General features: G+C 31.1%; 1 protein-coding gene across 1 annotated transcript; it reads right to left on the reverse strand.

Annotated features, from left to right (window-relative positions):
* Positions 1-18,325: 18,325 nt before the first annotated feature.
* Positions 18,326-37,728, reverse strand: LOC129963264 (replication protein A 32 kDa subunit-like). Its single transcript, XM_056077508.1, has 8 exons — positions 37,574-37,728; positions 31,920-32,020; positions 31,607-31,708; positions 31,366-31,482; positions 25,319-25,528; positions 22,271-22,372; positions 20,685-20,779; positions 18,326-18,481 (listed from the first exon to the last, which is right to left on the reverse strand). Exons 1-8 carry the CDS (start codon positions 37,587-37,589, stop codon positions 18,397-18,399), a joined length of 828 nt encoding a protein of 275 aa, XP_055933483.1. The 5' UTR covers positions 37,590-37,728; the 3' UTR covers positions 18,326-18,396.
* Between the last annotated feature and the right edge of the window lie 34,361 nt (positions 37,729-72,089).

Genomic DNA, 72,089 nt, shown 5'->3' on the forward strand with positions numbered 1-72,089 from the left:
TAAGACGCTGAGCTATTGTTTACATAATTATTGTTCTGTATTTACTGCTGAGTTGCTGGCAATTCTTTGTATGCTTCAGGAAATTTCATTTGCCGATCAACGCAATGTTATTATATACACTGATAGCATGAGTGCTTTGGAAGTACTATTCCACTATGAAAATCGACTGCATTCATTTGTCTTGCAAATACTGACTGCTCTGCAGTTTTTCAAGAGTAAGGGATTTAACATAATTTTTAGCCTTATTTCGAGTCATGTGGGAATATATGGTAATGAAGCAGCTAATTATGCAGCAAAAACTGCTTCTTCTCTTTTATCACAAGAATTACCATATGGCGATGCAAAGAAAGCATTAATTAGACATATTTTTTCTACTTGGCAGGGAAACTGGAATCTGCAGATCCATAATAAATTATATTCAATCAAATCTTCCATTAGATTGTGGCCTGTCCTTCCTATACAAGAGATCGACGTCAAATTGACTCGCTTTCTTATAGGACAAACATGTTTCACACATAAGTACTTCATTTTCGGAGAAAGCGCGCCGTATGACCCACTTGTCATGGTGATTTTACTGTCAAACACATTTTAATCGAATGTGCTTCTTTTAATTCCCATCGTCAGAGCTTTTTATTTCCGCATCTCTTGCCTTGCGTGACTTGATGGAGGAAATACACCATCCAAATCTTTTTAATTTCTTCAAAGCTATTTTTTTTCTCCGTATATTTGATAACTCCTTTTCTTTGCTTGCGTTGCAGCTTATTTTTTAAAAACAATTTTGCCAATATTACCATGTTTTTAGCACACGTTTTAGAAACTGCTGTTAACTTTTCGGCATTTGATGCCCTTGATTTTAACTTTTTTACCATATTCATGGTGCAATTTAGCCAAATATAGCTCTTGCGCAAAAAAAAAAAAAAAAAAAAAAATCCGAAATTCTAAAATACCAATGGGTTAGTAGTTTGGAAGGTAATGTTCAGGTTCGAATCATGTACAATAGGGTAGAACGAAAATGGCCTTAATATATTTTTTTAGATTTTAGTTTAGTAATAGTGCGGAAAAGTTTTCTTTTAAGTTCAAACAGAATATTTAAAAATTTGGTTGTAATATTGCATTATCTTAAGGTGCCGCAAAAAGCTTGAAATTTGTAAAATAATTGAAAACACAGAAATTTTTAAAAACGGCTTTTAAAAATTTTCATTAAATTTTATTTTGGCAATAGTGGTGAAAAATTAGTTTTAGGTTCAAAAAGAATTTTAAAAAATTCTGGTTGCAATACAACAATATTTCAAAGTGCTGCAAATAGCTTCAATTTTGCAAAAAAATTGAAAAATTATAAACTTCAATAAAAAATTTTAATGAATTTTTCGTTTATATGATGTTAAAAAAGATTTTAAACACATATATAAGCATTACAACTGGAAAACATTATTTATCACAAAGTATAATAATAAAAAATATTTTTATGCCAAATTTTGCGCTTCTTACTTCTGTATCCTTAAAGATTACAAATGTTACAGATACAAAATGTTTGTTTCTACTTCATTGCCACATTAAATTATCTTTTTAAATTAAATTTTGGTATATTCACACGTGAGTTAATTTTTGCTCTTATGTATCCTTCTCTTGTGATTGAAAGACAGATATTTTGAGCCGATTCGGTCACCAGTCTCACAGCTCTTTCCACTGCTTGCATATGACAAGGGAAAGTCGATAACCGAGTACCCCTATATTATTTGGTTCAGCTTCAGATGCCTTCTGTATTAAGTTTTAACTTAATATTAAACTGCACGGGCACTTGGTAGTTTTATTGATTTTTGTCTATTTCATGGATCTGGTTAGCTTGCCTCTTTTTGTAAAGAACAGTGTTGTTCTCCAGCGTTGATACCGTCGCCAGTAATTGTTTCTGATGGACTAATGTTGTTTGCCCGTCCTTGATTAAACTTAACTATTCTCTGTAGTTCTTTGCTTCTTTCTTCCTCAAAGCTCTTGTGGTAGCAATATCAATACTACCTATAACCATTTTCCTGTTAGAGTATTGATCGTTTAGAACCCTTTATTCCATGACTGGCACTTTTTTAATACAAGTCAACAATATCAAATAAAGGTCAAGCTTCTTCTCTAAATTCTGTGAGGTTGGAATTAAACTTATCTGAACATTTTCTGCTTTTAGACTTTAATAAATTCCAGTATTCAGCGTGATAGGCTTTTATCATTTGTGAAATTCTCTTGCCAGAAGCAACGGGAATAGAAACTCTTGACCATTCTTGTTCTATTATAGGAACTAAAATGTCACATATTTCGCTTACAGACGGATCCTTCTCTGAAGAAATTTTGAGATTATGTCATAACAGTAGCACCAGATTTGTCAGTGGTGTTTTCAATTTCAAACAAATCATTAAAATTTCCAAAAATAGAACACTCTAATATTTGCCATGTCTTCACTTATTTAGACTGAGCCATTTTTGCTCTCACCAAAGCACATAAGCAAATTAAGCACATAACATTAACTAACAAATTAGTTACATTAATCACTTACACAATAGACGGAGGGAAGACGCCAATTCTACTGAACTCGGCAAAGCTACTGATTTGAAACCAGCTCTGTCCTTGTCACCGGACGCAGACAATTCTCCGCCTTTCTTCAACCGCTCCGTCGTCGACTCAGTGCCATGCCAGTGCAATAGTAAAACTGTTTTTATACTTTTATTCATATGACAATGTCTAATGAAAGCTTTGTATTTCTTAATCGAGCCACGAAAAAAATGCTTAAAAATTTGCAAAAAGTCTGTTTTTATGAAAGTTTAACGTCCTTGTGGCACCTCAAGATATACTCTAATATTTTTTATAATTTTTAAATATCTTATCTATAGCAAAAAGCAACTTTTCTTCGCTATTACAAATAAAAAATCAAAAGTTGATTATTTCGTAAAAATTTTTTTAAATGTAGCGAAAATCTCAATTTTATGAAACTTTAACGTCCTTGCGGCACCTCAAAATCTATTACAATAATTATTATATTTATAATTTATTTTATCTATACCAAATGGCAACTTTTCCGCTCTATTACAAATTAAAAATGAAAAATTGATTTTTCCGTTCCACCCTAATGTACAATGTCTTTGATCCTCTCAATGAATGTCAGAATGTTGTAAAATCGGCATGGCGTGTCAGATTCAGAGAGGCGAGCTTCATAAAGTCCGCGGATTGAAGCAGGAAACTGAATATGAAAAATCGAATGTTATGGGACACAAAGTGTTCCAAAATAGTATTGAGTTGAAATTTTCTTTCTGCATAAATCAAGCGGTAAATAAGGCATAAAGGCTCTCCACAGATGAAGTGCGGAAAGCTCCAGAGCAAATTCTTAAAGCCGCATAATGTATCGTATCCAATCCGCGTAAAACAGAAGGTCGCGCAGATCCGTATACCATACATGATAATCAATGCGAGATACAATAACAGCATTGTAGATACGAAGAAGGGATGCGCGATCAGCACCTCAAGATGTAAAAGAAAACATCTAGAGGATATTTAAGGACTTTACACACGTCTTCTGCAGTTGCAAGGAATGCGGGAGGAAAGTGAGTTTCCTGTCGAAAATCACTCCTAAAAACCGAATTCATCAGTATCGGGAATAGTAATATTTCATATTGACAGGATATGGTCAAGATGAATGCCCCTCTTTCTACAGAAGTGGACACATTTTACTCTTTTCAGTAGAAAGATTATGTCCATCCTCATCTCACCAACTAACCAATTTCTTGATAGCATTTTCTAATTGCCGCTCAATTAAGCGCATGCCACACCCTTGACAAAAGACTTGCAAGTCATCGACAAATAACGTTCCGTTGACAGACGGTGACGAAGTGTTTAAAATTTCACTAAAATGAAGGATAAAAAGTGTAACGCTGAGTACACTCCTTTGCGGAACACCCTCATCCTTGAATAAAAGCATCAGAATAAAAATTTCTCAGGCGTACTCGAAATATCGAGTCGACAGAAAACGTTCGATAATACTTGGAAGGTTTCCTTTGAAACCCAGGTAAAAAAAAATTTTTTTAATCCCATAACGCGATGTACGGTCATATGCCTTTTCTATGTCAAAAAAAGTGGAGACAAGGTATTTCTACGAACAAACGCGTTGCAAATTTGGGTTTCTAATTGGAAAATATTATCAGCAGTTGAATGTCCTTTACGAAAGCCACTTAGTTGGGGCGGAATGCAACTTTTTTCTCCAATTCAGAGACAAGTCGGGCATTGACAATACGCTCAAGCGTCTTGCAAAGGACACTAGTTAGGGCAATTACCCCCAGTGGGTTAATCTGAAACGCTTTGCAGTACTGCAGAGGGTTAGCAGGATCTTGTCCGGTTTCAGAATGGGAATCACAAAAGCTTCTTACCACGGCTATGGGAAATTTTGCTCACTCCAGACTCTGTTAAACAGATGTAGGAGATTGGAGAGCAATACCTCGTCCAAATGGAGAAGCATATTATACGTGATTCCATCTGGACCAGGACTGGTATCATAAGCTTTAGATAAAGCTGAAATTAATTCGATCATCTTGAACTTGCAGTTGTACGGAAGAGGTATTCGAGCATGAAAGTTCAAAGAATGTCTTTTCGCGTGCTGCTTAGTTGCTATGAAAAGAGAACGAACTATAGCAATCAACAGCGGAATTTTGTGCAAATGTCTGCCCAAGAATAATTACGACATACAACGGGGCAGAGTGAATCGTACTTCCAGTTTTAAGAACAGGAAAAAAAAAATTACTGATAAACTCTATTTGCTGCTTTCACCTTCTTCAACAACTGTTTACTACAAGGTACTGAGTACACTAGTAAGTCAGTTTACTAAAGGTAAACAACTGTTTAGTACAAGGTGTAATCGAAGATACATATATTATCCAATATTTACATATATATATACATATATTCTTCGTCGTAGTCAGAAGAATATATATACATACATTCTTCTGACTATATGTATATATATTCTTCTGCGACGAATGTGACGAGCAGTGCCTTTGGCACGTTTGAATGCCAAAGATTTTCTGTGGTGGAGTACCTTCGGATGATGTTCCATTGCTTTTCTGCAGTTTGTGGCTGTCGTGACAGGCTTCATTCCACCAGGGTTTTCGAAATTTTCGAAGACGTGGTGAACTTTTAGTATTGTTTTGTCAACGATAAAAAACATTGGTATTAAACATTCAATGACGTTTCGTACTGTGACGTGTGCAATATTGACCAGAAACTTAGTAATTTTTGCTAGTTGTTTAAAAGCAGCCCATTCCATTCGCTGGAACTGCGGCAGACAGGTTCCACAGCATCTATCAGCATGAGAGACAATTGAAGGGAAATGGTCATTATTATAGAAATCATCACCGACTTTCAAATTGCAAAATGGTAGTAGCTCGGGAGAACATGCGGCCAAACCCAAATTATCAAAAGTACGTCTGGGTTCATGGAAGTACATTTTCTCATCTTTATTTGAGCAGACAGAGACAATTATCAGTTAAGAACTGTTCAATCTTTCGCCGACGAGTGTTTGTATTTCCCGAATCTCACAAGCAACTATGTGCATTGAAATCACCAATGATAAACAATGATGTTGGAAGCTGGTTCACCAAGTTGTTAAATGCTTGTAGGTTAATGACATCATGATGTGGCAAGTAGATACTACAGACTGTAACCAGTGTTCTGGTATGAACTTGTACAGCCACAACTTGTTGAGGGGTATGTAAAGTTAAAGGTGCGCAAGAGTATTTAATGCTTGTATTTGATGTCAAAATACAGACACCACCAGAATTAGGCACTCCAGTTCTTGAACACCAAAACAAACAGGATGAAAGTTGTTGATAAAGGTCTTGATGTGATGAAGTTTGGGCCGTATGATGTGATAGTTCTACGAAAGGGAGGTACCCATAGGAGAGATGTGTAGCGGGAGTATTAGGAGCAACAGTAGGAGGTGCCGAAATGTCGCAACGCATTTCAAATTCATCCTCATCTTTTGATGGATGCAGTTTAAGGTTGGGATTATTATGTTTACCACCGAATATGGACGTAAAGTCCTTATATGTTAAACCCTGTGCCGCTAGTCTCAAATCGGTCGGATTTTCAGTAATCGTTTTCTTCAGTTTCGCAGACAGATCTTTCTGCGTTTGGCCTCGCTTTGCAAGTTTTAATTTCATTGACTTATGAGATCTACATTTGGTTTGAAGTTTTACTGGTTTGTCAGCGTCAGAAGCGCTCACCTGAATCTGATTGTTCTGTATTAGATTCAGAGGTTTTCTTTCTTACTTTTGCAGATTTCGTACAACAGTAATACTAACAATTTGCACAAAAAGATTTTTGGAGAGCGGACGCATAACTTAAACCAGGCGTAGACGTTTGTGTTAAAATTTTCGGCTTATCTTCGGGATATGAGATGTTTTTCTTGATTTTAAATGTTATTATTCTCTTTTCTAAAATCCAAAGATCAAGATTGAGGAAGGATGTATGATTTCTACTGCAGTTCACGCAATTTTCTTGTGCGGTATATGCTGTCTATCATGGCCTTTCTCTGCACAGCAGGCAGAAGTGAAGGTCCCGCGGTAGTTTGCTTTCGAGTGGCCAAAACGCTGAAAATTAAAACATCTCAAGGTATTAGGTATTTATGGCCTCACAGGTAGCTTTATATATCCCTCATCAATAAATTCTGACAGTTTTGGCGATTTAAAAGTGAGGATAAGGTGTTTAGTATCAATTATATTGCCGTCTCGCCGGATAGTAATGCTGCGGACATTTGTGACACCTTGAGACTTCAATTCCATTGCAATTAGGTTTACAGGAAGATTCAGTATTTCACCACATATTATGACACATATATATACTAGCTATTACCCGCGACTTCATTCGCGTGGAAATTTTGGTGTGTGTGCATGAGAACTGACGGTCTGATCAAAATGTAAAATGTTATCAAATCGTAACGTTATAGTGCTGTCGAAAGCAGAGTCTGATATGATATAATCATGAAACTTGTAACGGATTGAGAAAGACCTACGAGAAAATTTCATCTATTTTTATTCTAATACCATAATGTATACAACATTAAGCCCTGGTTAGGCGCTGGGATTTGTTGATCGTCATTGTTAAAGCCAATTTTAAGGAAAATTGCAACCTCTTGAAACAAAATGGCAAGATGTTAGGAATATAAGATATGCGGGGAATTGAAACACTGTCTTCTTTAGTGGCTCCTGTAATAATGGTAGTTTTTATAATATTATAGCCAAGCTCTCTAATACGAAGCATGGTGCTGTTGTACAGTGCATCAAGATTTCGCATCAGCAGAGCTGGACGCAAAATGTAAGCTCCAGCTTATGCGAAGATGCACCTGTTAACTCTGGGGAGTTGAGAAATTCAACGGGGTAGGCAGTACTATAGTCATTAGCCATCACAGTTTCTATGGATGTGTATAGTTTTGAATTTCCGACGATCATGTCTACATTTTTGTTTGTTTCTTTTATGGATTCTTTGGCGACAGCACTGCTCTCTCACACAACCATTCTTCATTACTTATATTAACCTCCATATTGGAAAAAACTTACATGAAAAGTTCTTCTTCTGCAGCCACTGGATAGGAAAATTCTTCTGAAAATAGAATTATCCTATCTGCATCCGTTTCTAGACGACCCTCTCCAATATGCAGAATCTTATTTGCAAAGACACTTGATTCATGGTCGTTGTATAGTTGCACGCGAATGTTTCTCGTAAGATGGAGCTTTTCAGTCCTAGACCACAGAGGTGACGCCTTGAGACATGCGTTGATTTCATCCGCCGGTATGGCCCTCTTAATAACTGTCAGTGTCTGTCTAAAATCGCTTGAGCGCAAAATGACAACGACGCCCATCACCGCCTGGTTGCCGTGGATGTCCTGCAGGTTTTGATTTAACGCCTCTAATGCATGCTTGTGTGACATTGTGCACTGGTACCATAATATTAACTTGCACTGCTGCAAAAAAACTCTCCGGCCGCGGTTTTTGGTCGGGGTATTTTTGCTTGCAAGATTAAGCAGCAATTTGAAAACGGAATGTTCAATATGGCCGCTGTTAAGCAAAGTTGCAGCAATGCCCGTGGAAGCTACAGTCAGAGCTATATTGCGACCCTTGCGGAGTTGGGCTAGCAGAGATTCAGCACAAATATCTTACCCGTACCCTCCGGTGCTTCAAAAAGAATAATCCCTCCTCCCCACTATTACTCGGTGCAGAATTGTTTCGTAGACTTGACGCTACTTGGGAAGTAATTGTTGTGTCATTTCATTAAACTGCACTTCTAAGACCGTGGTGCTGTAGTTTAGCTCTTTCACAACTTCGCTTGATAATTCCCCTCTTCGCTGTGGTGTGGGTAGGTCGAAATCAGAGAGACATTTTCCAGATATGGAAATCATTTTATCCGCAATCAGTACCAAGCTCCGTTAATGATAAGGTCATTTGAGTGCCATCCAGCCTATGCACGATATCTTCTTATAAAGCGTCTTTGTATGTATCCCACAGCTGGAGGGGGTTTGATAGACCGCAAGTGCTCACTAAAATTACAAACAGGTCTTCTAGCTACTTTCATAGCTCGAGCTTTATTACTCCTCTTCGAAAGATTAGATTTGCGTTTTCTGGGCATTTCGAAAAAGTATCAAATAATAATTAAATTAAAACTAACCTAAGAAAACAATGTACTTAAAGCTATAAATAAATTTATTAAAAGTATATAATAAAACAAAATAGAAAATCAAGTCCGCATGTCTTTAAAATCAGTCAAATCTATTTTATTTATCGATCGAGTTTGAGATAGCTACAACAGCATAATACACATAATTTTTAAACTTTTAATTAAAATGAAAATATAGTTATCAACAATCAGAACACACTACGCATGCGTGAATTTTCAAGACCAGTTGGCGTAACGCAAATGTGTGAATTTTCCACGCAAGTTAGGGTAACGCAATGCAGATAAGAAATTTTTTATTTCCTTTATTCTATTTTATTTTAATTTAAAAGTACTTCAGAATGAATCCGAAAGATCGATTAATTAACAATTTTTAATTTTAAATGCATCAAGCACTAAGAAAATGAACAGAATCATTTGAAATAATCGATCAAGAGCATGTTAAGCCTAGCCTCTTTAGCGTGGGAAAGAAAAACAACTGAAGACCTACTCATTTAGCGATGGGAAAATGAAGATTTTTGGCGGGAAAGCTAGTTTTTAATTAATAAAAAATTAACTACCCAATTAACCGGAACAAATAGTATGAACCTATAATGAATAGTAGAACCTATGTCCTATTCCAGACTATAATTTATCCCTGTGCTAAATTTCATCCAATTCCGTTCAGCCGTTCTGGCGTGATTGACAAACAAACATCCATCCATCCACCTATCCATCCAAACTTTCATATTTATAATAGTAGTATAGATATATATTTAGATATATTTAGCGAGTAGTGAGGGCTGATACTGACAGGTATTGTAGACAACGCTTTTAATTTTTGAATTTGCTGTGCTTGCTTTTCAGAATTTACCTCAACGAGCAAGTCACCAGAACGCATCTTGTGAATAGAGGTGATGACACCAATGATTGCAGCGATAGCCTTCAGCACTAAAAAAAGTAAAACGGTTTCAAATGTTTCATTATTTTCTGAAATACGTTTAATGACGAAAAACTTGTAGAAAGGACCTTTATGTCGAGGAGCCATACGGTATGAAAGATAATTCGTGTCCGACAGCACCTCGCACCACGGAGCCCAACAAAGGAAGGCAGCCACCGGCTCTGGCCATTCCAAGCCTCGGCGCTTACCTTAGTGCTAGCCGGTACCTTTACGCTCAGAGTTACCCCCGGGGACAGTGACCACCCTTAACGCCAAACCCAAGAAGTAATCCCTTCGCTTGATTTCTAGCAGGCTAACCACTCAGATCACTATCTACTAGCCGGTTGATACACCGGGGACCAAAGCGCATCGCTCGTCTAATGAGTCGCCAAGCACGGCTAACGCGTGGAGTTTTTGGCTGTCCGTTGGAAGCAAGAAGTAAACAGAGCGGCGACAGTTTCTCATGGAGAACAAGAAAACAGCAGACAGCAGCAGGCCAGATCACTAGGGGTCGTGAAGCCCGTCACACCTAAAGAAGACGTGCCCCTGATGGGTAATACTCCGAATACCTCTTTAACTACTAGCATGGGAGTATTGCTTACTCGATGATATTCCTTTCGGAAACTTTTAAAAAGGACTGATAAGCCTGGGGCATGGAAAATTTTCCGGTTCTTTTGATTAACTCGCTTTTTGTCTGTTTCGGTACAAATTTTGCAATCGATTTTAAGCAAATCAAGTAATAGCCAAGGGACATCTAGTCAAGAAATTTATTTGTTTTTGCTGAATACGGAAAAACAAAAAATAATGTCTATCCGAAAGCACTTGAATTGTAGTCAAAAACTTAAAAACGAAAATTGAATAAATGTTATTTATACTTCTCCCTTATATATCATTCAATTTCCATTAAAGTATTCATTGCCGATACAAAAATAAATATTATGCTTCTTATCATTCCTACTTAAACAAGATAGCTATTTTAAATACTAGTTAGTTAATAAATAAAATGAAATAAAGAAAAGGCGCAATCACTCAAAGGGAAGGTTTAATATATATTCGTCTACGATATGAGAGGAATGAAAGGAACGTCGGAAGAAAGTGCAAATTATTCTTCAACTCATGTAACCAAAATATTTCTTTTAAATATATTTTCAAAAATTTTAAAATATACATCAGAAAGAAGACATCAAAACGGATATTGGCTTCTTTTTTTTTTTATGCATGCTTGAATTTTTTCTAAAATGATTTAAATGTTTAAATTACAATTTTGTGATTTTTAACAAAAATTTATAAATATTTTTAAGAAGTCCGAAAAAAAAATCCCTAAATCAAAACCTGTATTTTTAATCCTTCAACCATTCTTCATAGCATAAAAAAATGCTATAGTACACAAAACAAAATGGAAAAAGCTTGTTTCTCTCTGTGGGATAACATTACGTTCTGAAATTATGTGTGGGTCTACTAGTAACTAGTCAACTGTGACGACCAGCTGATCCGCTGGGTTTGATAGCTGCCGAAATTTTCAACGTAATATTTTGTGCAGCGTGCCCTTCATGACTTTCTGTGTGGTGTAATTTCAAACTTCCATGCGACACGTACAATTTTAGACTATGCAAAGAAGACAAACAACTCAAGAGGCTTATCAGAAGCTGAAAATTCTTTCATACATAAATGAAACTATAAAACTATAATTCCAAACTGAAAAAATTCCTTTGCATTGGGGGTATATTAGTCTTGATGCAAAATAAAATTTCATGAATTTTTCTGGAAGGCAAATTTTAGTTATTGTTTCATTCAGTTCTTTTCAGTTCATTCATTTCATATTTCCAAATAAGAAAGTTAAATATTATTATATACCATCATTTTGAAAAAAAAAAAATAATGTAATTTCATAGTTTTTTTTATGTCGCAACTATTTTATTAACAAATTATATAATATACTTCAAATAAAATATTTTTTAAAAAAAGGTTAAATTTGTTTTTTATTTTTTAATATGGAGCCTTTTCCTTATAAAATAAAATTCATTTGGAACTTCTTGTTATTTTTTTTTTTGAGACTACATGTTAAAACTGCTTGAATAAATTACAAAATATACACGAATTATTTTGGAGACTGACTTAATCTAAATTTCTTAAAACAGTACTAACAATAATCAGCGTAATTTAGTCTTTATCTCCAATTTCGAAGAAATAGGACGAGCCTTGTGATTTCGTAAGACGATATTTGAATCTGCACTTTTCTCTTCATCTCACCTCACAGCAGCGAGAGGGCCTCGACGGCGGTACTTCTGAGGAAGCAGGGCTCCCAGAAAGGATGCGTTTTCATCGCGGCGGTCCAGCTGTTGTCCGGGTTAATTTGTCCTAGACATTGCAACAATTACTTTAAGCTCCATCTCACATGGGAACTGGTCAGTTACATAACGGTAAAATAAATATGAAAGTTACTTGAAGAAGGTGGGGGAGAAATACGCTTAGACTTTCGTGGCCAAAAGAAACTTCTCTTTAATTTACGGAATTCGAAAGAAAATATAAAAAAACAAAAATTAATGTTGCCAACACTTTTTAAAATATTAATTAAACAAAAGTTGATGTTGCCACAACTTTTTAAAATATTAATTAAACAGATACATTATTTAAAATATCAAGCGATTCTTTAACAAATTAAATATATATGAAATAATCAAATTATTAGCATTTAACTAAAACTTTAAAGGAACATGAAAATAATGAGTAAAACAGATATTTCTCGACACAGCTGCAGTGCTGGTGAAAGCGAGAGTGATCAAGACTCCATTTCTGCTCGCTTATAGATGTTCACACAAAATCCGTTCCGCAGTGGAGAGCCATCACACCGCTTCTGGTTAAGAATCTGAGACGGTCTGAATCAAAACACTTCGACCAAATATCATTTGTAAAAAAATATCTGCATATTGAAATTTACCATAGTAAATATTTTCTCCAAAATACTCTTTATTAAGAAAAATTTGTTTACTAATAATCTAGCTTTTTCTCAAAAATAGCTGCTCTATTTTACATACTCATTTACTTTAATAAAAAGTAACGGTAATTACTACAATTGAATTTCTATGCTTTGATAAGCAATCCAAATTTTAAAAAGTTTTTAAAATCTGATTTCATTTCATACAGCTTCCATTTAATTTGTATGCGTCTCATTCAATTTACATAAAATTCATTAAGTAGTCAAGTTTCAATAATAAATTAATAAATGTTTTTACTTGTTTCGACTATTATTTTTATTTTGTTATGAGATTTAAACAATGAGAAAATTTGTTTCCAGTGACAGTGATCCACATTTCGGGTGAGAATATGTTTTCAATAATCTATTTTCTGTTATTGCTCTTGGTTCCGCCCCACACATTACACAGTTAAATACCGCAAATAATTCTTTATCATAATTTGATTAACTTTTAAATGTTTAATCATTTTTCATCTTAATATAAATAATGGCAATTGGGCCTTTGCATGTTTTTACATCTTCTCCTAAACAACTGAGCCGAATTAAAAAAAAAAAAAAAATGCCCACAAGTGAAAGAATACAATCAACTTTACTGAAGCTGAAAAGACAAAAATTCTGAAATTTGACAGAAAATTTTAATCTTTGAATTTTTGTTCCCTCCAATCGCTTGTGAAACTTCCTGCAATCTTTCGCGCGAATTAAAAATTTTAAAACTGATAACGCTCATTGAAACTCGATGCACAGATATATTGAAATAATAAACACAATTCAGAAACGGCAAGTTTTAGTTTTCTTCCGATATTGAATTAAACAAAAATATATTCAAATTACAAACAAAATTTTAACGTTACTTTAATAAGGAATTCATAGATCCAAAGGGGAAAAAATTGAATTATCGACGAATTTGATTTAAAAACTAAGTTAGCTATCATTGAAATAAAAAACTTTCAATAATGTTGAGCAGAAGAAAAGTAGCTGGGTAGCATTTAAGTATCTGAAAATGATAGCCCATCGATTCCTGTTATTTTCAAACCAAATATTCGTCCATTTTTTCTTAATTCAGTGCATATAAAATCTCAAAAATTGTTGTAGTTAAAAGTTCGAAAAATCCACTACAATTAGTTTATTAAAAGTTACGTATGACATATTTTAGAAATTTTAGCATTTTTTTTCAGTTAACGTTTATTTATTCGTCAAGATTACGAATTTTCAAGCAATTGTATTCCATTTCATTGTTCCGCTTTGTAAATAGCAAATAAAGTATCTTCATTCTTTGCCGACTGACCGCATGGGCTATGATTATTTTGTAGCCCTTTCAGAGAAACGACATATTTTTAAACATACGCTATTTGCCCATCTGTTCTTTTTAATCCCGATATTGACTAATATGAGCATTATATTCTTGTAAAGAAATGGTATTTTGTTCGCACAGCAAAGTGTCGGCACTTTCGTAGAGGCAACAAGTGCTTCCTTCATTCGATAACTATTATTTCAACACGTTTCGTAAAAACAGCGGCTTGAGAAGTAAAACTTCATAGTATTTCTGTAACATGGTAATCGTATTTATTCACATGTCATCAGTGCGTGAAATAAAACGTCAAATTCGATTCCAAAATGTTCTGACTTTTAGGGATATCCTTACTCCTCCACGTCTTTTAATTCAGGAATGTATCGCCTACATTATTCTTTTAACACATAACAAATAACATCTTTTAACACATTCTACATTATTCTTTTAACATAGCCAATTGTACAAAATGATATGCTCGAAATCAATTTTAATTAATTTGATTATATTTATAAAATTTTTCCAAATGAATAAATTTTTTTGAATGAATAAATAATTTTAATTAAAAGGCATCGAAACTCTAATGAATTCATTTGGCATTATGAACTGGAAAGAGAGGGGTATCAAATACCGCAATAACCAAAACTGATTGTTGTTTTTTTACATAAAATATAAACCTTTTCTAGCAAACTAGTTCTAAAAGGAAAGAAAAATAGAGAAAGGCTATTGCAATGAAAGTATTCATTCTAATGTCTATCTAATGCCATAAACGGATCTAAAATATTGCAATATAACCAAAACTGAAAAGCACATTTTTCTGAATGTGTCTGACGTGTGAACGTGTTCTGAAATGAAAATTCGACAAAAAATATTCATAAATAGTGACTCAAGAAGAATAATTGTAATTAATTTGCTACATGCACTTAATGAAATAACATTAATTATTTTTATATTACAGGACTTATGACATCCCAATTAGAGATTGCAATACCGGTACACCGGGATACCGAATACCGGAATTTTGAGCCATTTCTACAATTTTGTAATACCGCAAGTTTAAATACTGTTTTTTCGGTATTTACTTGTAATTTTTTAAATTGTCTCCACTATATGTTCAGGGATCGCCAACATAGAAAAATAGTATACGTTTTTGTTCTTATGTCTCCCTAACGGGGCGAAATTGATTAGACTGTGAATACAAAGTTGCATTGTACAATCAAGAGAAGTCATAAAATTTGTGAATCATCCAAGAAGACGGATCAAAACTATCCTGTTAAGCTCCGAGCGATACTGCACACGCACAGGATTCGTATCTGTGAACACAAGCTTGTAGTTATGAAGAAAGTGCGTAATATTTCGATATTTTTTAAACTGGTGAGTTCGTTATTCACATTGTATTTGCATATCATACTTTAGGGTTCAAAATATTTTTCAAATTTATTATATATATATACTCATAAATAATAACCCATAATAATGAATAAGAATAAAGATTATAAAAAATCAGTTGACAATACTTCAGTATGGTTTCATTATTTATATGATGAAAAGAATATGTTGGCAAAATGTAAAAAATGTTCAAGAGATATTAAAGTGAACGGAGGAAGTAGAAGCGGACTCCATACACATTTAAAAACGAAACATGATGGTAATTTGTTAAAGAGGAAAGAATCTAATTGCGATGAAGATACAAATTTAAGCACAGTTTCTAAGCCCAAGCCATCAGGAATTTTAGATTTCATTAAAAAGATAATTTTAATGAAATTTTTTTTTCACATGGTTTGTCATTTTGAGTATTTTGAACTTCTACTGAATTAAGAAAATCACTATCCGCCAGAGATTTTAAAAATCTACCAACATCGATTAACGCTATAAGAACTGTTATAAACTACAGTAACGGTGTTCACAATTCTTTGAAACACGAGCTAATACAATTAAAAGTAAGTTAAGTACAATTAAAAATTTAGTTTTACATTTGATGAATGGACAAGTGTAAGAAAAAGACGCTATTTAAACATTATTCAATCAGAAAAAAAAAATTGGAATATAGGACTTTCGATTGTCTCGGGAAGTATGCCAACCGAAAAATGTGTGCATGTGCTAAATCTAAATTAAAGAAACATGTTTTATCCCTGAAAGAAGATATTGTATCCATAACGACTGATGCAGCAACAGTTATGAAAAAAGTTGGAAAGTTGATTGGTGCAAATCAGCAGTTGTGATATGTACATGGAATTCAATTAGGAGTAATAGATGTATTATACCTAAAATATAAAGAACAGAAGAATCCAAATACTGTGGATATAAAAACTTCGGATTCCAACTTTGAAAAGAGTGAAAGTGATATTGACAATGAAGATAATGACAATGTAATTGTTGAAGAAGATGTTGCTAATGAGGATGAAATATTAACCCATCAAGAATTGCCTCCTATAATTTATAAAGTTCGAAAAATTGTTAAGATATTTAAACGTTCCCCTATAAAAAAAAGTATATTACTAAAATATATACTAACTGAAAATAAAACAGAATATATGTTAATATTAGATTCTAAAACACGTTGGAACAGTTTACTCCTAATGATGGAACGATTTTTAAAACTGAGAAATCCAATCCAAAAAGCAATAATCGACTTAAACCTGTAAATTAATTTTTCAGATTGTGAATTCGACTTAATATACAGAACTTTATCAACTCTACTTCCAATAAAAATGACTATTGAGGCATTATGTCGGAGAGATTCTAATTTATTAACAGCTAATGCAACAATAAATTTCATGTTGCAGTCACTGAAAGAACAGCACTCATTAGTATCTGAAGAATCATATATTACATTGAAAAATCGCACAGAAGAAAGGCATACCGAAATCGAAAATGTCTTATGGTATTTTCATAATTCTAATGATTTTAAAAATGAAAATGAAAAGAAAATAACCAATTTAAATCTGATTAAGTTAAAGTTTCTTAAAAAAGTTTTCCCACAAACCTATCCACATTCAGAATTCAGTTCAGTTATCGAAGATTATGATGTCACTACTGTCGATAGTGAAAAGGAATTGTTTCTTGAACAAAAATTAGAATTAGCGATAAATAAAAAAAATTTCAACGAACCAAAATACAATACAGAAATCAGCTATATCCAAAACCATCCGACGAGAAATCGATTTGTTTGAAGATGAGGGATTTAGAGGTAAATACTTGGAAAAAAGTATATCGCGCATTGCTAACAGTGCTACCAACTAGCGTAGATGCCGAAAGAGCGTTTTCGACAGCTGGTAATTTTTGCACAAAATTAAGTTCCAGGCTTAATGACAGTACAATTGATGCATTATGTTTTTTAATATCACATTTCAAAAATTTTAATAGTACCATAGATTGAATAGCAATATTTTTACTTTTTTTATTTAATTAAATATGAAGTTCCTTTACTTTTTTGTGGTTCTTTATATATTGTTATAATTTATAAATTATTTTTTGTGGTATTTAAACTCTCTAATAAAGCTGGTAAATAAAACAAAGAAACACCTGTGTTTTCTTTCTTTTTCTACAATTTCTACTGCCGGTATTAAACTTTTGGTCCGATATTGTAATCCCTCATCCCAATGTAATCAGTGTCAGAGTAAATCTTCTAGTGGCCATTCGGCTAGGCAAATATGTCTAATTTGGCTATTCCAACACCCAATATATGTATATAATTTTAATTTTTATATAAGAAGTATTAAGTAGCAGTTTTGACATACCGAGCCAACAAAACACTTAATTGCAGAACATTTTTAAAAAGTTTGTTTCAGTAAATCACACGTAAAAAAATGCGCACATGAAATCTAACAATAATTTTAAGCAAATATTAACAAAAGAAATAAATTTTTCTTAATACAATCTAAACAACATTTAATTACAAAATCGGACAGCTTTTTAAAAAATTATAGAGCTCCACATTATTTTCAGAAGTACAAAATGACAGAATGCAAAACTCACAGATCGTAATTAATTAGGAATGTCACCAAAGCAATGTTCCAAAAATAAAGGATACTTTTAATTTAAATAAGTTCAATTCATGGACCATTACATTTAAATGAAAGAACAAAATTAATGAACTCTCAAAATACAGCATTACATAGCAAAATGAAATTATACAATGCTTGATATTAATTTGAATAAGTTCGATGGTGCAGTCTTTATACTTAAACGAATCATTTTTTAAAATTTAGTTTATTGTATTTTTGATCAAGATTTTACGGTATTAAAAAAATCAAGATTATACTGTTTTTGAAATTATAATTTAATTGCAAATACCTGTCCATCAACTCTCTCACTATATATATATTTACTTATTAGTGATGGTCATATCGAAAACAGAATACACTACTATCTATAAAAAGTTACATTCATTAAATTTCTTATTAAAAATTTTAAATGTATTAAAATTGATCAATAAATAATGGTCAAATCAAGTACAAATTGTTTTATTCATGAACGTAAAGTGGCCAATAATACAATGATGATCCCGGAGGCGATTCTTCAAACGCAATCAGTGGATTTATAATGGTCTTCGTCAATGGTGGAATAGACGTGCCCTTCGTTGCTCAGGAAGTCCAAGGCTTCTCTGAAATAATGAAAAGAAATAAAACATCCCATTTATTCGGGAGACTGAATAACGAAAGACAGATTTCCAGGGGTGTTTGTGGGACCCCAAAAAATCCCCGGAAACTTTTACGGACTTACTACCGACATTTTGGAGTTTCGAGAAGGGGGGGGGGGGAGAAATGAAAAATTACGATTATGAAGTATTGAATGACCTAATTATAAAAGTTCAATGAATTACTTTTTTTGCAAAATTAATAACCATTAATTTTGCAAAATTAAGACCTTTGAACCCAGGTCACGTGATCGCACATCTGGTCGAACGAAGTCTCTCCCTTTTTTTTCTGCCGCGCCTACTTGCCGAAAAGAATCCAGAAGAGAATGTCCGAGAACCGGGGGAATGAGTCATAACTCGCAATAAGGAAAGAACAAAAAAGAAGTTTTTTCCCCCTTTTCACGCATTATCACTGCCTTTGGAGAAAGAAAGGAAAAGTTTTCACCACACACACTGACCTTGCGTTTTCTGCTTTCAAAGCAAACAAAATTACCCAGATCAAAATAAATAATTCATTATTATTCCTACTTCCTTTTGAACGACGATCCCCGGAATTTCCGGGTATCGAAGTTCAAAATCCCCGGAATTCCGGGGTTTCCCCGGAGCACAAACACCCCTGGATTTCTGCAACTTGCTCTCAATCCTATTTTCTGATAAGTAAATGTAAATATTTTTCACGAATTGTACCAGGGTGGCCAGCATTTCCATTTTCTGAATGTCCCAGCCCTACCCATTTTATTAAAAATATATTTCATTGATGCTTTTTGGTAGTATCTAAAATTTTCAAAATGACCTTGTTCCAGTTTCTTTCGCTTATGTATCGTACAGTGTATTCTCAAAGGTATGTGAAAAGTAATGATATAGTAATAAAATAATTATAATAATAAATAGTATTAACTGATATAGAATAAGAATTTACTGCCCACAAAACAAAACGTCATTTCCAACCATTATGCCATTCAGATAAGCATCTATGTAAGTATTCCCCTAATCTTTGCAAACACATGCCTGAAGGCGCGTTGCTCATTCGGATCGAGTTTCCTCAGAGCTGATCATTGCAGATTTATTCACAACCGATGCAATGAAAAAAGAATCACACGAACTTTGGCGAACATGAAATAATCTTTTTCCTTCCAGACTTTTCCGGGGTTTGTCAGAATTCTCTGACAATTCCCGTTTGGTTGGTTACTCTGCCTACTGCACATGAAATGAACTTATTATTATATTAAAAGAAAATTCAAGAATAAAATTATTGTAAACCTTTTAAGATAAGGTTTTAAGTCTAAATAACAACTGCAGAAAGTGTTAAATCAGAAGTCATAAGAAGGCATGAACGCATGCCTTCTTAAAACAAACAAAGCATAAATGTAAAATGGCGATTTCATTTCAACAAAAATTAAATCTTCAAATTAAATACAAAAAAAAAGAGTGTAGTTTCAATATCGCGAAATTTAGAAGATTTTATTTTTATCTTTAATGGCTATTTATATTTTTAACAGCGCTAAGATGTTATGGGCCTGTCTCCATTAGAAAAGTTTATTTGTACGATGCAAGGCAATTTAAAGAAAAACAATCCAAATAAAATGGCTTTCATGTCAAACAATTTGGCAGAATCACAGTCATGAAGTTATTTTTAAATTATTTATCTAGAAGCAAATATAACAAATATTCTTGGCGAAGCAGCTGATCACATGAAGAGAGTGGTCATAAGTATTCATAAATTAAAAAACGTATACAATATGATTATATGTGTAAATTTCGGATACGCGAAATATTCAAATGCAGCTGATTCGGTGGAAATGTTTTAGGGTTTTTTTCCCATTGAAATAAAACCTCCAGTAAAAATAATTAAATTGAAATTTTTTCTTAGTTTCAATTTCTTAGTCCTTCCTTATGTGAAATGAAAATCAGACTCTAACATTTGTTATAGTATGGTGCATCTTGTTTATGTCAACACATAACATAGATCACCAGATGAATTGGGTTGAAACAAGTCATTGAAAAATTAAAAGAATAGTAATTTTAATATTTGAGTTTATTTTAAATGGTTTTAATTACATATTCCGCAAGAGATCTAATAAATTAAAAATTCATAACGACCAAAGAATGTGGAAAAGTAAATGGAATCTACATTTCATTGTAACGATGCTTAAGTAAAAAATGAACTTACTGAATGGATTGACGACTGAGGGATTTTAAATTGCTAACCAACTCCCTTACATGAATTCCCCTCTCATCCTTGCAGTTGATAATAGCCTGCTTCACCTGGAAATGAGCCATAATCAATCAACACAGTTTGAAGATATGACTACTCTCAATATACATATTTAAATAACCAAATAGAATCGGTGAAAAAAATGAATGACACAATAGTAGGGGAAACAAACAGTAGGCCTATTAAAAAATCCAATTATTTGGTAATATTAAAAAAAAAAAAAGAAAAAAAAAGGATCCGCAACAGAACAGGCACAGAACAAAGAATAAAAAAATATATGAACAAACGAGGAATCGTCTTATCTGTTGCTCATTTTCCATACATGGTAGAGAATGACAATGTCGTATGGTTCAATTTTATTTTTTACCAGTTCACTACGGAACTTATTTTTTAATTTTCCTTCCTTTTTTAAATCAACCGATGACGCATATACACATCGAACTCAACAAGAAATTTTGCAAAAAAAAAAAAAAAAAAAAAAAAATCCTTAATAAAATGAAAAAGATTTGTTTTTATTAAATAAAAAATGACACCTGAACCGTTCCAAATTGAAGATGGACATGCATATACATTAAATGCATTTAAATGGTTAAAGAAAAAAGCATTTTAATCCTTTTTGACATAAAATTCGAACTAATATTAGCATAGCAGTTTTAATTATATAACTATGTGTTTCAAAGAAATTCATTAAGTTGGACAAAAAAGTATCCCATTTCATACTATTATAAAAGGCAGAATAACATCAACCATTGATGAACATTTTTCACGTGCCATAATATTAAACGCAAATTTGAGAAACTTTTTTGTATTCATTTCTTAAGAACATTTTAATTTGTTTTATTTTGGTAATATGTTTTGTTTTAAGTATGTAGTGAAAATATTTTTAATAAGAAAACCTTTTCGCAGTATACCTAGAATGACTTTATTACACTGAAGATAAGATATACTAAGAAAAATAAAAAAGCATTACACCTCACTTCATTAAAATTTCAATCCCTTGAAAGAGAGAAATGTCAAGAAGGGAAATAAACAATATTTAAAATAATAATAATAATAAATCAGCAAATTTTTATAAGCCATATAAACGAAAATTTCTATTTATTTTTAGAAATTCTTTAGAAAAAAAGTTCTTCATAACAGCTTTTTACAATACGTAAGACTTCCTTCGATAAATTTATGGATTAAAAATTTCAGTAAACTTACATGCTTTGACAAGTTACAGGTGATATTTCAATGGTCTCAGTCAAAATTTAAAAAAATATATTTAAAATCTTTTAAAAGGAAAGAAAATAAAAATAAAATATTTGTCTTGGGAGAAAAAAAATATTTAGTGAATTTTCAAAGCAAGTAGCAGAGAAATATAAAAGTTGTCAAAAATCTAAAAAGTAAATATCAGTTCTCTAAATAAAAAAAACATCCACACATTCAATAACTGCAAGTTTATCCTAGAAAAATTATAATCAAAACTTTTAATGCTTTTTTTGAAAGTGGATATATTCTTAATAATATGCATCATAGGTAAAACCTGAAATAAAACTAACCAGCTGCTGAGATTTCGTGAGATTTTTGGAACTGTCAGTATCCAGTGCACTCACGGTTGACACTGCGAGGCCAGATGCCGTTGAAGATCTGGAGTCAGTGCTCTAAAAAAATAAAACAAGACAATGCTTAAAATTAATATTTATTGTGAGTATATATAAACAACCTTTTAAAATGTTAATCAGAACATTTCTCTCTCTATATATAAATGAAATTCAGAATCAAGGATTAAATTTTGAACAAATATGTGCCTTGAAATAATGGCATGCATGATTATAGATGTATATGATTCATTATCAGCATTAGATAGGATATAAAATTTTTATTGTTCATGTTCAGAGAGCTAATTACGGATGGTTTCGCAATTCCTATAAACTTCTTAACTATATACACTATCACATTGGCAGCTCCTATGACAGACACGAAATACTATTACTTCTAAAGAAGAGCATTCACAGTGCATCATTTTTTTTAACTTAAAAAACAACAAAAAATTGTTCATAAGTTTCCATAATAGCATCCAATGTTATAATATATATAACATTGGATGCTAATTCCACTGGGTGAGTGATGAGAATTTGCTGCAAAAATTAAGTACTTTTTAAGTACCTTAGCCAAAAAATAAAATAAATAAATAAATAATAAGTGCTTTTTTACATTCATGTTTAAATAAACGGTTATTTTTCCATAGAATATTTTCTGTTGGATAATAATGCATTGCCTTTATTGAAAAAAGATTTAATTAATTAATTTTAAATGTGTAAATTTTTAAAGTTTAAATTTTAATATTTATTTTCTCAAAAACAGAACATTTCTAATATTTATTTTTGCAACATTCCGGAAGCGCAAAGAGTTCTACTATAAAACAAATTTTTGGTTCCTAAAAAGCATAAAAATTGGGGGGGGGGGACTATCATTATAGAAAAATTAAATCAACTTTTAAAAGATAAACAATTAAAAACTGGGTTTTTTTTCAACACTTATTAAAATTAATAAATAGCAAATTAATTTGGATGGATAAACCATTTCTGAAAATGTCGACCTTCATGCAGATGTGTAGCAAGACCAAAAATTTTGCATTTCATTTTTTATGTACGTATGATTAACAAATAAAATTCGACAGCACTGGGTGGAAAGTATAAATTTCTTTCTGCGCTAATCAACCAATTTTCACTCTCAAACATTTGAACCTTTACAAAGGTAAGAGCTAAGGCATTCAAGGATAGCTACCATCAAAAGACTGGCAAAACTTATGATTATAAATCGTCTGCCATAACGATAGAATATTACGATGTTTCGCCTTTTTGCCAGAAATTGACAACAGAATTGTGATACGTTCTAAATGATTATTTCAAATCAAATTTTTCTAACAGAAAAAAAATAGTGGCATTCAGAAATAGCCAGCATATAAAAAATTGTTTTATCACTTCTGAGATTCTAAATCTGATTCATTACTTCTAAAGATTAGCAAATCTGAAAATGATTTAACAATTTCTAGTTTTTATAAATAACAGAACGAACTCATGAAGTTAAAAAGCTGCCTGTTTAGAAGAAAAATTAAAATAAAAAACGACAATGACATGACAATTAATGAATAATGCTCATCAAATAAAGAATCTTATTCAATGAATTGCTTCAAAGTTTTGAATTTTAAATAAAAGTAAAGAAAGCATTTTTTTATCAGAAATTTAGCACGTTTAAAGTCGCTCAACGATGCGATGGGGGCTATATGACATTGTTTTGAATTTAATATACAATAAAAATCACTGTAACAAATAGTGCCAAAACTAATTTTTAAAAAATTACTAAGACTTTAAAAAAATATTTCTTCCTACAAAATTGGTATAGTTGAAAAGCCCTTTTTGTAAACCTGTAAAACGGCGTAAAAATAATTTTTGTGCGATAATGTGTTTTGATGTTATCGTAAAAACACGTTTAAATTCTATTTTTATTTTTTATTAAATTTCTAATTAAATTTTTGAATGGGCCTCTAATACCGAAGAAGGGCACATTTCATATTCTTAACTTCGATGTTTTGTGCTTCTCTATCAGTCAGTACAAATCTCTATAATTAAGAGATTTCGATGACAAACAAACAAAAAATCTGTAAGAGTTACAAAAAGAGAAAAAGCAAAAATAGTAACAAATGATAAAATCTGAATTCTAAAGAATAGAATTTTTTTAATTTCTTTAAAAAATTTTAAGGACCAGATTTAGTAGGATCTTTTTTTTATATATAAATCAAAAAATGTATCGAGTGTGGCTACAATCATTGAAAACCTATACCTTCAAGTTAGAATTTAATAGTAATGGATTTTACGCAGTCAACTAACACACTGCAGTGAATTGCAATTCCGTATAGTACACTAAAATCCTTTTAATAGGTTATTCAAGAAATTGCTCCAAATCAAAATATTAATCAGAACAACGATCGAATGCTTAAACGCACTGAAGAGTGTCGCTGTAAGTTTCTCCCATCTCTTGGGTGCACCAAATTCATCCTGCTGCAAAATGTATTCTTATTTTCCATTCGTCGAATCAATATGCCTGTATTTATTTAACAACGCATTGAAAGATTAAAAACATATTTAACGAAAAATAAACATATATACCTAATAAAAAAAATTCATCCCCATCTTTGAATTTCGCTTAAGTTCGAACGTTTTCCGAATCGCAACAAATACGGATCTTGATATAGTGCGTATTTTGTACTGTCCTTGCAGGATAATCTTCTCAGTGTTTTAATAAACATTGGTGAAAAAAAGAGGGAGTGGGGAGAAAAAAGTCGCCAATCGTTATTTCAATATGTGTTGTACTCCCGAATCTCTTTCACCTTGGATTCCGAGTTTTTTCCCCTTTTGTTGGTGTTCTTTCTTTATACTGTCGATGCACAAACTTTTAGGACCATGCTTTCGATTCATTGCATACAATGCAACGAGTTTTCTTTGCACCTCTCGAGAAAATTAAGCACTTTTCATGACGACGTTAAGCACCCAAAGATGAATACTGGAATTTATAAAATAAATAAATAAAAATATAAAAGATGATACCTGTTTATCTCTGGCAGCTACGGACATCGAAGTGTGAATCACTTCCGCTATGTGCATCGTGAGCTCATTGAGATCCTGGAGAGGTTGTATCTTGAAGGCGATGACATGTCGCTTGCCTTTCATCGATCGCACTGAACCAGTCACACGCACGTAAGTATTCACCTCAATTTTCTCCTCCTTCCCTGCCTTCTCTTCCTTCTTCTTTTGCTCCTATAGATTGAAAAGAACATAATTAATAATTTTTCAGATTAAAAAATTGTTTGATGGCATTTTTTTATTCCCCATTGCTAAATATAATAACAATAATCTTTCATCTTATCTTAAAAATAAGTTCATAATTTTTTTTGTAATCAGTATCAAAAATTCTGATTAATCTATAACAAAATATTTGAATGTAAATTGTATCAAATGCAGCAGACAATTACGAGTTACATATTTCTTTCGACTAGACGCGAGTGCATTTCGCAAATAAGTAGAATTGAAAGAAACAGAAAAGTCTACTTAATGAAACTATTTCGTAACATTATTTCATTTCTTTGAGAGACTCATAAGTAAAGGAGGAAGCATTTTTGAGACATAAAAAATATTTCTCACTGTGTTCTGTTTTTTACGAAGGAAAAAATACTATAGACCAATTATAGGCCTGCTTTCGTAACAAGGGGTGTCATTAAAATGAAGAATGAAAAAATGAAATATGATATTAAGTCAGGTGCTATTCATACAATGCAATTTATAACAGTAGTGATTTTTTGTTCAAAATGTTAAATCAGTTTCATAACTGATTCGAGCTCTTTGCATAAGTAACAGAATAACACGTCGCAGCACAAATATAAAAGTAGTATAATTATACATGCTTAATAATATATATTTTAGCGAATATTGAAACAAAAACTGCTAACGTATTATTTCAAAGCATTTTTTAACAAATCATATGAAATTAATTATTCTAATCAAATACTTATGCTTTAATAAATGAATATATAAATTCCATTTATTATTACGAATTTTGGTAGACATAAAATACTGATTTACAGTTAATAACTCCAATAACAATTAACAGCTGCTTATCTATTACACAAAATGCAGCGAATTGCAAATTCAATATCAGTTAACCATTAGAATTTTCAATTACTCATTTCAAAACTGAAAAATTAAATACAAAAATACTATGAAACAATTGGTTTACAACTACCAATCGTGTTTTAAATAAATTAAAAAGTTTTGAGAGTTTCTTTCGCCAAATTTTGAGGCTTGCAGTTTCTTTGTCAACTCTTAAGACCTCTTATTGAGCTGGCCAATATTTTCTTTTTCTTTCATTTTTTAAACCGACCCTCTGCCTCCCTTTTTCTTTTCAAATTTTTGCTTAATTCCTTTCTTTCCTTCTCTTCCCATTTGACTGACGAATTTCTCGCACTTAAAATTTCAAAATGACTCATTCCGCTACTTCTTGCATGCTAGCACAAACATTTCTTTTTGCAATGAATTTTTGTGCCACAGAGCGTCTTCACAAATCGAAAATTCTGTCTCAGTATTTATGTTAGTATCAATTTTCAACAATGATATGGCGTCATCGAAAGGTTGCGAAAGCAAATCGAACAAAACCCTCTCTGTTCTTTAAAAAAAATGAAAAGCGATCTTTTCGAAAGCTTCATTAAGGTTGTTGTCGGCCACATTCATCAGCGCTCTTTCTCGTCGTAATGAAATTTTTAAAAGTCGCCAAACCCTTGAAAGAAAACTGTCACGGTTTTCTATAATTGTTTTGGCGACATTAGGCTTTGAATTCGGTATTATATATTTATATTAGTATTATATACTTGATATTTTAGTTGTTATTAAAGTCCTGTTCGGGAGCAGCGAGAAAGCTAAATGGGCAAGGGGCCAGACAAATGAAAAGGAAAAAAAGAGCTAGCACTTCCCCTTTGCAAGTTTCCTCACCACACCAACGGAAAGAAATTTAGTGGACAATGTCAGATCTAGCTTGCACCAGACTCTCATATCTATCAGACGGTTTTTTAATTGAATCGGCTCTCTAGTTTGTAACCTTCTCGGCCAAGAAGCCGAGGCCTTACAACTTGGCTATCGCTGCCTCACAGAATCTTTGCTAACTGAGACATCATTTCAGTAACGCATTCTTTCCAGCAGAGTAGTGTAGACCTCAGAAATATAGTAATAAAATCACTCCAGGCTGTTTTTTTTTTTTTTTATTTCTCTCACCTGGAGACTCCTGCTTTAAATTTTACTAATTATCTTACAGTTACAAGACACAGTTATGCATAAAAAATGATATTTGCTTCCTTTCCTATTTGTTGCAATCTGTTTCCCAGTGTGACACATGGGAATGAAAGGCATAAGATTAAATGAAATAAAATCCTAAACCAAAAAATATTCCATATTTCTGGGGTTATCAATTACTTTACAATTTAATTATTATATGCATTAAATGCTTTATATTAATTGGTTTTACAATATTGTAAAATTAGGTTATATTGATTTTTTAAATTAATTTAAAATTAAATTAATATGATCATTTAATGAAGTTAAATATGAAAAAAGAAATGTTTCTTAGAAAATACATGATAAAATAACACACGCGAAAACAGAATTGCAGTACCTTTCAGTCAACAAGCTGCCCAAATATAAATCCCATACAAGAAACATTTTAGAAAATAAATTTAGTGGAACAAGTTTTAAAATACACTTATTTTTATTTGTGTATTAGAATTTTTTTTTCATATTAATAATTAACCACTTTTGGCGCATAACTGCTAAAACTTTCTAATTTTTTTTTTTTTATGTAACTTATCCTTTAGGGTGTATTAAGAAAATACATCTTAAGCTGCAAATTTTCATAAACAAATAACTTACACCAATTTAGAAGCCTCATATTATCCAAATCAGTGGTTATTATCAGATGTTAATTTCATGCAAATGCTAAAGCATGCGCATTTTGCATTTGTGTTGATGGGACAAGCATCTGTCATTGTTCCATGGGGTCACGTGATTTTCCTGAGATAGGTATGGTCTTCTCTCGGCAGCAATAGCTAGGCGCCTGATGTGAAAGTTAATTAAAGGAGAAAATGCAAGAAAGAAGAGTAAACAAAGCTCCGCTTATCAAATTTCGCACATATGTAATTCGGAAAAGAAAAATGCGCAGTTCGAAGTTTTTTTGTTTTTTTTATTGAAAATAAAGCATAACTTTTGTTTTTCTTCTATAGATTTCAAAATACTATCAGACAGAAACTACTTTTTCTCATCATTTTAAAATATAAAAAAGTTTTTAGTTAATATCGTTTTAATTGTCAGCTTTTTTCTGAATTTTTACATTTTTATTTTATTTATTTATTAGCTGCCTTTGGCGAACTGCTGTTTCGCTGGGATTAATGGTTGCTCAAAATTAAATATTTTGGGAAACTAAGTCTCAATGTTTTCTTCAACAAAATACTCTTCAGTTGGTAAACATCTACGACATGAAATTTTCACGTGCCATTCTGAGGTCCATTTATAAGAAGTAAATGTGATATTACTGCTATTTTCATTCTTAATTAAAATATTTAATTAAATAATCAAAATATATGTCAAATTTTATTACTTTTGTTCGACTTTATTACATCTCGCAACTTCTGAAGTAATTACTGCAAACAAGTAAAGACTTTTGTTTAAATAATATAGGATGCATCATTTAATTTTCATTGACTTTTTTAATGATCCTTCTTAGAGTAACTGATGATGTTACTGAGTCCTTTTTCGAACCGATGAGGGAGTTACCTGTCGGAACCCGTTAGTCGCCAAAGCCGACTAACAGGTTCTCCGGTGATATTTGTTAAATTTGGTTTCAGTTATATCGATAGATATAATTTTAAGTTTACGATTCCCTCAAATTATAAGATATTAAAAAAAAAAGTGTTATTTTAATTTCTTTCATATGCTCTGTTCATTGTGTGGAAAAACCTTTCTAATAGATATCAATCAACGTGCAAATTCTGAAATAGTTATTATACAAAAATGTTTTATATGCCAGCTTAAAGTATAAAACTTATGTATTCATAACGTGGTTAAAATATTCTAGAATAAATCTTTTGATTTTCATAGATTTTTTAATATCATCTTTTGTATGTGTGTGTGTCTGTTCTATAAGATCTGGTGACGTTACAGTTCTTTTCCTACTGATGAAAGATATCGGTCTTTAAAGGCTATCAGTATTTTGGCTAAGAATATTGGTCACACTTATTTTATTTAAATCGTATAGACATAATTAAATGTTCATGATTCTGTCAAATTATAAAACATTAAAATCTGTGCTATTTCAATTCTATTGCGTGTGCTCCGATCACAGTGTGCTTGAACCTATCTAATGAGGGCCAACCCCGTAACGTCATGCCACTATTAAAAACGTAATAGTCAGGTTCGTCTATTTTCTAAATTTCACTGTATTATACTACATTCAGTTTTTTAAACGTCCGGTAAATTACACAGGTATCAAACAAAATCAGACAGTTGATGAAACAATGAAAATGGTTTCAATTTCAGGGCAATAATATAATCTATTGTTGAAAATTATACAAAAAAAGCCAACATTCAGTAAAATTTTGCGCGAATGATGTAAAGTTCATTATTTTTCAATAATATTTTCAAAAGTATACGCGGGAAAACATCAAAATTCAACTTAATGTTTAATTGGTTAAAATTCTAATTAAAGTTTTTTTAATCGATCCGAGACGCACATTCAAGTCCTCCAAAGTATATATATATATATATATATATATATATATATATATATATATATATATATAATGATATTTTAATTCTAATTTCAATTTAATTAATTTCCAAGATTTTATCTTAATTTAGCCCATAATAACTTCATTCTAAAAAAAATTCTCTTATTTCGTGATCCAATTCCACTTTCGGTTAAATTAATTCCTCTGTAAAAATAATGCGTCATCAGTACTACGTATCAAATGAAAGTGATACTTTTGCCCTTGTCAAAGGTCATTCCATCGGCACGTGGCCGGAAATCCTATGTTATATAGTGCTAGTGATCATTTGTTCGGCCCTTTTTGCTTCTTTTTTCTGCTTTTGTTGCGCACTGCGTTTTCCTGTAAAAAATCACGCCTGACACTCGGAATAGAATAAAGCGAAATTAAAAAGGCAACGTCTCGTCTATGTCTTCAAAAGAAACCAAATAATGCTTCAACCAAAATAATGTTACATATTATTTAGCCGACAGATAGATAGATAGATGTTTGCAATTTTTGATAGCTGTAGGTCAAACGATTTAGCCCGTAAAGCGCCAACACGCACACATACGTATACACACATATTCATCTTTATTATTAGTATAGATTATTTTTTGAATAATTTACTACAATATTTTCATTATTACAACGAAATTCTAACTGTTTTCATTAGTTATCAAATATTTAAATGAGTGTTTTTCTTCCATTCTTGAAACCTAGGGAAGAAAGATTCACAGTAGAATTAAACAATGAAGTATAATTTTTAGAAAAAAACGATGTGGAGTCGGAAAGCACATTATCGAAAATAGTTACGATTTACATACATTATGACATACGACCGGACTCCATTAGAAAGGTTCATGCATTAAAAAAAAAAAACAGATATAAGGTCTTTAGAAATTAAGCAACATTAACGTTTGTCACACTCCGTTGCTCACCTAGTTTAAAGAATCTCGATTAGGAAAAAAAAAAAAAAAAAAAAGAAGAAGAAGAAGAAGAAAGAAAAAAGCAGCAAAAGAAATTCAATTGAAACTCAACACAACCAATATTCCCAGCGAATCAGCTGGTTGCCAAATGCAATTAACTATTTATAATTCAAAAATGCTTGTACTTATTTAATTACAGGTATTCGAAAAGTAACTGAAAATCTAGAGGTATAAGAATCCTACTGAAAATAAAGAGTTTTACAATTAAAAAAAAATAAACGACACTTTGCCTCAAAGCTAAATATTTAATAAAGTTTAATTCTATAATTTTTTTTTCTTATTCATTATTAATATTATCTGTTTTTAAAGATTTCAAACCACTTACATCTGTTTCCCCCAGCCACATCTGAACTTCAATACTAGGGCCAGTGTGGTCACTCACAATATAAGTTATTTTGGTAGTTTGAACATCAATACTCTTCACTTGTCCAACAATTGTGATCTAAAATAAAATTTAAAAATTTAATCAATAAAGGCATTAACACTCCATAGAAAACACTTTCCATACGTTATTTTAAAATAATATGTAAAATTTAATGAAAGCGTTTTAAAAATGGGAAACTTACAATTTTTGCATTTAAGGATCCAATTTTTAGGCAATCATCTGATTCTGACATTAAATGTATCTGTTGAATCGTGCAAGGAACAATATTGGTAATACTTTGAATCTAAAATACAAGTAATATGTATCAGTCTGTCACTTCTAACGAAATATAAACAAAGAAATGACTAGAAAAATGGTAGAATTAAACCATTTATTCATATTTTAAGTTAAATAAAACATTAGAACATACGAATTCGTAAAACAGTTTTCAATGGATATTACTCATTCATTTATAACAATGGATACGAAAGCTGTATGATAGTGTCAATGCATACTTTTTTCTTGTCTGAAGTACTGGGAGAATTCATTGCCGATGCATTCAAAAAGCCGCCTCCGGACTGCTGATCAAAGCGACTTCTACCAGTGTCAGCATCATCTAAAATTATAATACATTGCAAAAATATTAAAACAAAAATATTTTGATAAACTAAGTTGCGTATAACGTGACTCCTTTGAAATTTTCAAATTTTGATGCCTTTTTAGAATATTTTTTTTTTCATATAGATATTTATTTTTCACATATATAAATATTTTCACATTAATATTACTATTAATGAAATTTACTACTAAACTAACTATATGGCTTTATATTTGAAAATAAACAAGATGTTGATAAATAATAAAAAGATGTTCAGTTTGAACCAGTGCATTTGAATTAAACTGTTTAAACTGAAATGAGTTCAATTAATTGTTTTTGCATGAAATACTGAAAAATTTTGACGAAAATTGTGCTGAAGTTCTATGATCTTAATGTTCAGGATGGTCAACATAATTTAATTTCCCTGACTGTCCAAAGTTTTATTTTAAAGAAGAAAAAATATACTGCTATTTTTTAGCTCTATCTAAAATCTTCAGAGTAATCTCACTTCATTGCTTTTCTTTTTATTTATTGCACAATATACTCTAAATAGCACGTGAAAAATAGTTTCGTCTTTCTAATTAAAATCGATGTAAAATAAATAAAATTGAATGCTCAGAAAATGAAATAATCACTTTCAATTGCTATGCTTCAAATAAGCTTATACATTTTCCCACCTTCGAGCAAATTTCTATCTCTATTGATAATAAATATGAATGCGATTTTATGCGTCTGTCTCTCTGTGTGTATTGGCGCTGCACGTCATTTGCATGGTTGTCAAATTAGGCTTAGATATACTCTGGATGGTGGAAATGTGCACCTCCAATCGATTTTTTAAAATTTTAATGAATTAAAAAATGATGCTGAATTTTGTTGCTTTTGCGCAATAAGTTCTGAAAATATTCCCGTATAAAAATAATTTTTTACGCCTTTTAAAAGTCCAAAAATTTATCTTTTCAAGGATGTCAGTTTAGTTTTTGTAAGTCTTAATTTACATTTAATCAACTTTTAAACATATTTTTAAATATATTTCAGAAAAATATCTCCTCTGTTGTGAATGAAACCTACATCGTTTTCTTTGTCTCATCCATCATTTGATCGTGTGCTTTCCTTCCACTGTTGAAAGCAGAGAGATGCTGTTCAATATGTATATTCATAAGAAGAATCGAAATGCGCAGTCGCAATACATTAGAAGTCACATGGATGGACATTTATATTTTTAATAATGCTAAGATGTTATGCGAACGGTCTCCATTAAAGAAGACCACATGCGCAATAAACAGATTATTTGTAAGACAAAATAAAATAACTTTAATATCTGATCATTTTACAGAATCATAGGCATGAAATGACATCAAAGCAATCTAATCGAAATTCAATATAAATGATACCTCCGCAGAACCAACTGACAGCCAAAAGCGAATAGTGTAAACTATTAAATGCGTACAGTGCTAAAAAAATGTATGCCCGTCTAGAGGAGATTTTAGTATGCCAATCATACTTCAGAACTATTCGCTACAAATTTACTCACGAAAGATGTAACAAAAAAAATCACATAATGTAAATTTGGCAGCCTGCTTCAAAATGGAGGTGGAAAATGATACATTTCCTCCTAGTTGGATCTTCTCCATTTATACTGTTTGTTGACACTCAAATCCAGGACTGAACGACAATACCACTAACAGAGAAAGAAACAATTTACAAATACAAAAAAAAAAAGGCTGAAAATAAATATGAGCAACATTACCGTACACCTTTACACTGAAAAGTATCAAAGTAAAAAAATTGAATGACAGCAAAATTGCCTTCACTTTTAAATCACCAACCATAGCAAAAAAAAAAAAAAAAAAAAAAAAAAATCCGTTGCAATTTAGAAGAAGGCTTTACTCATTCGTATCGTGGAGTGATAAGTAGAAAATGGGTTCTTGTTTAAAAATCTGATTTTTTTTTTTTACTGCATGAAAAGAAAAGTATTGTGAAAATATAAATTTTAAAGAGGACAAAAAGACGGCGCAAACAAATGTTGTAGGTTTTTTCGACAATCGATTTTACAAACATTAAAACGCATTTCTCTCTCTCTTTTTTGAAAAAATTTAGTAAAGAAAGCATATCTGTAATGTATCAGAAAACAATTTTAAGTTAATTTAATGTTTTACTTTATATACAATTCATAAGCTTTTGTTTACCATAGGGGAAATTTTGAAAATAAACATATTTAAAAATAATGCTGAATTAAAATAGTAGCAATAGCGCGCTTCCGATATTAAAATAATTTATCAAAAAATCCGAATTGATGATTATTAAAACACTCGGAGAAAAAGCATATACAAAATAAAAAGAAGGGTTAAAAAATGCTTAAAGATAATGGTAGCAATAGCATCGGATACTTTTGTATTCCAAAACAAAGATATTTAAGTAAAAAAAATTAATTAATTCTATTATAATACTTATTATTTAAAATATATTAATTTGGGATTATAAAACTGAGCCCAGTATTTTACATCTAATTTAACATAACTTTGTATATTGATAATGTATAATTAATACTTTCGTTTTCGTAAGACCCGGAACGATCGGCTTCACTTTCGGGGGGGGGGGTGACATTCGGAAAAAAGAGGAAAGGAAAATGAAAATATTAATAATCAATTAGATCTTCGTTATGTATTGCTTTTTCATAGATTTCAAAAGTAAAATTATTTTCGTTAATGATGCGATTGACTTGACGTTTAAAGAAAAAATAAAGCAAAAGAAAACTTTCAGTGAATACGCAATGAATCGATTATAGTAATTATTCTTTATTTAGCACTGCAATAACGAATATTGATACACAAACTTCACAGCTTCTAAATTGATTTGATTATCGGACCGAAACTCAATCGCGACTCGATCTGAAAATGATGAATTAAAAAATTAGAATACCATTGCACCATATTTGAAGTACCAAAAATGATGCACGGAATCTCAGAGATGGAACAATTTGTTTAAAATAATAAAAAAGGCACGCGTACAAGTAAGACAAGGTTAGGAAATCAAAATAGCCAACGCAATTCGGAGCAGAATCCGTCGTTGACTCAGATGAATGTCAGCCGTACTTCACAATCGAAAGAACTCAAAAACTGCCAGATGATCTCATGTGGTCGGAATTTGGATCTCTCGTCAGTTAAAACGTAAACATCTTATTCTTTGACGATTAAGCAAAAAACGGAAAATAAATGAGTGATCTGGATCTTAGGTCTGGAAAAGTCAATGAGTTATTTTCATTGGTTGCCAAAATTGCTGCATGTACTTGTGGAAAAAAAAATCAGAGAAGTGGCGAAAGAGATATTCAGAATCAATCATTAGCAAAATGATTGATTCTGAATAAATTTCTCTAACTTTCACGGTATCTTCTAATTCCCTGACCCTTTCTGGTATTCATTTTGGTTTGAGGCTAAAAGTTTAATTAGTCCTGAGAATATATCATAACCATTTTATCAATGGCGGAACAAAATTCATTGATGTGCGACGGATTCATCTGAAAACCGCACAGACTCGTTACTTCTTTTTTTTATATATATACAAGCATAGTTAAAAAACAACTCAAAGAAGTCAAAATTATTTATTAAATAGGTGAATATTAAGGTTAAACTTTAGCATGATCAGAACTACTTTAACTCAAATTTCTCAGTTTCAATAAGGGAAAAAAAAAGACTTATTTGAATATCTTGATATTTCGAATGAGAGAAGAAAAATAACAAAGTAGGGGGAAACAAGGAATGCTTAGTGTTATTTTCTGTAAATAAATTTATGTTACTGCACACAAAAAAAAAAAACTATGCTGATTATTATCCAATACCACCATAATTTAATCTCTGTACCATTGTAATTTCTCTGGCTGAAATAAAGAAAGGATAACATTGAGACAATCTTTTTCTAAATTGTGTAATTATTTCCTAACATTCAAAAATTGAATTTTTATTCATCAAAATATTACCATTTAGTTCGAATTAAAAACACAAGCCTTAAATGTCACAGTTCAATGCGTGAAATCACTAAATGCTTTTAGATAAAAAAACACAGATTTTGATTTTTTAAAAAAAGCTCGCCTTTTAAGCAACTATTCAACACATTTTTTGCTTTACTGATATGAAATATACATAAAGAAAATACTGTATCTATCGAAATACTTGATTCTGAGATTTTCATAGACTTCTAAATTCCAATTCACTCTAAAAAAAATTGAAAAAAAAAGTTATTCAGTCGGTATCATTTCCTGTTTATACATAGGTAAATGATTTGACTAGAAAAAGGATGGCGGAAAACTGAGATGCAATTTTCAAACCAAAATTATATCTGTACCAGAAAAACAGAGAAAACGTATATCTGTGAAGTAGGCTCTGTCTGTAAAGCATAATGGTATAAAATTAATATTAAGAAAGAAAGATATGAGGCCGAAAGTTCTCTTTTTATATCAGTTGAACAGTTCTTGATGACGTAGAAATAATAATTCAAATCAGGGACATGTTTCAAGCTTTTATAAAGGTGAAAAAAGTTACTGAAAGAATTTGAAGGACTACATAAAAATAAAAACAAGAGTGAGTGCAAATTCATCTTTTGTCATTATCTTTGATTTACAAAATAACAAAGGCATGATATTCAGAAATTTTTTGAACAATGTAACTTATGAACAGTCTAAGTATTATTTATATACGAAAAATCTAAATTCTTTGCAATATCTAGGACTGAATGATAGAATATCAATGAAATATAGGATTAGAATTCTCTTAATTGAGGTACAGTAAAATCTTTCCTATTTTCCTTTCTTTTCAGATGCTTAAACAACTACTATAAAACTAGGTATAAAATCCTCTTAAGGTATTGTATATAAGGCAATTGTTTCTACATTTTAATAGTCTAACGATCGGTTAAGGCATCATGTTACGATATAGTAACTGCAATTTTGCTATATCCACATTTCTGAATCCTTCAGCGAACAATTATCTTTAGTTAATATATATATATATAACTACAAAAGTATGAGAATCAAGTTAATAGGAAAAAAATAACTAAAGGCAATCAGGAATTTCCTTCTTAGATATTACAAATTGGAGTAATTTTTTTTAAATACAAGAATTATTCCTCTCTATCCTGAGATGAGCGGATGGAAGTACTTCAATTCGTCAGAAGAAGGAAAACGAAACTGGAGAAGTTCTAATAGTTTAATTATGAACATATTCATCAATATTTTTTTGTCCAATGATTAGTTTAATAATGGTTTCCAACAACAAAAAAAGAAAAGAAATACATTGATTATTTCCTGTAGTAATATAAGCTGTCAATACTAACACCCATTTAAATATTCTCATGTAATGATCATGAAAAATGCTGCAATCTAAAATATATCTTTTTTCGGATTTTTAAATTTTATAAAAGTTTAAGGATTGACCATTTTTATTTTCATTTACATTATTTCTCAAAGAGAAATAACATCATAATGATCAATTAATTAAAAAAAGTTTCGTTATAAATATATAATACATTAATATTAAATAAATGATACACAGGAAATCAGAAAGAAACTGCAATGCTTACCCATTGTATTCCACATGCTATCTCTACTTGATCGATTTAAGTAAGCCAATAGAGAACTTAATTCGCAATTTGCAACAAAACGAAACACTTCTCGCACACACTCTCTTCTATCACTTCAACAGAGAGATGAAACGATCAGTAAGAAAACTGGAGTAACTCGTAGCTTCGAAAAGAATTACCAGTGTACAAAGATCGCGCTGCTCATTGGTTTGCGTAATCACGTGACATAGCGTGAAGTCGTAATGGATCGTAGTATTGCTACAAGGCGAATTTTAAATAATGATTATATACTATATATAAATATACACAATTGCTAGTTTACTATAGTATCGTTAAATAAGGCTCTTCGGATGATCGTTTTTTAGCTCTGTGTTTCCAATCAAAATTTAAAAAAAAAAAAAACTTTCTTATGCGAATCTCCAACTGTTAATAATAAAATGTATTTTAAAAGATGAGCACTAGAAAAAACAATGGATTTTTGTTCACTCAGTAGGATGGATTTACAAATTTCTGCTTTGAAGTGGATAGAAAATAAAGCATTACTTTTAAGTCATTTTAATGATCTGTAATAACAAATAGTATTAAAATTTATATTTTCTAAATCAGTTATTACTTGTTCAATGAATGGTAAAATATGTGTTCAACAGTGTTTCATTTTAACAGAAAATCTTCATCTGCGCGAGTAGTTGTAGTTATAACTTTTATTCATCATGCTGCCGTCTTTGTATTGAATATGAGTTTCTCATAGCTTTCGAAAGTGAATTTTTTATCTGCAATACACTCACAAAACATATTGCGATAGATTTCAAACGAATGAAGGGGGCGAATTTCGGGGAGTATTTTGATGAATTAGAGTGAACCTTGTGAAATGATAAATTTATGGAACTATTGCGTGCAAAAAGGTCGAAATAATCAAAGTGTCTGTCAAATATCTAATTGCATGCTAATTATGAAATAGAAACATTTTTCAAGTGTAAATGTATGTCATTAATTACTATAATGTTGTATTTTCAGTTATTAATAAACAGCTGTATGATTGATATTTGCATTTTTTTAGGGAAAAACTTTTTTTATTTTGTAATAGCTCAGTAGATGAACATTGCCCCTTTCTAATTTCTTTGTTAAATCATTGAATAATATATTTTATTTTCAGAATAGCATTTTTATTTTTATTACTATTTTTATTATTTGCTCCATTTTTTCCCATGTCATAAAAAAAATTATGGCTTGTGATTGTAAATTAAGACATCGTGAATGAATCCCATTGCAATGATGTGCTTTATTATTCAATAATGTCGTCCATACTACTTTATACTTCCATGTGTTATTGTATACGTTTGTGTTTGTAACAGTTTTTCGCACAGGTAAGTGCATTTGTGGCAGTATTTAGTCCACAGTTTCCACATTGTGGAATTTCTACATTTTTTTACATACCGTAAAAAATTTCTCTTCTTAAGTGAATGAAGAGAGCCAAGTGAAAGAGATAAACAAACATAAATGAAAGCGCAAAAAGAAAGAAAGAAAGAAAAATAGATCAACAAATAATCTCAAAAATAACTCAGAAAGTTTCTAGGATATAAGAGCAATAAAAAATGAATGATAATAAAATATAAAAAGAAAGGAGCGTGTTATCGGTCTCATATTTATATAATGAAAGAGATAGATTTTGAGTAGCATCTTTTACTACATCAATCATCAATCTTTGGTGCTCCGGGCACAATTTTTCTTTTCCACTAGAAATCGCGTTGCCGGTCATTTCAGATTCTGTTATGTTGAAGAAAATCATGGTCGTATAAAGCACATCCTTTTTTCAATAATGTAAGATCCCTTAAATGTGCAAGATAAATATCTCATCTTCTTTCTGCATTGGTGAAAAGTTATGGAATAAATGGCAATTAAATATTTGAGTGTAATTCAACTACAATTTGTTTCCTTTCATCGAAACCGAATTCTGATGGAAATCCTTACAAATTTTTAATGTAAACAAAGAAAATCTTTTTTTTTTTCTTTTTTTTTTTGTCTTAAAACGTATTAAAAACTTCTCACTCCCATTGTTGCTTTGTTGCTTGAAAATAGCCCAATACAGAAATTAGGTATTAAAAAGATTGTAGACAAGTTATCCATATTAAAAGCAGGAATAGTGATATTTTAATATTTTAATGCCTTCCGATTTCTGTTTCTGTATTTATAAAATTTTACTCCCATTTGTTACCTTTTCATATGCGAAGATTTCATGAGATTCAAACTCAGGATTTTAACAAATATCCATGTTTCAGAGTCTGAAAGACAAATTTAGGGAATTATGCTTCTATGTCTTTCTGCCTGTTTTTGTCTGTCTGTGAGCCTGATAACTCAGACACTCTTTAAGCTAAGTGGATAAAATTTGGTAAACGATCTAAACAACACATTTTTAGATTTTTGTCAAATTTCAAAGAAAATCCATTTAGAGAAAAACTGTGTTCTGTCCGAATATAAGTGAACACCTTAACTACAAAAACTAATGGAGTGGTCAGTAGTATTCATAACACTTTCTGATAAAGGCACTGCGCTCCTCTCCCTGCATAAAATTGTAAATCTTGTAAGGCCACGGAAACCTTGCACGGCATTAGCAAACAGTGGTTGCGAAATATTGATCTTTGCCTTGAATACAATATTTTTACTAAATCTATCGTGTAATCCTTGATGATTTTCGAATTTGTATTTCAGACGCGTTGGTTTCAACCGATTAAAATCAAAATTTGGCAAAGAACTGCAAATGCAGTCGCAAATTCACGCATCAAGTTACATATATATATAATCGCAATTTTGAGTTATCTCATTTGCATGCTTGTGAAAATAGAAACTGACAGAAAGTCGACACTTTGGCGGCTTCGGTTCCAAATCTGAAAGGTGCCTGCATTTCAGATGCTAAACTTTTGTGGCAATTCTTTTTTTATCTTGCCCCTCATGCGTTGTAACCATCGAGTTCACTTTTACTCGAGCAACCAGAAGGATAGACTTCCCCTGGATTGATTTCGTTCAAAATGTGACAGGAATGTGATACATATTTGGTCTCGTAAAAAAGTTCAAAGTATTTTTGAGTTCTCAAAAAGACATAGTGTCGAAAATGAATCTTTAGAACTCAGGGAGTTGTGTAAGGTGAAGATTTACCAAAATCTCGAGCTCAAACTCTTTCTGCATACTCCGTAGACATGAGAGTGAAAGGCCAGATAGATAAAATTCGGTGCACAGTTTGGGCCTCTGATCCGAATCGAATATCGAAATCTTTCGAGAAGTCTGTCGTCTTTCGATTGCACGTAACTCAAAAACGCAATGAACGAAACTCGGTATGCAATCTTGCAGCTGCAATTGTAAAGGGTGTCCCAAAATCAATGCAAGATTTGAATTTGTCACCATTCGTGCAGCAAGGTGTTGGCAGCCCTATTTAGATTTAGTAAAAATGGAGCATTGCACAATAGAACAACTTGTTTTCATTGTGGAACAATATTTCAAAAATAATGAAAGTCTAGTTGCCCCATTTCGAAGATTTGAGAATTATAGACCTAGATCATGTGAATTAAAACCACTGGATTTCTTTTTATGAGGTTATTTGAAGTCAAAGGTCTATGCCAACAAGCCCACAAGCACGCATGCATTGAAGAAGTACATTCAATACTGCATGAACGAAATTCAGCCACATTTACGCAAAATGGTCATGGAAAATTTCGACAAAAGAATGCGTATGTGCGAGCAAAGTCATGGAGTTGATTTGCCGTATGTATATAATTCCATGCATAACCCTATCCTATGTACTTTACGATGAAACAAAAACAAACAAAGGGGAAAACTGTGTTTTTTATTTAATTCAAATTCTGCGTTAACACGTTTCTCTATCCTGTAACGCTCCATTTTTACGAGCCCTAAACTATCAGCTGCCAAATGTTTTTTTAATAGGGTTTTACTACAAGATTAGTGGCAAATTCGAATCTTGCGTTCATTTTAGGGCACCCTCTAATTTTGAATCAAATTTTGACTTCAATCGGTCGAAAAAAAAATGTATCAAAAAATACATATTTAATATTCTGGTGTTTGAGAAGTATCCATTGATTAGTGATAAAAAAAAACCTACCGTAATTATTATTCGTCAATGGCACACGCTTAATACAAAAGCATCGGCGTTTTTTTTTTGTCTTGTTTCTTTTACCTATATTGCGAAGTACACAACGCAAAAAAAATTCTAAAATTAAAAATCTGAGCGCTCTCGGCATTACCACAATTTTGCGAAGGAATCGGAGGGGTGTAAACATATTTATTGCAGAGTGTGCGAGAAAGTTTCGTGGAAACCACTCCCGCTGGTTCGCTTTCGCTTCTTTTATCATCAGTTCAAAAATATAACTTTAATGCCACTTACCTTATATACTTTTTAGCGTCACTCTAATTACATTTTTCGTCATTATTTAGCATTATAATTCCCATTACTGCTATACAAAAGTGTTTTTTCTTTCTTTATTTATTAGAAAATATGTTGATTAACTGACTTCTGAATAAAAGGTACATTTTATAATATACTTCTCTTAAAATGCATTATGCTGAAAACTTACTACTTCATTTTACGATTTAAATTATATAATATAATTAATTGCATTATCTTACTTGTTAAATATCAAGAAAAAATATTGTTAATATTGCCATGTCAGATGATAGTACGCCAATTCTGGCAATCATTCTTCTGGTTAGATTCTGATTCTTGTTCTTTATGATTCTTGTTCGTCTCGTTTCGTGGTTGGTGTTCTATGGTGAGCGTTCGGTCATGAATAGTATAGAACTGTTTATTGTTGATTACAAATTAGTTTCATCATTTAAGAAACGAACCAGCATTCGTCGAAACTTTATAGAAAAAGTAATGCATACAGTCCATTTAGTATTCTACATTTTGGTCGTTCGTGCCGGAGTTTTTGAATGGTTGGTTTTTGTTTACATTGATTAGTTTCGTGGAATATTTGATTGTGTATGAATAATTTTCATTTCATGAATATATAAAAACTAAATATTAAAAAAAGGAGCATCAAAGCTCAATTGACTCGTTTCGAAAATTTGTTATCTTTGGATAAATCGGATGAAGAATTCAGTGATGAAATCGAATGACAAACAAAATTAAATAGAATAGAAGATTAAAAATCATCCGTTTGCGAACAATGTGAAAAATACTGTGACTCTGTGAATAATGAATCAGAAGTGGATAAAGTCGAAGATGAACTGTTGCATATCGACTCCAGAATTAAAAAATTAAGAGGTAAGAATTAAACACCTCATTAAAAACTGTAAAATAAATAGTGATATGAATAATACTAAAGATAGTAAACAAGCTTCTATGTCAAATTGTATAAATTATCGTATACCTGAAGTGCCTATTTCTACATTTTCAGTCAATTATTTAGAATTTGCAACATTTATGTCAATTTAATAGTATTATTGGATGCAACAATAATTTGTCAGATACTGAAAAATTACATTATCTTCGAGCTTCGTTTAAAAATGAAGCAAAACTTTTGGAAACAGAAGATGATACATTTATGTCTTTATTCCAGGCATTGGAAGAAAGATATGAAAACAAACGAATCATTGTTGATAACCATATTCAATCAATTCTAGAAATCGAAAAACTGTTACATGAATCGCCTAAAGATTTAAGAAAAATTGTTGATAACATAAATAGAAATTTAAGAGCTTTGAAAAATTTAAAGTTTGAAAGAAACAATTTGTCTGATATCATTATTTTAATATGTTTTGAGAAAATTGGATCGTGAAAGTCAAAAATAGTTTGAGCTTTCTTTGAAAAATACCGAAGTACCTGAATTGGATAATTTATTAACTTTTATGGAAAAAAGAAGTCGGGCCTTGGAAAACGTTCATAGGAATAGTTTACTAAAAACGAAACAACCCTCAACTCAAGTTCGAAAGAAAAGTTTTGTGTTGAATTCTAATGCGAAAAATAAAAAATGTATTTTGTGTAATTTATCGCATCCAATATATTCTTGTGATATGTTTAAAAAACTCTCCCCTAAAGAAAGATATGATGTAGCCAAAGAAAAATAATTTATGCATTAATTGCTTAATGACGGATCATCATTTAAGTAGTTGTTCATCGAAGAACTTATGCAATCCATGTGAAAAAGCATAATAGTCTGTTACATATTTCTAAAGAATTGAATAGTTCTGGTGCCTTCTATAAGCAGAATGTTTCGTCGAATGACTCATTGCCGGCGCCATTCTCTAATATCAATAAATCTCTCGATTCAAGTGTTTCTGCCACATGGCCCAATAGGCTTGAAAGTATCAACAGCCCAGAAGGAAAAAAATTATTGCTTTCCAATACCAGATGTTTTTTTAATGAAAGGCAAAACTGTCTTGTTAGCTACAGCAAACGTATATATCAAATCGAAAAGTGGAGAGACTCTGTTTGAAAGCAATTTTAGACGTCGGAGAGGTTTCTAACTATGCAAGCATTCATTGTGCAAATTTATTGGATTTAAAGAAAGAATAAACAAACATTGCAGTTTCTGGCATTAATGAGTTAGAGATGTCCGTTAAGTCGAAAATAAAGGCGAACGTTTCAAACAATAATTAAGGTTTTTCAAGGTCTTTAGAATTTTTTGTTTTTCCAAAAATAACGGATCTTACCCCGTCGAAATGTATAGATATTTCTCATATTAATTGGCCAAAGAATGTTAATTTAGCAAATCCATCATTTAATAGCCCTGGGAAAATTGACGTTTTATTGGGAGCGGAGGTCTTTTTCGAAATTTCGAAACCTAATAGAGTACAGCTTTTGTAACAAAAAATAATGTTGCAGGATTCTGAAGTTGGATATGTGGTTAATGGAGCAATTGGAAATCCAATAGCTGAAAATCGAATGTAGTGTGGCCTATCAAGAGAAACTGAAAATCTAAGTGAAACATTGGAAAAATTTTGGAAAATTGAAGCTATCGAAGAAGATAAGGTTATTCAAGGGAAGGAAGAAAGAATATGTGAGGACCATTACGTCAAAACTCATACAGAACGGATAGCGGTCGTTATGTGGTTAAAATGCCAATGAGAGAAAAAGTAATTCTCAATTAGGCGAATCGAAAGAAATTCTCTTCGGAGATTAAATAGGTTATATAAGCGGTTAAAAAAAGGACCAATTATGTGGGAACTATATAAAAATTTCATAGACTAATATCAAAGCGTGGATCACATGTCAGAAGAAGTCGACTGTGAAGAGCCTGATATTGCATACTACATTCCTCATCAAGATGTATACCGCCCACAGAATAGCTCAACTCCTCTCCGTGTTGTCTTTAATGCCTCACAAGTTACACCAACTGGATATTCTCTGAACTCTGTACTATTGAACGGTAGAATTGTTCAAGAAGAACTGTTTTCAATTATGTGTCGTTTTCGAACCCATCGCATTGCATTTATAGCGTATGTTAAAAAAATGTATAGGCAAATTTTAGTTGAGGAATCATAGTAAGATCTTTAGAGAATTTTATGGAAAAATAGTGAGGATGATCCTATCAAAATTTACAAGCTGAAAACCGTGACATATGGCACAAGTTGCGCGCCATTTTTAGGAACACTGACCTTGAAACAGTTGGTCATTGATGAAAGTGAAAACTTTCCAGTAGCAGAACCTGTTGTCAACTCAAAATTCTACATGGATGATTGTTTGTCTGGATCAGACACATTGGATACTATTAAAGAATTGCAAACCCAACTTACTCAAATGCTCGCTTGTTGTGGGATGGAGCTGCACAAATGGTGGTCTAATAGCCCTCAACTTTTGAGTCATAACTGTGTGAATAGTGACTACTTGTTCGATTCCTCAAACGAAGTAAATGCTCTGGGACTGTTGTGGAAACCTCAAGCTGATTGCTTTGCTTTTATAATGACTGTAGATAATTTTACGAAATATACAAAGAAAACCGTTTTATCAGTTATTGCAAAAATTTATGATCCCCTTGGCTTGCTTGGACCTTAAATTATAAAGGCAAAGATTTTCATGCAAACTCTTTGGCTTTTAAATATAGATTGAGGTGATTCGCTTCCAACAAAAGAATCTCAAGAATGGACCCTGTGACTGGACTCGCTTCGCAAGGTTAATGATTTGGACATCAACAGATTTGTTCTTATGGAAAATTTAAAAGTTGCAGAACTTCGCGGATTTTCAGATGCAAGTGAAAAAGCATATGGAGCCGTCATATATATAAAATGTATCGCATCGAATGGAAAAATTACTACTAATCTTCTTTGTAGTAAATCCGGAGTTTCCCCTTTAAAGACAACCACAATTCCTAAGCTAGAACTGAATGCTGCTGTGCTATTGTCTAAACTTGTAACAAAAGTTGTCAAGTCCTTAAAACTAGCTATATCAGCTATTCATTTGTGGTCAGACTCCAGCATCGTATTATCCTGGATACAACAATCACCACATCTACTTAAGGTGTTCGTTGCCAATAGAGTGAGTGAAATCAAAGAACTGACAAGTGACTTTCAGTGGCACCACGTGCGTTAAGAAGAACAAATTAATCGGTAATCCTACCGATATGGTATCCCGTGGTCTAGAACCTGAAAGGCTTCAAGCGGAAGTTCGCTTTTGGAATGGTCCATCATTTTTGCAACATAAACTAAAACCAACTTTGGAAAAATAATTAATATGTAATAACTCAAGTGCCTATTTATCTGAACTAAAACTGCAGATAACAACGATAACTGATACTTGTAATTTCATTGCCTATTTTAAATGAAAATTGTTCAAAGTATCTTAAGCTAATTAGAATTTTTAGTTTCATTCGCAGGTTTCTTTTCAATTGCGGAAATCCTAACAATAGAGTGGTCGGTGCATTAACGTCTGCTGAAATGAAAGAAGCAGAATTAATAATTGTTAATTTCATTAAAAAAGGTGAATTTTTCGAAGAAAAAAATTCGCTTGATAAAGGACACTCAGTGTCTCCAAAAAGTAAGTTACGGTTCTTAAATCCCTTTCTAGATAAAAATGTTATTCGTGTAAGTGGTCGATTGGAACAATCGAATTTAAATTTTGATTCAAAATTCCCCATTGTTTTACCTGCAAAACATAAGTTAACTAATTTGATTGTGCAACACTATCATGTAAAGTATTTTCATCCAGGGCCACAAGCCTTATTAAATTTTGTTAGAGAAAAGTTTTGGCCTTTATAAGGTAGGAACTAATCTAGAAAGATTTTCCACAATTGTGTTATTTGTTTTAAACAAAAACCTGTCGTTGCAAATAATGGGAAATCTACCACCAGATCGAGTTAACCCTGGTGCAGTGTTTAACAAAACAGGTATCGATTTTACTGGTCCATTTTTAATTAAATATACAGTACAGTGCAATTTAATTGGGACAAACACAAAAAGTTTCACTTTTGTTGTTTAATTAGTATAGGTTTACTTACATGCATGGTATAGAAATCTAGTAGCAAATATGTCTTCCTGAAGCTTTAATGAGATCCGGCACATGTTGTAAGCGTCATACTAGTTGCAACTCAACTCCGCTCCAAAGTGTAATTAATTCAGATTTCGTTTTCTCGATGGAAATATGCTTTCGAAACTTTGCTATGTAAATAATCGCAAATAAAGTGTTCTCTCATATCACATCCATAGTAATTATTGAAGATATTTTACACATATATTAACATGGTTTCCACGAATTTATAACATACATTTTTGATGTCATCAAAATGAAACCAAACGTTTATGATATTCTCAATCATATTTATCTTAGTTTAACAGTCCGTTTTACTCGCACGTTTTTTCACAACGCTCGAAAAATTTTGGATGAAATTTACATCTGGGGAATTATCAGGCTAATCCAAAACTGTTAATACCTTTTCTTGAAAACACTTCTTTACCACCTTGGAATAATGGTTTGGAGCAAGATCTTGTTGAAAGACACCAACACCAACAGCAAACATTTGCATCAGTGGCACAATTTTTCTTCTAGTATTGAAATGTATTTTTTAGAGTTCACTATCTCTTCAACTGGTATTAAGCTACCAGATCCGGCAGTTATAAAATGGCTCCAAAATATCTGCTTCTGAGAATGCTTAACTTTTCGATTAAGATGTTGTTCTCTGATGGGTTTTCCAGTACTTCGTCTGACAAATGTTGATTGAATCCCTTGCACAAAAAAATGTTTTGTCGATGAATACAACCTTATTCCAGCCTTGTGCAGTCCGGGATTGATATTTCCTTGCCGAATACAAACGTTTTGTCTTCATTTCTGGTGTTAACAACTGTTTATTGTTTACTGGTTTCCTACCTATCCCCCTGCTTCAAGACGCCTTCGTCATATTGTTGATGAATCAATGCTCACACCAGTAGCTAATAATTCTCTGTGAAGATCTGTACTTGTTTTGCAAAGGTGCATTTTACTATTTTTTTACAATAAATTTGTCTGTCTGAAGTGTTGTATTGCGTTTGCATCCACATTTACTCTTTCGTTTCGGAGAAACTGTCTCAAACTTAATTTGCAGATTAATAATCCTTGAAACGCACAATTTTCCAACTCCAGCTGCTGCAACAATATTCCTTACTGTTATTGAAGTGTGCTGACTGAGGATACCAATTCTAGTCCTTTTCCTGGGAGTGATATATACATTTTTTAATATGCATTAGAACTAGACAATTTACACAATCAACTTCCTGCAGCAACTGAAACACAACTGATGGTAAAATGTTCTACATGTGATGATCATATGGTCAAACCAGTTTAGATTAGTCAAGAACAACCCTTTTTTGTAAGAAAATGCAGTTGAAACTGGTTTGAGACAGAAAATGCCCAAAAAATGAAGAAATTCATAAAAAATGGAGTTTGTCCCAATTAATTTGCACAGTACTGTAGACACCAACGCAAAGGAATTTATCATAAAATTTACCACGCAATATTTGTTTGCTTAGCCACAGAGACTGACCACTTAGAAAGGGTTGATGATTTAACTTCAGAAGCGCTAATAGCTTGTCTAGAAAGGTTCTTGGCTCGTCGTGGAAAAGTGGTTTTGATTGGCGATAATGCTACAGATATGGTGGGTACTAATCTAGAACTAAAATAGTTGTTCACCTGAAGATGTAATTTGGAAGTTTATCTTCCCCAGAGAACCAAATTTTGGAGTCATCTGGGAGGCGGGTGTTAAGTCCTTTAAATTCTATTATAAAAGAGTAGTAGGAACTTCTAAATTAACGTATGAAGAATTCTTAATTGTTAGTAATCAAATTGAATCCATCTTAAACTCTAGACCAATTATTCCTTTATCGGCCGACCCCAATGATCTTAATGTACTTACTCCAGGTCAATTTTTAATTGGTCGCCCTATAACTGCAATAGCAGAACCTGAAATTATCGTACCTTCAAATAGATTAAGTTGGTGGAAATTGGTAATCAAGTTTGTGCAAACAATTTTGAAAAACTGGCAGCTTGATTATATAAATCACCTCCTACAGAGATACAAATGAAACTTAAAAAAAAAAAAACCAATACTATCCCAGGCAGCATGTTTCTTTTGAAAGAAGACAACACACCAATGGCCTTTATGTCGCATTATAGAAGTAATTCCAGGTAAAGACACGTGTAGCTATAATTCGTACTGCTACAAGCACGTACAAAAGGCCAATATCTAAATTATGTTTGCTGCCTATTGAATAATTTGATTGTATATATTAATCATAATTACTTGTATAAGTAATGTTAATTATATCATGAACTCGCATTGAAAAATATGTAAAAAATGTTGTTTACTTGTTTTTCAAATTGATTGAACTTTAATTTGTTATATCTTTTACTTGATGATTAATTGAATAATATAATTATTCAATGTGGGGGAAAATGTTAAATATCAAGCAAAAATATTGTTAATATCCCCATGTCAGATGATAGTGCGCCAATTGTGGCAATCACTCTTCTGTATAGATTCTGATTCTTGTTCTTTAGGATTCTTGTTTGTCTCATTTCGTGGTTGGTGTTCTATGGTGAGCGTTCAGTCATTAATAGTATAGAACTGTTAATTAAATATTGTTGATTACAAATTAGTTTCATCATTTATAAAACGAACCAGCACTCGCCGAAACTTTATAGAAAAAGTAATGCATACAGTCCATTTAGTAATCTACTTTAGTATTCTACATTACTTAATTAATGAGGGAAAAAGGAAACGTTATCGAAATAAACAAGAAACTTTTCTTGAGATAGTGAAAGATGGAAATGTCCCTGGTTCTTGGGTTGGATCTGGAATCTCATTCCGATAGGGGTATTTTAGATTTTGATTAGCAGTCTTGACTATTACTTCGTGTGTTCTGAATGATTTGTGAAAAGCTTCTATGATTCAGAACTACTGTGATTCTGGAGAAAGGTTTACATTGGTTTATTAAAAGATATTATTAGTCCAGATTCAAAATATCTAATTCTAGGAATAACAAAATATTAGTCGAGGGCAATTCCTTAGATTTCAATCTGTTTCGCTGTACTCATTTTCATGGTACAGTTTTTATGGGCACGAAACGGCAGCTTTGATAAAATTAAGTGCAGACGAAGATACCACGAATAGCCATGAGTCGCAATAAGTAAAAAACATATTTTCCCAGAAAGTTACTAAAATGAAAATAATTAATGTGAAATAAATCTTATTGAGATGTGGAAATAAATTGACTAGTTTATTGAAAAGGGATCACTTAATGTGCAGCGCCTAGAACATAAACCCACTAACTTTGCTACTGGCTCAATCGGAGTGGGGATAATTTTATTAAGAATAATTGCGTTCCCATATTTATTAAAATTACTCTTCAGCGAACAGTGCTTAAAGGGAAAGTAAACTCAATTCTTATTGCGTACCTTTCATTTCGAGCATATAAGCTGTAGAAAATAAACATCTCTTTGCATGACTTTTGTAATCCAGTCCATGAGCAACAGGTTATTTGAAATTTCTTCTATGAATCCTCCCAATGAAAATTTTTAATTTCTCTTATGCAAAAGAACTGTAATCGTTAAAAGAATTCTATTTCGAGATTTGCACCACATTTTAAACCACTCCTTGTCTGAACAGCAAATGTCTCAAAACACGAGCGGCTGTCAGATCTTAAGGTTGCTTTGATTACAGAACTGCTTTGCGCAAATTTCCTTCCGAATTTCTTACTTCTGTGCCCGTTCATTCTCAAATTGGACACAAAAGACAGATTGCACCTTAACTTTTAGAAGTTAATGTATTTAAAGATTATTATGTAATGGAAATTTCGCAAGTGACTCGCCCCAATGTAAAAAAACTGCATGGAATTCTTAGAAAAATAACTCAACGAAGTGATAAGGAACAAAGGAAATATTTTCAACTAAGGGATTGAGACTTTGCGAAAGGTAACTGAAGTAAAAGGTAAAAGTGAAGGTAAGTTCAGAGAAAACGATTATAATCGTATAAGATATGGATAAAATTATATCTTGGTAAAATTTCAATTTTCTACGTAAATTAAAATTTTATTATTTAAATAGAGAATAATAGAAATACTTGAACTGGAATGAAATTAATAGAAATACTTGATTTTCCCACCGCAATAGAAAAATTCATCACAAAATTGGACATAACAAACAAAGTGCTTAAGTAGGAGATATCAAAAAGTGCAAAATCTGGAAGAAAAAGAAGAAGAAGAAAAAAAAAATCAGAAAACTTTTTTTTTCAAGAAAGAATATGCCATTTACAAAATAAGGATCAAAGAAGTGAAGTATCAAGGAATTTCTAGAATCTATCATGCATAAGAACAAAATTAATTTGTTAAAAATATAATCAAAGAAAATTCTGTTGAAATTAAAATAGGTAGTAAGATTTATACTGAATGGAAAATTTACAAAAACAGTACAGAAAAAAACAATACATGGAATTAAAAATTCTGTTGAAATTAAAATAGGCAAGATTATACTGAATGTAAAATTTACAAAAACACTACAGAAAAAACAATACATGATGTAGAAATTAAAGGCTTATATAATCTACGTAACACAAAAGTTGCCACCTTTACTACAGCAGAAATGACAGCTTACTTCATAAAAAAATGAGGGAAATATGTCTACAGAATACAACGGATGGATTCTCGAGTTTTTCGAAGAAGTATTTGATGAAAATAAAAATGAGTTCACTTCAATTTTTAATTTCTATCTAAATGAAAGAATTTTTTTTGAGAACTGGAGGATAGCAAAAATTATTCTAATACTCAAAGCTTGAAGAGATCTAATTGAAGTTACCTCTTTTTGGCTTATTTTCCTTCTCCCAATCTGGGGGTAAAATTCTGGACAAATTAGAAATCGTTTGACACATTTTCTAGAGGGCAACAATGCCATGAGAGACGCGCAATATGTATTTAGGAAAAGTAGAAGTACAATAGCAGGAACGGGATTTGTTAAAATTCAAGAAAGGAAAATAAAATTATCTGCATGATTTCATTTGATATTCATAACTTCATGATAAAACTCACTGGTATTAACCAGTTCAGTACATTCAACGTGTGCACATGTCAGTCTGAATCCTTATTTTATGTGTTTTTATCTAATAAAAATGAAATCTTATTCACTTTATTAAGATTGTTTGCAAAAGTTGCTGTGCAGTTATTTGTGTTGCGTTCAACTCGTATCGCTTGGCTTTAAAAAGGAGGAACTTGAGATACATTAAAAAGTAAATTCCTCAGTTAACTGGCTAAAACATATGCGTTTCTTAAGGCTCTAGCTCTGGGCCGTACTTTGGCGTTTGATAATCATTGCAATTCTGGAGAAAGATCTGCGCAATGAAGAAGTCCACATTCAAGCATACGCAGCCGACATTATCATTCTTATTGAAGCTTCGGGTTCGGTTCATTTTATTAGCAAAAGCAGATTCATGCTGAAAGAAGCAGAAGAATGGACCAAAGCATTTAATCCTATCTTCAACATTTATTCAACTAATTTCCTCATGTTCAAAAAAGAAAGGACCTTGCACATTTTCCAATCATGTATTACAAAGAGAAAGAATTTCATGCAACAAAAATCTTCAGTAACCCGTATTTCTCTTTAACAAGAGCTATTCCAACTCATCTAAATACTATGCAAATAAAATAAAAAAAGGAAATCTCGAAAAAAAGTCAGAATTACATGCGGTCTCAAGTCAGGAACTGTCAAATAAATATACATAATAGTTATTGAAAAAAATGCGTAAATTCGAAATATGGTTCAAAAACAGAGTAAAAATAAAAAATTGAATTCTTTAATTACAAAAAAAATTGCCTTGTTTGCAATTAGTAACATTTATTCAACACTTTCAAATGAAGTATTACAAATAAGATAATAGTTGAACACAGTATAACTAAACGAATACGAAAAATAAAATAATAATAATAAATTTGATTTGATTTGATTTGTTAGGGGTTTTCTGACGCAAGAGCCATGATGTTGATCATACTGCGCCAAACAATAGGTAAAATTATGTCATTTTCAAACAGTCATAGAAGGGAATATGAAGAGAAATTCTAAAATATAATCAAGATTCAAATAAATGGATAAAACTTTATGGACTTTAAAAATGCAAAGAGTTGGACATAAGTATCTTATCAAGTAAGGAAGATAATGAAGTGCAAGACTTTTGAAAAACTGTAAACGCTGGGCATAAAAATTTGGGCAATCTGATAATATATGTTGTACAGACATTTGACAATGACATCTCGAACACAGAGGTAGTTGTTCCCCTAGCAACAAGTGAATACGGGTGAATCTAGTGTGTCCAATGCGTAAACGAGTTAAAATAGTGTTCGCTTTTCTGTTCACTAATAAGGGCCAAGATTGCACATGGGGTTTGATAACATGAAGTTTGTTGGTTGTCCCCAGGTCCACTGTCTCTGCCATTTAGAATAAAGAAGCATTTTGATGTTTCTTTATGTCGCTTACAGGAATAGTAGTAGTGATTGAAATAGTCGCCAATTTGGCAGCCTTGTCGGCCTCTTCGTTTCCCAAAATTCCAACATGGGATGGTATCCGACAGAGTAAGATAGTATAACTTCGAGAAATTAATTTATCAAAAACATCTAAGACCTTTAAAACCAAAGGATGAGAAGGAGGATGGCACGACTTTAGAGAATGTAAAACGCTCAGAGAGTCATATAGATAATAAAATTTTTAGCCAGGCTATTCGAAATTTCTTCTAAAGCATATTACTTCTGCAGTAAAAACTCAACAGGATGAGTGAAGTTTAAAAGAAGAAACTGAATGAGGGAAAGCAACATCAAAAGAGATATGAGCAGATGATTTTTACCTGTCTGTATAAACTGGGGTAAAATTTTGATATTGATGCCTAAGTTCTAAGAAAATTTCTTGAAAAATGGTATCTGCTGTATCAGATTTGTTAAAAGTTTCAGAAGGATTTAAATATTGCACTTCAAAGATTTTCCAGGATGGAAAAGTATTCTCCGGCTGAGGAGCTGCATGAAGATACAGTAGATTAAGGTCTAACAGAATGTTATGAACTCTTGTAAAAAAATACAGGGATAAATTATTTCCTAGAATCCTGCAAACGAACTAAAAATGGGCGAAATTTAAAATGATAAAATTGATGATTTATGTACGATTGGATTCTAAAATAATAATTAAGAGACAAAAATTGTCTTCTTAATTCAAGGGCCGGTTCACAGATTTCAGTATACAAGCTCTTAACAGGGGATGTCCTGAAAGCTCCTGAACAAAGACGAAGAGCTAGGTGGTGAATAGGATCCAATTTTTGTAAATTGCTTTTCTTAGCAGAACCGTATATTGAGAAACCATAATCAGCTTGGAAAGTGCAACGGCTTTGTATACTTTAATCATAGAATTTCTTTCATATTCCAATGCTGTAGTTGATAAGACTTTAAAAATATTTAAATATTTTTCACACATTTTCCGTAAAAGTTTTAAATGAGAGTGAAAGGTGACCTTTTTATCAAAGATGATGCCCAGAAATCGAATTTCATTTAAAAATGGTACTATCTCATCATTCAGTTTCAGATCAGGGTCAAAATGAAGGTTACGTTTCCGACAGAAATGGACACCAGCCGTTTTCAGTAATGAAATGGTAAAACCATTAGCATTTGTACATTGGGTAATATTATTGACTGCAATCACAATGGGGGGTCAATTCACGATCACGTGACAGGTACCAAACAAACCGCTTCTGTTCAATTTTCAACCGATCTGCGCATGTCGGGATGTCTGCCGATAACGTTGATGAAAGCATTGAAGTTGAACGTTACGCTAGCCGAATAATTATGAAAAACTTTTGATTTTTTAAAAAAAAGCAATTACTATTTTGAATTATTTTCTCCAAATTTTCGTAGTAATGTAATTTTATTTCTTATATTAAAATTTTAATTAGTATTTTCAATGTAATTATTATTCTTGCATAATTAGTTAATATCGCTTTTTAATTAATTTGGTGCTATTTTATTCTTTACTTCCCCATATCCTTTTTTTTTTGTCCAAAAGATACATTTTGACAAATGGTTATGGCAGTATTTTTGAAAAATTAAATTTTTACATATTATTTAAATGTTATTTAATGTTGAATTTTATGAATATATATTTTTTAAAGTAATTATTACTCTTAAATAAGTTAATATTTTGACATGAAACTCAAATTTGTATATATTGAATAAATTATGTTTATAATTTCAAATTATGAAATATAAAAGGTATAGATACATTTTTTAATCTATTCAACTTATGAATCAGTTATTTCATTTTAATTTGTAGAAATCATTAAAGGACAAACAAACAAAATGATACCTTCAACATTTTTATTTATACTTACAAAAAAAAACATAGATAAAACAGATATGATAGTTATTTGAAAAAATATAATAAAATGGATGTTTCAATGTACTCACCTATTAAAAAAAAACTCAAAAACTTTTGATCAGCGTTTGTTTTTCTAGACACATTGAATGTAAGCATAGCTTGACAAGAATGTCAAAGTAAATGATGAAATCAGTTTTATTGAACAGAAACATCCTAGATACTAAACAACAGATTTTTTTTTAATCACCAATAAAAACATAATGTTGAGCAATATACTTTTAAAGCAGAACATTTCTGAAATGTATTTTAAAATGCTAAAATTACATTGATAAGAATTACATTGAATGAATATCGTAAAATAAAACAAAAACATTCAATAGAGTAAATTTAATAAACTAGAATTAGGTCATTAAATATAAGTTAAATAGGATATAAAGAGGAATTGGAAAAAACATTTTTATGCTTTTACAGAGTTTTATGATTCAAAATCGATATGTTAAAGAAATTAAAAGAAAAAAAAAAAAAGAGTGAACTATTTATGTAGCAATGAAGTTGGAAATAAAAAAATATATAATAAATGCTGATATGGAAATTGATTTGCAATGAAAAGACCTAGATTTATTAAAACAGAAATCACTGAGGTGCACAATGGTATAGCATGCTATTATTGATAACAATTCATTTCAGTTTAAAAACAAGAAACTAATGACATTCCATTTTTAGCAATAGAAACAGTTGCTTGACATAAATTCACTTTGAATCCATCACAAATCTGCAAATGTTATTAGAAAACTAGTAATAATGCTTTCTTGGAGTAATCCATGTTGCTCTTTTGTTATTAGACATGATTACTAGGAATAACTAAATAATATAAATTACTAAAAGATAAAGAAAACTTTAAGATATATAATAAAAAAGTAAAAACCTCATAATACATTTCATTATAATACCAAAAAACTAAAAAACAAATACAAAAATTATTTGATGTTAATTAATGGTCTTTGAAAGTTACACAACATGCAAGTAATAAAAAATACTGAATTGATATAAACATTTATAATAGTATATAAACATTTATTTATATACAGGGTGTTCATTAATTATTGTCAGGGTTTCCGGACATCATAACTTTCGAATAAAAAATATTACGCAAAAACCGATTACGTATTCGTAAATTACAACTCAAAGAATTTTATTAATGATATTAAAGTGTAAAGCTTGCACAATTTGCACTTTGTAGGCATTCAACTGAAGTTGATTCTTTGAGTTGTACTTTACGAATACATAATTCTTTGAGTTGTACTTTACGAATACATAATTCTTTGAGTTGTAATTTATGTATTCATAATTCTCTGAGTTGTAATTTACGTATTCATAATTCTTTGAGTTGTAATTTACGAATACATAATCGCCTTCAGTTGAATGCCTACAAAGTGCAAATTGTGCAAGCTTTACACTTTAATATCATTAATAAAATCTTTGAGTTGTAATTTACGAATACGTAATCAGTTTTTGCGTAATATTTTTTATTCGAAAGTTATGAGGTACGGAAACCCCGACAATAATTAATGAACACCCTATATTATATAAACATCTATAAGGGAGCCCCAACCCTAGGGGCTAGGCTCTCCGTCAAACATATCATTACCCCTGCAAAATATTTGTACATTTTAATTCTTGAAATAACTCTTTCTACTATAACCCTTACAATGGATACCTTGGAGTTATCAATTCTTTCAGTAATATTAAACTGAACAATCCTTTAAAAATTTAGGATATTTCAATTTCTATCCTATTATTTGTAGTTCTTTTTCAATTTGGAAACCTTTATCTGCCATCACAACATCATTCAGTTCTGATATATCCATCAGAAGGCTTTTAATAAAAAGTTCCTTGTCAGATATGCTACCACAGTATAATGGCTGATGACTCCTGAAGGCATCATATCTTTTAAAGTATACGACGATCAATATCTTTTAAAGTATTTGATTTTTATAAATACTGAAAGTAATTTGCTGTTCTACTGGATTTCTAGGTTTCTACATAGGAAATTCAGTGCAGTCAATAATGACTCTGGAGTCTTTATTTTCAGTACCAAACTGTTTTATCATGGTTTCAATAACTAATGACTTTGGAGGAAATATATATAACACTTTCAACTTTCCATAAAAAACTGTTGTTATAAAATTAAAATTCCTTGAAACAGCAGAATCTGAAATTTCAAACAAAATAGATAAATATTCATTTGAAATTCTAGTCCTTAATTTAACAAGGAACAGAACATATAAATCAACTGGACACTTCAACAAATTTAATTTTTGAAAATCTGCTTCAATATTTAAAAAAAAACATGTATAGTTATAAAATATATAGTTATAGTTACAAAACATACATATAAAACATATAACATTTCTTTAGTGAAACCTGTCCATGCACTCATTTTAATATCATCAACAATATTCTCTAGAATGGATCGCTTTCATTCTCACAAAATCCTAAAGTTCTTGCAGCTCATTTTGCAAATTGCTGATCTTGTCGATTATTTCAGAAAAAGTAATAATCTGGGAAGAAGCAGAGTACATTCCACTGAAATCAGAATTCAGATAATTTTGCTTAGTAATCAATTCTCTTGCATATATATTCTTAACTAAATGACATGTATTTTCAAAACTTATATATATAGATAGATAAATATATTTCTTATATGTAGCATTCAATTTATCAAATTAAGAACACTTTTAATAAAATACAACAATTATAAATGCTGATAAAAGTGAATAAGAAAATTGAATTTTCAATAGTTAGTAAATGACTCACTTATTAAACAAATCTTTAAGAAATTTATTCACTTCCACCCAAGTTTAGCATTATATCAGTTGTTAATTTAAAGTTAAAAGTGATTTTTTTTTTTTTTTTTTTTGCGATAGGAGTTTGTTTACTTACATCAATTAAATTTAGATAAGATTTTGCAGATAAAATGTAATACAACATTCAAGTAAACATTTCAAAACATTTAAAGTATATTCAAAATTTTCAGAAATTTCATCAAATGTCAATAAAATGAATTAGAAATGTACTCACGATTTTGTTTGATTGTCCCCATTTGTTTTTGATGGCAAATCGCTTTCCGATTTCTTTTTCTTCGAAGGGTTTTTATAAAAATATTACTGGAACAGCTAGCTATGAATTTCAATTTCCTATATTTAGTAAATAGACAAACACTGAATGAATTCTTCAAAATGATCGGAGCATATCACCGATTTCGAAGAAGGCGTAAAACCTTCTAATCCAAAGCTAATAACCCAAGTCAGGATTGTTGAAAGGAAACTAAAAAAAACATTTTATCAAGGCAATCATTTATATGTTTCGCATTAGAGCATCCAACAGCACAACAGTATTTCATCTTTTAACATATAATAAGAGGAAAGAAAATGACTCAAAATTATAACTTCAAATGTAAACAAAAAAACCGCTTCATACTTGGCGCAGAACGTTAATGGCAGACTCATCGACGAAAGCGCTGCAGATGAAAACTTAAATGCCATGCGGATAAGTTCATGACACGTGACTTTTACGTCACATGAATTGACCCCATTGTCTTTGTGTAAAATTCATATGAATCCCTGTACAAGAGATGTGAAGGTCGTCAACATATAAAAAACTCTTCACAGATTTTGGAAGTTGTTTTAAAACGTTATTTATTTTTTTAAATAAATAGAGTCACGCTTAAAACGCTGCCTTAGGGAACACCTTCCTCTTGTATAAAAGAATCTGAAAGTTCAGATTTCGCCTTGATACGGAATTTTCTAAGCTTTAAAAAATTTCTAATAAAATAGGAAAATTTCCTCTTAGTCCAAGAGCATATAATTTTTTTAAAATTCTGTATTTCCAAGATCTGTCTGTCTGTGTTTCCTTTGTAAAAAAGCTAGGTGAATATCGGATTCGAGAGCAAGAAGATTATCAAGAGTGCTCCTTCCTCTTCGAAATCCATTCTGAGATGGATGAAGTAAGTCTCGCCTCCAAATAAAAAAAATTAGCCTTCGATTTATTATTCTTTCTAGAAATTTTCAACACAACAGGTCAAAGCTATGGGTCGATAATTTGATGGATTCATCGGATCTTGGTTTTAATAAGGAATTATTTGTTAAAGAAGCCTGTTGCCAAAAAGTAAGAAAATATTGTTCTTTCCAGATATGGTTATACATATATAAAAATATTTTTTTCGACTCTGTTGTTAAAGTTTTGATCATAGAATAGCTAACGTTGCCTGAACCGGGAGAAGAATCATGGACACTGGCAAGACATGATTGGAATTCTAAAAACTTAAAATTGCTATTGTATGGCAGATTAGTCTGAGATTTAAAATTTAGTTTTTTTTCCTTTCTGCATTCTCTTTATATTTCAAAAACGTGGGAGAATAATGTTTGCTACTAGATGTGTGAGCTAATGTTGAAGCTACTGAATTTGCAATATCTTTTGTGGATGATATGGCATTTTATTTATCAATTAAAATTGAAACAATATTGAAATTAGAAGCACCTGAAGCTTTTTCTAACTTTATTCCACAGATGATGGCTAGATATTGTTGAAGTGATACTAGAAACGAACTTTTGCCAAGAAATTCGTCGACTGCGTCGTTGAATTCTTCTGGGTTCCCCTCTAGTTTTTTTAAAATGGATAAAATTTTCAGTAGATTGATACCGGCGAAAAATATTCCATGCCATTTATTTGTCTTTTATATACTTGTTGGCAATTAGAATCCCACCATGGATTTGTTTTGTTTCTTAAAAACTCCGTATTTCTTTGGGATAGAGTTATCTGCTGCTTCAATTATAATACTAACAATATGATTCAGAGCTTCCTCGATAGTGGAAGATTTAATTAATTTTGAATTGATATTAGCCAGAGAGCTGAAGTTTTGCCAGTGTTCAGCTTTTAATACATATTTAGTTGGTCGGAAGGAACTAGTTGCATTGTGTCTACTGTCAGTTAAAATTAAAGGAAAATAGTCGTTATTATAAAGATCATCGCCAACAGTTAAATTTAAAAAAGACAATAAAGATGGAGAACAAATGACGAGATCAACCGAATCAAAAGTTCGTGTTGGCAAATGAAAATGCGTTTTTTCAGCAGAATTTAAAATGAAAAAATTGTGATCTGTGAGAACTTGTTCAATTCGCTGACCACGAGAATTTGAACAGGTGCTTCCCCAAAAAGGATTATAGCCATTGAGATCGCCCAAAATAATAAAAGGAGATGGTAAATCAAGTTATTTAGGTCCATTTGACTGATCTGTTTTTTAGGTGGCAAGTACGGGCTTCAGACAGTTGTTAAATTTTGCACCTGAATTCGTATGCCCACAGCTTGCAAATTAATGTTTAGATTTAATTGCAAGGATGGAATATCAGTGGCAACAAGAATTATCACGCCCCCAGAAAATCTATTTTGAATGTCGTGCTTGCTAAAATTTTTGTAATGCCGGATATTTTGTTTTAAGGTTCATTTCCTTAAGTGTAGTGCAAGCAGGATGGCATTTGTTTATAATGTCTCTCAATTCTGAAGATTTATTCATGTACCTTCGGCAGTTCCACTGCACGAAAGTAGACATAAAGATTTAAAAAAAGGGAAAAGGAAAAAGAAGATTGCCTAAAGTAAATAGAAAGGATGTAGGCGAAAGAGCATCAACTTTTAGGTATTTTTTTTTTTTTTTTAAATTTTTGATTAAAAATACTTCGAGGAAATGTGAGTGGGCTCGAAATCCACTCCGTCATCATCCATATCATTTATAGTCTCATCAGATGGATAAATTATAAAATGTTCTTTCTTTTCTTCAATTTTATTTGTTTCTTTTGCTTTTGGCATCTTTTTATCTTTTAACATTTTTTCTTTCGTTGGGCCTTTTTTTTCTTCTTCTTTTCTTTTCCTTTTTGTCTGTAAGAGAGGATGAGGAAGTTTCTTCCCCCCATTTTTTTTTATTTCCGGAAGAGCAAGACAGTCTGTTTTCTTTATAGTTACAGTGTGAGTGCCTACTGTTGTGCCAGTTGCAGGAGTACTTGTTTCTCTGTTTATTAATGGCCAATTTTGTGAATTGCTTGGTTCTGAAGTCGGAATGGCTGAATTTAATACTGATGAAAATGGGAGATTTGATTTCGGTGTTCTATCGTTTACTATTTTGCACGCTTTTGTAAATAAAATACCTTTTGTTATTATGATTGTTTGAATATCTTTATTTTGTTCGTAGCTGAACTGGAGTATTGAAAGTAAGTATTACATACTTCGTAAGAAAATTTTGATTGTTTTTTTTTTTTTTTTAATTTTTATCCTGCGAACTGCTATTACTTTTTGGTCTTTTAAATTTTCTAAAATATTCTCTTCCAAGTCTCTCTAAAATTATCTTTCAGATATGACCCTTCTGAAATGGTTTAGGGAAAGGTCGGCAACAACAATGGCATCGATTTCTCCTATCCTTTTTAATTTTATGATATTTTCAGATTGTTGATTTTTTTTTTACTTCAATTAGAAGGTTTTTGTTATTTAATTTTATATATATATATATATATATATATATATATATATATATATATATATATATATATATATATATATATATATATATATATATATATATATATATATATATATATATATATTGAACTTTTTCAACAAGACCAAGTACAGATTTGTGTATTAAAATAGGCGAAACAAATTTTAAAGACGAATTTTCAAGAATAACAAAAAAGAATTTTGAAAAAGCGTTACTGTCGTAAAAATCATTAGAAACCATTCGATATTGAGAAATTTCGGGCCCGACGGCATTGCCTACCACTAGGGTTTGACGATTTTTCAAACGCGGTTTTAAAAAACAGGTTTTTTAAAGTAAATTTGTCACATTTAGAAACCGGTTTTTAAATTAAGAAAACCGGTTTTTTGAAACGCCTGTCCTTCTTCAAAAAACAAACAAATAGTTTGAATTTTGTCGGTTGAGACCGTTTCGTCTAGCTGCTGAAGGCTTAGGGCGATGAAATGCCAATTTATTAACAAGTGAAGGTATGTTTCTGTTAATTTTCTCATTTCTGTTAATTGAACTAAAAATTTAAGCACTGAAATAAGTCTGAAATTATGATATGATTTAAAAGAACGAATTCAAGAAAGAAGGCAAGTAGAATTATCAACTCTTTTGCTGTAATTTCAAAATCCACAAAACTTTTCTAGTTCAGCGAAGAAACCTAAGCTTCAAAAACCGAAATTATTAAGTTATCTAGAAAGATATTGTGTAGAACATTTCCAAATTCCTATGTGGAAACCGATTCTAATGAAGAGCAAATCGAAGAAACTACTCATCAGATTAATGCTTTTTTAAAGAAGCCATGGAAAAATAAATTCATAAGTTTCTTGAAGATTCTGAAGAGAAACTTACAAAGGCACTGAAAGCTGAATTTTCATTATTTGCAACAACGAATAAAAGAATAATTATTTCAAATATAAATATTATTTGAAATTTTTGTTTCAGTTTTCGTTATTTTGTGTAAGAAATATGTATATATGTAATCCTTAGTTTATTTTATATTTCGACTTTGATATTGATTTCGTTTTTTATTATTTTATATAAGTTAAATAAAATATTTTTCCCTATTCTATTTTTTTTTTTTTTGACAAAAATTTGAAAACCGGCTAAAACCTGTTTTTTTGGAAGTGTTGAACTCGAAAACCGGTTTTTCAAAAAGTCGGTTTTTGTATAAACCCTACCCACCACGGAGCCCAACAAAGGATGGCTGTTACCGGCTCTTGTGCTCCCCGGTCTCAGTATTTTCCATAATGCTAGCCGGAATCTATACGCTGAAAGTCACCCCCGGAGACAGTGACCACCCTTAACGCGAAGCCCAAGCAGTCACCCATTCACTTGATCCCCATTGAGCAGCCCAGTCAAGTGCCTGGGATTCCGGCCGATTGATACACCGGTGACCACAATGTACCACCCGTCTAATGGGTTGCCACTAGGGATTGCAATACCGGACCAAAATTTCAATACCGGTATTCGATATTTTTTAAATCTTAATACCGGGATACCGGTATTAGAAATTTTGGAAAAAGAAAGAAAACACATGTTTTTTTTTTTCTTTTTTTATAATTTGCCAGTTTTGATAGAGAGTGTAAATATCACAAAAAATAATTTGTAACTTATAAATTATAACAGTATATAATCACAAAAAGTAAAGAAGCATCTTATTTATTTAAATCACAAAAAAAAAGTGTATTCAGTTTGTGGTACTATTACAAATTTTTGAAATGTGATCTAAAAAAACATAATGCATCAGTTGTATTGTCATTAAGCCTGAAAAGTAATTTTGTGTAAAAATTACCAGCTGTCGAAAACGCTCTTTCGGCATCTACGCTAGTTGGTAGCACTGTTAGCAATGCGCGATATACTTTTTTCCAAGTATTTACCTCTAAATCCCTCATCTTCAAACAAATCGATTTCTCGTCGGATGGTTTTGTATATAGCTGATTTCTGTATTGTATTTTGGTTCGTTGAAATTTTTTTATTTATCGCTAATTCTAATTTTTGTTCAAGAAACAATTCCTTTTCACTATCGACAGTAGTGACATCATAATCTTCGATAACTGAACCGAATTCTGAATGTGGATAGATTTGTGGGAAAACTTTTTTAAGAAACTTTAACTTAATCAGATTTAAATTGGTTATTTTCTTTTCATTTTCATTTTTAAAATCATTAGAATTATGTAAATACCATAAGACATTTTCGATTTCGGTATGCCTTTCTTCTGTGCGATTTTTCAATGTAATATATGATTCTTCAGATACTAATGAGTGCTGTTCTTTCAGTGACTGCAACATGAAATTTATTGTTGCATTAGCTGTTAATAAATTAGAATCTCTCCGACATAATGCCTCAATAGTCATTTTTATTGGAAGTAGAGTTGATAAAGTTCTGTATATTAATTCGAATTCACAATCTGAAAAATTAATTTACAGGTTTAAGTCGATTATTGCTTTTTGGATTGGATTTCTCAGTTTTAAAAATCGTTCCATCATTAGGAGTAAACTGTTCCAACGTGTTTTAGAATCTAATATTAACATATATTCTGTTTTATTTTCAGTTAGTAAATATTTTAGTAATATATCCTTTTTATAGGGGAACGTTTAAATATCTTAACAATTTTTCCAACTTTATAAATTATAGGAAGCAATTTTTTATAGGTTAATATTTCATCCTCATTAGCAATATCTTCTTAAACAATTACATTGTCATTATCTTCAGTGTCAATATCACTCTCACTCTTACTCTTTTCAAAGTTGGAATCCGAAATTTCTATATCCACAGTTTGTGGATTCTTCTGTTCTTTATATTTTAGGTATAATACATCTATTACTCCTAATTGAATTCCATGTACATATCACAACTGCTGAATTGCACCAATCAACTTTCCAACATTTTTCATTATTGTTTCTCCATCAGTCGTTATGAATACAATATTTTCTTTCAGGGATAATCCATGTTTCACTAATTTAGATTTAAGCAATTAATTAAGCCATTAATTAGCTAATTAATTTCACCCTCTTAGGGAGACATAAAAACAAAAACGTATACTATTTTTCTATGTTCGCGATACCTGAACATATAGTGGAGACCATTTTAAAAATTTCTAGTAAATACCGAAAAACCGGTATTTAAACTTGTGAATACCGGTATTACAAAATTGTACAAATGGCTTAAAATACCGGTATTCGGTATCCCGGTATACCGGTATTGCAATCCCTATTGACCAGCTATCAAAACTTTATGCCAATCTGGATAGGGAAACTCTTAAGCGTTGACTTAAAAAGAGTGCGATTCAATAGTTGAATTTTAAAATATTTTTAAAAAGTACATTAAATAGCAAATACGTTAAGTGACATGCTAAGTGGCAAATACTTTAAATGACACGCCGTTAAGCGTCTACAATGATTTTCAAGTCGTTTTCTCTCAAGTCTCTTTCAAGTCATTTAAAAAACTTTATTCTTGTTTCGGTCCTGCAATGTTTTTTATGTTTATAAATTTTATGAATTTTGGGAACTTAAGTTTTAATTTGGTATTACATATTTTTAATTTCGCCAAAATTTCTTTTAAAATTGCTCAATTTTAATCACTATTTATCACAATGAAAACATTTTATTAAAAACTTTAGACTTTATTATACACTTTTCTATCTACCATACATTTGACTCAGTATCTGGCTCTTACGACATAAAAAATCGATAAATCAACCAACCAACCGAAGTACCTCGCATGCTGTGTGGATTTTATAGTAAATCATATTTTAATTGATTATATTAAAATCGATTTTTAATTCACTTCGTGATCACTTTTTTAAAACATCGACATTAAAATTGCAGGACTTGATGGGTGAGAAATAGTACCCGAATATTTTTAATTTTTAAAAAGCTATTCACTTTTATACTTGCATTTAATTTCATTAACATTAGTTTTAGCTCTATAGTTAATGGTGTTATTGATCTCTTTTCATCATATAAATAATGAAACCAAACCGAAGTATTATCAACTGATTTTTAAAGTTATTCTTATTCATTATTATGGGATATTATTTATGAGTATGTATCTATAATAAATTTGAAAAATGTTTTGGACCCTAAAGTATGATATGCAAAAACAATGGGAATAACAAACTCACCAGTTTAAAAAATATCGAAATATTACGCACTTTCTTCACAACTACAACCTTGTTTTCACAGATATGAATATCAGACTACGAATCCTGTGAGTGTGTAATATCGGTGGGAACTGTAATAGGATAGTTTTGATCCGTCTCCTTGGATGATTCACATATTTTATGACTTCTCTTGATTGTACGATGCAACTTTCTATTCACAGTCTAATCAATTTCGCCCCGTTAGGGAGACATAAGAACAAAAACGTATACTATTTTGCTATGTTGGCGATCCCTGAACATATAGTGTAGACCATTTTAAAAATTTCTAGTAAATAACGAAAAAACGGTGTTTAAACTTGTGAATACCGGTATTACAAAATCGCACAAATGGCTGAAAATACCGGTATTCGGTATCCCGGCATATCGGTATTGCAATCCCTAGTTGCCACGCACGGCCAGCACGGGGTGTTTCTGGCTGTCCATAAGAAGCAAGAGGCAAACAGTGCAAAGATAGTTTATCATGTAGAGCTTCCTCGCTTGCCGGCACTAGATGGAAGAATCAAGCAGACAGTAGAAGGCGTACAGGAGAATATACCTAAAGGGAATAAAGATCCCTGAAAACCTCGGGACTGGGACACCCGTACTCACCTAAAGCAGGTGAGCCCCTGAGGGGAATAATAATAAATAGAAAACGAGCAAAATTTTAAATTTGCAAAATTTCCGAAATCCGGGATCTTTTAAATAACAGACTAATACTTTTTGAGGACGCCATTCAACTAATAAAGAAAATTTCAATTCCAAGAAAACATGCTCTTCACAGATAGTTCTAAAATTAATAGATGGAGGATGTTAGGAATTAGTTGAGTCTTTTTTTTTTTTTTTTTTTTTTTTTTTTTTTTTCATTATTTCAACGAAAACGAAAGGTATTCGAAAATCTTCCATCTTTGAAATAGCTCAAAGTTTTCATGGATGAAATAATTGTAATAAAAGAAGCAATTCATCATGTCATTGAATACAATCTAAACTACAAAATTAACATCGATTTTATATCTTCTTTAATGGCAATAGCATCTACATGAGAAATAAGGTTATTCATTAATGAATTAAAAGACATTAATATAATTCTATTATGGTGTATAGTTTATGAGGTTTATTGACTCAAGAGCCTACCTTGGCTAAACCTGCGCCATACATATGGTAAAAAACTAAATCATATCTAGCAACGAGGGAAAGAAAGATTTAAAAATTAAAAGCACAAGTTCAATGAAACTACGAATACTGAAAATACTAAATACATGAAAATTAGGTAGAATTGATCCAAAAAAAACTTATAAGGCAAATAAAAGGAATGCAATTGAAAAAGACTAAGTATCGTATCTAAGAAAAAGATGTATCAAATACATGTAAAAATGGGAATAGCTTTTAAGAAATTAAAAATATTTGGATAGTATTTTTTTACCCATCAAGTCTTGCATAGCTAGAGACGATGATAGGAAAAAATACTCATGATGGGATTTAAAATCTGCGCGAATGTCCAGTATAAGAACAGTAAAATCAGTAACAACAAATTTAACAGTCAAATCAGTACACCATGTAAGACACATGGGTGTCCACAAATGAGATGTTAATGAATGAAACATGCATGTCCTATACGGAGGCGGGTCAATTGATCCGGCGATTGCACAGGCAGTGCAGGCCGTAATCCATTGAAACATTTGATAGCATTTAATTTGTTCATTTTAGTGTCCCTGCCAAGTGGATTTAAGATGAAAGAAAAAAAAAAAAAGAACTTCGCATTATATTAGGTAAGATTTTGTGAAAGGAATGAAGAAGCAGCTTTTGAAGCATAGTCTGTCGCCTCATTACTAAAAATGCCTGTGTGAATCAATTTTAAACAAAATAAAATATTAACGATTTATTTTGAAGAAGGTGTAAAGTATGCAAAATTTTTAATACGAACGGATGTATTTTATAGTCGGTGTGCGACAGTATTTCTGAAGCACTTTTACTGTCAGTATAAATAATGAAGCTGCAATGAGTAGACAGGGAAATTTCTTGAAGAGCACAGGAAATGGGGTCAATTCATGTGACGTAAAAGTCACATGTCATGAGCTATCCGCGCATGGCATTTAAGTTTCATCCGCACCGCTTTCGTTGATTAGTCTGCCATTAACGTTCTCCACCGAGTATGAAGCGGATTTTTTTGTTTAAATATGGAGTTATAATTTTTGAGTCATTTTCTTTCCTCTTATTATGTGTTAAAAGAGGAAATACTGGTGTGCTGATGGATGCTGTAATGCGAAACACAAGAGTGACTGCCATGATAAAATGTTTTCTTGTTTTCCTTTCAACAATCCTGCCTAGGGTTGGTACTTTTGGTATAGATTATTTCAAACCTTCGAAGGCGGTGATATGCTTAGATCATTTTGAAGAATTCATTCAGTGTGTGTTCATTTATTAAATCGTAAATGGAATTCCAGTAATCGCAAATGTTTCAGTAATTTTTTAGAAAAATTCTTCGAAAAAAAGAAATCAGTAAGCGATTTGCCATAATCTATTCAAGGAAGTCTTTACGTGCTTTAATTTGATAAATTGAATGCTATATATATATACTTAATTAAATGACATGTGTTTTCAAAACTTATATATATATATATATATATATATATATATATATATATATATATATATATATATATATATAAGTTTTGAAAACACATGTCATTTAATTAAGTATATAAATTAGTTAAGTATAAAAACCATTAATTAACGTCAAATAATTTTTGCATTTGATTTTTAGTTTTTGGCATTATAATAAAATGCATTATGAGGTTTTACTTTTTTATTATGAACCTTAAAATTTTCTTTATCTTTTAGTCATTCATGTTATTCAGTTATTGCTGGGTAATCATGTCTAATAACAAAAGAGCAAAATAGATGGCTCCAGAAAGCATTATTACTAGTTTCCTAATTACATTTGCAGATTTGTGATGGATTCAAAGTGAATTTATATCAAACAACTTTTCTATTGTTAAAAATGAAATGTCAATAGTTTATTGTACTATTTAAACTGAAATTGACTTTTATCATAATATCATGTTATACCATTGTGCACCTCAGTACTTTCTGTTTTAATAAATACAGGTCTTTTCATTGAAAATCAATTTCCATATCAGCATTTATTATATAATTTTTATTCCCAACTTCATCACTACATGCATGTTTCACTTTTTTTTTTCTATTTTTTTAACATATCAATTTTGAATTATAAAATTCTGTAAAAGCATAAAAGTGTTTCTTCTAACTCATCTTTATATCCTATTTAACTTTTCTCTCTCTCTCTCTCTCTCTCTCTCTCTCTCTCTCTATATATATATATATATATATATATATATATATATATATATATATATATATATATCATGACCTTATTCTTGTTTATTAAATTTATTGTATTGTATGTTTTATTTTATGATATTCATTCAATGTAATTTTTGTCAATGTAACTTTAACATTAAAAAAAATTTCATAAATGTTCTGTTTTAAAAGTATATTGTTCAACATAGTGTTCTTATTCGTGAAAAAAAAAACTGTTGTTTAGTATTTAGAATGTTTCTGTTGAATAAAATTGATTTCATCATTTACATTGACATTCTTGTCATACTGTGTTTACATTTTTTCTAAGTGTCTAGAGAAATAAATGTTGATTAATAGTTTTTTAGTTTTTTGAATTAGTGAGTACATTAAAACATCCATTTGATCACATTTTTTCAAATAATTATCATATATATATATATATATATATATATATATATATATATATATATATATATATATATATATATATATAGTAATGTGTAAATAAAAAAATATGAAAGTGTAATTTTGTTTGTTTTCCTTTAATGATCTCTACAAATTAAAATGAAATAACTGATTCATAAGTTGCATAGATTTAAAAAAAAGGCATCTATACCTTTTATATTTCATAATTTGAAATTGTAAACATAATTTATTCAATATATACTAATTTGAATTTCATGTTCTTTCCTCTGAGCAAACTGAAAACATCAAAGTCTCAATATTAATAAAAATCATTACATAAGAAAAAAAATGTAATAATTTTATTAGTAAACTTTAAAATATTAACTTATCTAAGAGTAATAATTTATTTTTTAAAAGAACTACATTTATAAGATTCAACATTCAATAATATTTAAATAATATGTAAAAAAAGAACATATGTAATTTTTCAAAAATACTGCCATAGTCATTTGTCAAAATGTATCCTTTGGATGAAAAAGGAGGGGGAAGGATATGAGAAAGGAAAGAATAAAGCAGCACCAAACGAATTAAAAAGCGACGTTAATTAATTATGCAAAAACAATAATTCCATTGAAAATACTAATCAAAATTTTAATATAAGAAATAAAATTATATAACTACGAAAATTTGGAGAAAATAATTCAAAATAATATCTTTAAAAAAATCAGAAGTTTTTACTAATTAATCGACTAGCGTAACATTTACTAAACACTGGTTTCATCAACGTTATCGGCAGACATCCCGACATGCGCATAACGGTTGAAAATTGAACAGAAACAGTTTGTTTGGTACCTGACACGTGACCGTGAATTGACTCCATTGTTCCTCAGTATGTACAGAATGTTAAGTAAGCGATAACTCAGTATATCAGATGGAAGCATAATGCCACAGCCGACATGTCCGTCTAATTTCGAACCGTGTTTAAAAATTGGAATGAGAGATGAATACTGACAGCGATTATAGAGACATAGCTATTAGAAAATCACAAGCGCTGTTGTGGATTTATCAAATCCAGGAAACGGATTTAAAAAGAAAAATTCTGGCATATTTCGAAGTGCAAAACAAAAAAGATCAATAGGCTTTGTTACCGCCTTGTTGGCGCCTTTTGTAAGGAATGTGGCAAACCTACGCTGACTTGGCTTCAGCGATAAAATTATTGTAACCCTGCTGACATGGGGTCAGTTTGAAAAACAGTTTCGTATTGAGGAGTTCGTTGCGGGGTCGTTGCACCTCGGTGAAATAAAAGGTTGGCTTTCGAATTGTCGTTTGATTTTTAAAAGAATACAGTCCACTTATTAAAAAATTGAATCAACCAGCTTAACTTATGGTAAATTCGTACCATAAAATTTGGTCCGTCGAGCCGGAGTTTGAATTTTAATTAAATTTCGATTTGAATAGTAAATAATAATGGAGAAAGACATTACTTCGTTAAATAGGACTCGTGGTGGAATCAAGGCGCAAATAACTAGACTATTAACGTCAATAAAGGATCAGCAGTTTGAGGATGTTGAAATAGAAGAAATTGAAGTCAAGTTGGATAAAGTGCGTAAATTAAATCAACAGTTTGAACTTTTAAGACAAGACTACTACAAAGTTGTGAAAAGAGATGAAGATTTAGTGGAAATTGAAAATAGCTTCGAGGATATCGACTCGGATCTCCTAAAATTGGAGGTAAGCTTGAAAAAACTTTTTAATAATTGCATGCATGAAAATGGGAATGCAAAAATTAATAAATCTAATGATGTTAATATCAAGCTGCCAGAAATCCCATTACCAAAATTTTCGGGTAATTTTGAGGAATGGAACATTTTTAAAGCTCAATTTGATTCGTTAATTTCTTCTAACAAACAACTTTCAGAGTCGCAAAAGCTTTATTATTTACAATCATGCTTAGTTGGAAGTGCGGCTCGGATGATATCGAATGACGTTACATTTCATTCCTTATTGAAAGCTTTGGAAGATAGATTTGATAATAAAAGACTTATTGTTAATACTCACATTAATGAAATATTTTCGATTGAAAAGTTGCACAATGAAAGTGCCAAAGATTTAAGATCATTAGTTGATCAATTACATAAACATTTAAGAGCTTTAAAATTATTGGATTTAGATTTGGATAAACTAAGTGAAGCTATGTTGATTAATATTATTATGCAGAAATTGGATAAAGAATCGCGTAAACAATTTGAAATGACTTTGACGTCAAATGAGCTA

This window comes from Argiope bruennichi, chromosome 3 (assembly GCF_947563725.1).
Source record: "Argiope bruennichi chromosome 3, qqArgBrue1.1, whole genome shotgun sequence".
Lineage (NCBI taxonomy): Eukaryota > Metazoa > Arthropoda > Arachnida > Araneae > Araneidae > Argiope > Argiope bruennichi.

What these genes read in the sequence shown, in the direction of transcription:
- LOC129963264 (XM_056077508.1), bottom strand. An exon ending in GTACTTCAGACAAGAAAAAA is followed by an intron (nt 31,709 to 31,919) that starts GTATGCATTGAC and finishes CTTGTATTTTAG; the next exon opens with ATTCAAAGTATTACCAATAT. An exon ending in GATCCTTAAATGCAAAAATT is followed by an intron (nt 31,483 to 31,606) that starts GTAAGTTTCCCA and finishes ATTTTATTTTAG; the next exon opens with ATCACAATTGTTGGACAAGT.